At 37.1% G+C, this 72,089-nt stretch overlaps 1 protein-coding gene, 1 long non-coding RNA gene and 1 pseudogene across 2 annotated transcripts; 1 reads left to right on the top strand and 2 right to left on the bottom strand.

Moving 5' to 3' along the window:
* Positions 1-26,695: 26,695 nt before the first annotated feature.
* Positions 26,696-29,843, bottom strand: LOC148691653 (uncharacterized). The gene is made up of 3 exons (XR_015954817.1): positions 29,474-29,843; positions 29,292-29,375; positions 26,696-28,165 (listed from the first exon to the last, which is right to left on the bottom strand). It is a non-coding gene; the product is annotated as an uncharacterized LOC148691653 (long non-coding RNA).
* A 17,861-nt stretch (positions 29,844-47,704) lies between these two features.
* On the bottom strand, positions 47,705-48,523 carry LOC137709020 (uncharacterized). The gene is made up of 2 exons (XM_068448166.2): positions 47,818-48,523; positions 47,705-47,721 (listed from the first exon to the last, which is right to left on the bottom strand). Exons 1-2 carry the CDS (start codon positions 48,416-48,418, stop codon positions 47,705-47,707), a joined length of 618 nt encoding a protein of 205 aa, XP_068304267.2. The 5' UTR covers positions 48,419-48,523.
* A 15,571-nt stretch (positions 48,524-64,094) lies between these two features.
* Positions 64,095-69,164, top strand: LOC148691654 (secreted RxLR effector protein 161 pseudogene; annotated as a pseudogene).
* Positions 69,165-72,089: the final 2,925 nt, after the last annotated feature.

Genomic DNA, 72,089 nt, shown 5'->3' on the forward strand with positions numbered 1-72,089 from the left:
AAAGCCTAGTATATGGTGAACCATAAGACTCTTTAACAAAATTAAAGAGAATAAGAATTTAGAGATTCTTTACCCTTGAAGCTCATCCTTGATTGCACAAGGGATTCAACCAAGTGGAGGGCCTTCAAGCCACCTCCTTGCTCCTTGAATCTTCCTTGTGATTTCCTCCCTTTTAGTGCTCCTTTTCTTCTTTGAGGATTTGAGGATTTGTTCTCCAAAACACCAAAAGTTTGGTGTCTCTAAGTCTCCACACCAAAGATGTTGTGTGAAGATGAAATGGATGACTTAGGGAAGAAAGATTGCTAGATGTTCCTCCCCTAAGGTGAAATGAGAGAATAGGTTTCACCCAAATTCAATTAGAAAAACCCTTAGGGTGAAATGGCTATAAAGATGTCTTTATACCACCTCACAATGGAGTGGCAAACTTGCAATTAAGCCAAGTTCACTACCCTTGAAGCTTATGGCCGGCCATATGTTGTTATTGGGCTTAATTGCCCATTTTGTTTTAGTTGTCATACAACTTAAACATAATGGGCCTTGTGGACCAAAACGTTTTTGTGCCCCGAAGCCCAAAACTAACTTAAACGCCCAATACGAACGTTTCGTATAATTAATTAACTATTTAATTAATCTTGACCATTCTTCAATTAAACCATTTAATTGCTTATCCATTTCATATAATTTCTTCACTTATATCTTTACTCGGTGTACGATCCATTAGGTTCCAATTAGCGAGGTAGTGGGCGATGTTACTCTTAACGATCGATTGTGAATTGAAACCACATTTCAATTCTCCCTTAAATTAGTGTTTGCTAATCTTTAGGGCTTCCACAAACCATTGGTGACGCCTAGCAGCATGTCATGGTTACCCAAGCTAAGTAGAAGTGGTTGGAGAACCTATCCAGTTACAACTACAATGCAATACGGTCCTTCTCTAATACAATACTCTTAATCACATTGTTTAAGTGATAGTTTGTTTCATGTCTACTATCCAATGTGATACTTCTCTATATGATTCAATCGAATAAGATTTGGAACATCTTCCTTAGTCATATTCATATGCTTTGGCCAAAGACTCTCGAATCATATCTTAGAGTATTCTCCTTCCATCATGGAAGGTTAGAGATCCCTTGTTGTGCATTCATATGCCTACATGACTAGATAGCTTGACCCCAACAATGTCGTGGACACTCCAATGGAATGCCGTTGACATAATCAAAGATCAAGGACCTAACCATTAGACATCAATGATGCCTCAGGTCAAAAGACTACTTTGCATATTGCAACTATTGAGTTCTCACATGACATGTATGTTCGAACTCTTGTTTGATCGTTGTTCAGTGTACTCGATTACTCTTTCGAGCACCTATGTCTTTGCCTTAGTGTCCAACACCAAATGACTTGAGACTAGTTCATACTCACGCTTGAGTCGACATAACACATACTAACCTTAGCGGATTGTCAATGCCCAATTGGCAATCCTATGGCTAGGAACGGTTTAGGAATGAACATAAGAGAAAGGTCTCGTTAATTTAACTAACTTAAATCACTTGTCTCTTAGATCAAATACATTCCTTGGATTCCCTTATTGCTTAAACACAAGATACTATAAATAGTGATTAACAATAAGCTTTGCCCTCTATTAAACATATAAAAGTTTAACACAATAAGTATTCCAAAAGCTATTACATCAAATGAGTGGCTTTGTGGGCATACTTCCAACAGACCTAACAAGTGATTTTGACGAAAATAAGACTTAACTTGACTTAAAAGACTAAACAACACTAAACTAGACTTAGAAACACTAACTGACTCTAAACAACACAATACTAGCAAATAGACTCAAAACAGACTCTAGGGAGTTATTTGGACGAATTTTAGACTAGTAAGACTCAAAACACTAAATTGGACAGACTCAAACACTTTTCTAACTAATCTAACACACTTAATAAAGGGGGGAATTGCTTTGGATGAAATTAATTAAACTAAACAGATTGCAAACTAAATAGATTAGACACTAAATTAGGTGAATTGAATGGGTTAAAGTCTAGTTAGAGGGTCCTTCTTCACACATGACATATGCATACAAAGCAATTTCCAGTTATTATTCCTTTAGACTATGAATGACAATGCCCCAAATTAACCATGAAAAGCATAAATTAACTTTTAGATTTTTCTTAACTCATTGAATTGGATGGAATACGCATCGCAACCAAATTATCTTTCTCAAGTTCTCTATATGAAATGCATAATAAAGATACATATCAAAAGTCATTAAGTTCTACGAAAATTATAAACATTAACAAGGCATTCATCACTATGAAACGCATGAGACTCATGCCAAGGATTCACTTAACACGATTGTGACTAGCAACCTCCACTACTCGTGAATATAAGCAAATAACGATTAGGTGAAATTCCCTTATACTCTAGCATCAAATTCATGTATGCAAATTAAGTGTCACACTCAACCAACATACATAAACAAGTTTTGATAACTCACATAAGCAAATCACATTCAAGACTTAAGAGACAATAACTAGATGTAATCAATTCATATAAAATATATAATCATAGCTTCGAATTCACCTCCAACTATAAAGAAATTAGTTCCACATGATAGCAGAAATTAACAACGAAATCAACATAATTGTAAAACTAAAACAAGGATAGAAGACACCCTAGCGACGCTCCAACACTCCCAAAAGCTTGGGCATAGTGATAAGAGCATATTTAGGCGACTTAGCTAGCTTATTCTTGTGCATTTGTGTTATTATTTCTTAGTTAATGTAGTTATTCAACTCATTTTCGTGTGTTTGTAGGTCCAAAGGGTTAAAGTACAAAGAAAGTGCATTTTGGAGCAGTTTTGGGCACTAAGTGGATAGCTTGTATATGGGCCAACATGGATGGATGAATTTGAAGTTCAAAAGGCTAGAAATCTAATAAGAAGATGAAGAAATTAAACTCAAGACAAAGTGTCACATCTCGGCCCGGGCGGGACCACTTCCCGGGCTCGCTCCACCACCGTAGCACGATATTGTCCACTTTGGGCCCCGACCACGCCCTCACGGTTTTGTTTCTTGGAACTCACACGAGAACTTCCTGATGGGTCACCCATCCTGGGATTGCTCTAGCCCTCTTCTCGCTTAACTTCGGAGTTCCTACGGAACCCGAAGCCAGTGAGCTCCCAAAAGGCCTCGTGCTAGGTAGGGATGAGAATATACATTTAAGGATCACTCCCCTGGGCGATGTGGGATGTTACAATCCACCCCCCTTAGGGGCCCGACGTCCTCGTCGGCACACACCCGGCCAAGGTTAGGCTCTGATACCAAATTGTCACATCCCGGCCTGGGCGGGACCACTTCCCGGGCCCGCTCCACCACCGTAGCACGATATTGTCCGCTTTGGGCCCCGACCACGCCCTCACGGTTTTGTTTCTGGGAACTCACACGAGAACTTCCCGATAGGTCACCCATCCTGGGATTGCTCTAGCCCTCTTCTTGCTTAACTTCGGAGTTCCTACGGAACCCAAAGCCAGTGAGCTCCCAAAAGGCCTCGTGCTAGGTAGGGATGGGAATATACATTTAAGGATCACTCCCCTGGGCGATGTGGGATGTTACACAAAGTGGATAAGGAATTAGCTCAAAAGAGGAAACATTATCCAAAACCTTATCTTATCTTATCCTAACCTAATCTTGTTCCACCTTAATCCTAGCTGCAAGTGGACCTAAAAACATGATTTCTAGAAGCCTTATCTAACCCTAAAAGGGTGCTGCACCCTTCCCCCTTTTATCTCTTCTAGAAAACCCAAAATCAGCCACAAAACACCTAGTTTCTAGAAGGCCCAATTTTGGACGAATTTCCTAAACCTTTTTCCTTTTGGATTCTGATTTATTAGGCCTTATTCATTGTGGATTTGGGTTATATAAATGCTTTTATGAAACTAATTGGGCCAAACCCTCTCCTAAGTGGATTTAACTCACTTGTGCCGAACCCTAGGGCCCTAATCCAATAAATCTGCTAAGTGTAACCCTAATCTAATTAACCCTAGGACTATATAAACATATTTTCAGCCACAAATTCGGAGGAACCCCTTATGCCATTCAGAAAACCCTTGCCGCAAGCCCTAGCCCTAATTCTCCATCATTCATTCGCTCCATACACCTCCATCTACAACCTGCCTCACCCTTTCACCCTAATCAGCCATCATTCATCATCCCAAGCAAGAATACATCATTCATAACCCCCAAAACCATCACCCACACCTTGTGCCGCAACAAGGAAGAAGGAGGAGAGCCCTAGACGTGCATGCCATTCGACTTGGAATTGCTGGAACGTTTTAGGTGTAATCTTTCTTGTGTTTTTCAATGTTTAATTTCAAGAATCTTTGCTTTGTGAGTATGAGGAACTAATCCCCTTTTGGCTAGGGGGAATTTCGAAACCATGGCTATATTTGCATTATGATTTGATTACTTCCAGTTGTGATTTCATGAATTGTGAATTCAATTTACTTATCTATTTGAATTAAAACTTGTTTATGTATATGGATTGAGAGTGCACACTTAATTTGCATGTATAAATCTGATTCTAGGATATAAGGAAACTTCACCTAATCGTTGGGAACTTATATTCATAAGTAGTAAAGGTTGTTAGTCACAATCATGTTAAGCAAATTCTTGGCATAAGTATCATGCGCTTTCATAGTTACGAATGCCTCGTCAACACTTATGATTTTCATAGAGTTTAATGATCTTTGATTGTTTTTCTATTATGCGCTTTCATGTAGAGAACTTTTGAGGAATAATTTGATTGCAATGCGCTAATTCCATTCAATTCAATGACCTAAGGAAAATCTGAGAGTTAATTTAAACGTACCTAATTAACTTGGGGTGTTGAGGTTAATGATTCATTGAAAAAGCAACTGGAGATTGTTTTGTATGCAAGTATGTCAAGTGTGGAGAAAAACCTCCTAGCTAGCCCATCATCCATTTAATTTCACCAATTTTGTGCAAATCTGCCTAGTTTAAAGTCTTCTTTTGTTTATTTTATTTTCGTCCAAAACCAAATCCCCATTTAGTTTAGAGTGTCTAACTAGTTAAAATCTGTTTTAGATTGTGTTTTCAAGTGTTTTGAGTCAAGTTAGAACCAAAATTCGTCCAATTTTGTGTATAAAGTCAAATCTGCTCAGTTTGTGTTTTTTAGGCAGTTTTGAGTGTTTTTAGCTTATTTTGAGTCTTGTGAACTTGTTTTGAGTCTTTTAAGTTGAGTTAAGCGTTTTAAAGTTTAGTTTTATTTATTTGAGTCAGTTTAAAGTGTTTAGCAATCCCTCCTAATCCCCGGTTTAAGAACGATCCCTACTTACTTATATACTACAATTGTCAAAAGATGGTTAATTTGTGTGTTAAGTTAATTTTCACATCACATAGGCACGGCACAAAGGCTTCTCCCTTCCTTCTTTCTCCTTGCTACGGCACAAACTCAATTTTCTGATTTTCTCTCTAAGTTCTCCCTTTGGTGCGGCATAAATGTGTGTATATATATATATATATATATATATATATATATATATGCTAGGGTTTCAAGCAATTTCTGAAGGAAAAGGATTTCACAATCCTAGGGAAAAAGGTTAGGGTTTAGGGTCTTCTAGAAATCAGAAACCAAAGAGAATAGGGATAGGGAATACACAGTTTCTAGAAGAAAAACTAAAGGGACCATGTGGCAAAGATTTAGGATCATATAAGGCCTTCTAGAATGAATATTAAAGCAGATTTCTAGAAGAACAAAGATTAAGGGGTGTGGCACCTTTGTAGGAGAGGGATATGACCTTCTAGAACCATATATCTAGGTGTATTAATCTGAAATTAAGTCATCTTTACAGCTGAAATTAAGATGGAACAAGATTAGGTTAGGATAAGGTTTATATAAGGTAAGGTTCTTTGGATAATGTTCCATGTTTCTTGCTCTTTCCTTATCTTCTTTGTCTTGAACTTGTTTCTCAAGATTTGTAGCATGTTCCTAGCCTCTTTTGACTTCAAATTCGTCCATCCACCTTGCTCCATATGCAAGCTATCCATTCCATGCCCAAAATTGCTCCAAATGACTCCAAAATGCATTTTCTTGCCAACTTTGCCATTAGGACCTACAAACATACGAAAATAGCTTAAATCACTATAATAAGTAGAAATTAACTATGTAAATGCAAGAAAACAAGCTAACTAAGTCGCATAAATATGCTCCTATCACTCACCGTAAAATCCGTATAATTTCCGAGAAAATAGTAATACATATGTATCTATAGAAATCAAGCTCGAGAGTAATGAAAACCAAGTATATGCCATGTCACTATCTCAGCAGTAAATATGTAAGCCAGGTGATATAAATCAATGTAAAAGTGATATGCCAGCCGGAGTCACCTAATGTGACCTGTACGGCTGAACCTATTTTGCTCATCAATCTAGTCGAAGTCACCTAATGTGACCTGTACGACACTAAACCTGCACACGAGTCGGAACCACCTAATGTGGTCTGTATGACAGGTTAGGTGTAAATAAGTACGCTCAAGTACTACAATCACGTAAAGGCTGTGCGACGAATCATAGGTTACCTACGAGTCGGAACCACCTAATGTGGTATGTAGACAGGATGGCACCTGACTTGGATCCAAGCTGAGAGTGTAGTGCGGGAGGTGAACAATCACGTAAAGGCTAGGCCCTGGCCACAGGCGGAGCACAAATACCGGGATGCAGGACAATGAGCTCTATGTGCATCAACTCATAATCAACTACCATGCAACCATACCGTCAATATACACTCACCTGAACTTACCTGAGCCTCCGCAGCATCATGCAAAATTATGCAAAGCTATACTAATGCATTTGCTAAAATGTAAAGCAAGCATGACATGGCATTTAAACGAAATTCCATTTAAAAACAATTTCTGGGAAACGCATATATATATATATATATATATATATATATAAACCAAAAACCCACTCACTGGTATTTAGCAAGGTCGTAACCCCCGAGTCTCGCCTGGCTACGCTCGTCCTCTGGGAACGTCTCACCTACATGTGAAACAACTAATTCAACGTTAATTTTAAGCACATAACCAAAACCGTGCAATAATTTCTCATACGTTGCTCAATTGGGGTGTTTGAATATACCGTCGTGGCCTACTCAACACCACGAGTAACCCCATATTTTTAGAATAATTTTCCGACGTCCCACGCGCCCTCACGCACCAGTCACGCGCAGGCACGTGCCTGGCACACTAACAGACCCCTAACGGCTTTAGCGAATATTCCGTTAAATATTAGAATATTCCATTTAAAAACTATTTGTGTTACCTGACGTCGTTAGTATATTCCATCAAAATTAACGGATTATTCCCCTTCTTCTCCGGCGGCTTCGAGCTACCGTCTGTATCGCCAGTTTCTGAGAAAACTTCAAACTTCAATATCTCACTCATTTTTCAACCAAAATTCACGAATTTTATATGGATTTGAAGCTCTCAAAGAGTAAAACCTAACCTAACCTATTTGAAGCCCTAAAACCGATGAGAAGTTGTCAGAAAATTCCTCGAAATTCTCGCGAAACCTGGAAACCCACAGTCGAGCTTATTTCGACGTCCTAACTTAACCAAAACTAGTCTAAAACACCAAAGGAGTTGTGTTGATACCTTTTTGAGTCTCAAAAGCAAGTGGAATCTCGACGATCATGTCGGGGAAATAGGGTACCCCGCCGAAACTCCTAAGTTCTCAGGTTCTCGTGAACTATTCTTTGTTCCAAAGGTGTCACTAGACTTGTAGAGTCACAAGGAAGATGATGATGACCTCCAATCACTCGATTCGTGAGTGTTAGATGGTGTTTGAAGGCTGGAGGGGTCGGATCGTACGGACGGGAGAGTGTTCGAGAAAAAAGGAGGGGATGGTGAGGATGTACACGTGTACGTGTGTGTGTGTGTGTGTGTGTGTGTGTGTGTGTGTGTGTGTGTGTGTTTGTTTGTTCGGATTGGCCAGTTTAAATGGCCTCAAGCCCTAATTGGGCTGCATGTTTAGGGTTCATGCAATTGGATCCAATCAAAAGAAACTGACTCAACCCTAACTCGTGTCGATGCTCTCGTGATGTCGAGTACAATTTAATTACGTCCACGGGAAAAATAATTTAAACCTATGTACATACATCCCGTCACCAAGTCTCAAGGGCATAATCGTCATTTCCACGCATTCGAGAATAATATATATATATATATATATATATATTAATTCGGGACGGCTCGTCACATCTATATATAAGTACATTGAGCAAATAAGCTTATTTAATAACGGTGTTTTAATTTATCATAGGTTTTTTTTTGTTACCAAAATTTACCAATTCGAATCAAATTCACCAAAAAAGCATACATGTTTTTTTGTTAACTTGTACATACATTTGTGAATAATTAAAGAAAAACTGCAGTTTAAAATTCTCTCTTCTTCAATAGAATTCTGTAGGTGGATATAAGTATTTTGATTTTGTAGAAGCAAGTTGGATAATGTGTAGATAGATTATGATGCTAAGAAAATAAGTCGATCTTTTATATTAATAAACTATAATTTTAAGAAATTTAATTACCATTTCATTCAAGAGTATAAAGTTTGAACACCCTAAAATTTGTGGAAGCTCAACACCTGCAATATGAATAGTAACAAAAAGGGCTCAATTGTTGAGAAGCATTTGTTAAAAAAATAAAAATAAATAAATAAATAAAAATAAAATAATAAAAAAAAAAAAGCGAAAAATTTAGAGTCAAATAAAAGATCTGTAGTACCATGTATGGTTTTTGCTAAGATAGATATATTTTGTGTGATAACCCATTCCAAAGTTTATGTTTTTATTTTATTTTAAAAGTGTGAATTTACGAAAATGCCCTAGAGGCAAAGATTTTGACTTACGTTGACCATCGTCTAGAGAGACATATGACTTATTCTTTTAACATATTCTCGTAGAACTTGGTGTGAACACATAGGCGAAAGCTGTTTGCGAGTCCGGATTATAACGGTATAGTTATGGACATTTGAAAATGGTTATTTAAAGTTTAGTTATAAATTATTTGAATTCCCACTTTGTGGGAAAGTGGCCAATCAGATTTTAAGCACAAATAGGAAGGGCCAATCAAGTATAGGGTCAAGGAACCAATTAGAATTAGAGGGAGAGGGTGAGACCCAATCAGAAAAGAAAGAAAGAAAAAAAAAAAAAAAAAAAGAAGAGGGAAAGCTTCTCATGCACCTGTGCCCAATCCTGTGTGACCACCCATTTTCCAAGGTCGATTCCAGGCAACTCCGATGGAGTTTTTCGACACCACCACCACCATATTGAAGCTCTCATTCCCCTCTACAAAACTCACTCAAGAACCACCTTGATTAACCATGGTATATGGCGATTGGAGGCCATGAAAGTCGACGAAAATCAACAGTGCTCCGACCACTATTTTCAATTTTCTGGCAAATCGGCAAAGCGATGGCCGATGCCACCACTTGGGCTTTGTAGCCCATCATCCTAGGAGCAAAACCTAACCAACCTTGATCCCGTTGGACCACTGTAGAAGACGAATCGACATCGGTAAGTTTTAGGCACCCGCCGGCTTTGTGGGCAAAATTGACCATCTTCCGTCCATTTTTGAACTTCATGGCAGGTATGAAAGTTGCTCCACTCACTGAGATCTTCATTTATGTGAAGTTTGAGAATTCTTGGAAATAGTTGGATTTTCCAACGAGTCAGGGTGGCTGATTGCCACCCACAGTGGCGCGTGGCCAGTGGGCTGCCAATGCTATTTTTAGGCTATGTCGAATGTCTTAAATTCAGTTTTGATATTTGAATGACGTAAGGTGATCGTTGGAACCTAAATTCGTTACGATACGTTACTTGATAAAAATGTGAATCGATGATCCAACCGTTGGATCGTCACCAAAATTGGATACATTATCATACGTAATATTTAACGGTCATAGGAATTTATGGATCAGGAATCCAACGTACGGATCTTTCCGAATTGGATTTGTAAGTTAGTAAAAATAAATGTTCACGACCACTTGTTTTGGGCAATCGACGAAGATTCGACCGTTGGATCGTAATGAAATTTTAATATGTTATTCTAGAAGCATATTGTGGATCTTTGGGAGTTGTGGATTGAAAATCTGATATGCGGATCTTCCAGGTCGAGTTTACAGGGTGTAAACCCTACCGTTGAACTTTGATCGACGTTTGACTTGTGGTCAATGAGTCTTGAACTATTTTAGAATGTCCTTGAGAATGTGTTTTACGTAAATTACGTATTCTATTGATAAGAGTTCTGAGATGTGATTCAATAATTGGCCATAGACACCAATCATTCGGGATGCCTCGATGCGTGCGTTAGGAATCATAGCGTGGACTCCAGGTGAGTAGATCTCTTCCTTTTATCGTACATATTATTGATAGTTCCATCGACACTTTTAAATTGATTAGGTATATTACCTTCATATAATTATTGTGAATGCTTGAAGTACTAATATAAACTACGAATGGCTTGATCCCTGTTTAGGGTACGTAGGCAGTCTAACGAGATATTAGATGCAACCATAATATATTTGAGACAAAAGCTTTATTTGGGAAATTGAGTAATGCGAAGGAAATTGGTAAAGGCAAGTTTTAGTTTTGTGAATTAGTTAGTTAAATTAGTGTTAGTTGGGTTTGTCACGAATAATTATCCCTAAAAATAAGTAGTTCGGGAGTAGGGCGTTATTGCTTGTACATTTTACATCGTATTGAATATAATTGAAAATGATACGACATGGTTAAGTATTACATTGCATCATGGTATATCCATATGTATATTACTTGCAAATAATTATTAGGAATGCTTTCAAGTGCAAAGGTGAACGCAAGACACCCAGGTAAGTTCAGGTGAGTTTATGGTATTAGTTGAATCGATAGAGTTATAGCGTGACTACATTTATGTGTTCGGCAACTCCGATAATATCGTACTTGTTGCCATGAGTTGTACATGTTATATTGAGATGCATTAAGAGCTCATAAACTTGCACCCCGGTGTTAGTGCTCCCACTCGTGGCCAGGGCACAATCCTTCATGTGATGTTCACCTCTCGCACCTTACGCTCACCTTTGACTCAAGGTAGGTGCATAGGCTTGTCGTACAGACCACTATAGGTGGTTCCGATTCGTAGATGACCCGCAATTATTCGTCCAGTCTTCACGTGATCGTAGCACTTAAGCGTACTTATTTACACCCAATCATGTCGTACAGACCACTAGAGGTGGTTCCGACTCGTGTGCAGGGATGTTTGATGAGCTATAGATTAAGTCGTACAAGTCACTATAGGTGACTCCCGACTTGTATACTAGTATTAATTGATGTGATATGGATACCTGCAACCTGGTGTTAGTGCTCCCGCCCGTGGCCAGGGCACAGTCCTTCACATGATGTTCACCTCCCGCACCTTACGCTTACCTTGGACTTAAGGTAGGTGCGCATGCCTGTCGTACAGACCACTATAGGTGGTTCTAACTCGTAGGTGACCCGTGATTATTCGCACAGTCTTCACATGATCGTAGCACTTGAGCGTACTTATTTACACCCAGTCCTGTCTTACAGACCACTAGAGGTGATTCCGACTCGTGTGCAAGGATGATTGATGAGATATGGATAAGTCGTACAAGTCATTAGAGGTGACTCCCAACTTGTATGCTAGAATTGATTGATGAGATATGAGTACAGTCGTACGAGTCACATTAGGTGATTCCGGCTGATATATCATTTTATATTGATTAAGTTCATTTGGCATACTTGTTAATGCATTGTAGAGTCTATGGACATGGAAGGTGATGCGAGTTTTATACGCGCACAAATTAAACCCTCTTTTTGACAATTGTAGTATAAGTATAAGTAGGGATCGTTCTGGACCGGGGATTAGGAGGGATTGTTAATCACTTGGATTTTTGACTCAAAAACGTAAAAACAATATAAAACACTAAACTAGACTCAAAGAATGTGAAACTAAACGTTAAATCATTAAGACAAACCAAAAGACTCAAAATTCTATAAAAACACAAACTAAATTGATTTCTAACTAATTTGACAATAAAGTAAAGGGGGGATTGTGTTTGGACGATATTAAATTAAATGGACAAATTGTAATTAAAGGCAAAACGTAAATATGAATGAGATGAAAATATGGATGATGGAATAGCCAAGGGGTTCATCTCCACACATGTTATACTTGCATACAAAATTGATTCTCAGTTGGTCTTTCGATAAATTATGAAACTCGACACTCCAAGTTAATTAGGTCCGCTTAAATTAACCTTCAAATTTCCCTAGAATCATTGAATTGGATGAATATGCATCGCAAACAAATTATTCCTAACAAGTTCTCTATATGAACAGCATGATAAAGATACAAGTTAGAATCATTACGTTCTTTGGAAATTATAAGCATCGACAAGGCATTTGTAACTATGAAAAGCATGATACTCGTGCCAAGAATTCATTTAACGCGATTGTTTATAAGCAACCTCCACTACTTGTGAATATAAGTTCATAACGATTAGGTGAAATTCACTTATATTCTAGCGTCATATTTATGCATGAAAATTAAGCGCGCATTCTTAATAAACATTCATAAATAAGTTATCAATCAAACGGTTAAACAAATTGAATCCAACATTCATGAAATCCCAACCAAAAGTAATCAATTCATATTGCAAGTATAACCATGGTTTCGAATCACCCCCTAGCTAACTAGGGGGATTTAGTTCCTCATAACTTTGAAATCAAAGAAACACCTAAACATTCCAACAACTCAAAACTTGAATTGTATGAACGTTTAAGCACCCTTCTCTTCCATTCCTTATACGTACAAAACAAAGAGAATTAAAATGAAACTTTGAAATCAAAGAAACACCTAAACATTCCAACAACTCAAAACTTGAATTGTATGAACGTTTAGGCACTCTTCTCTTCCTCGTTGTTGTAGCACAAGGTTTAAGGATAGGTTGGTTGATGGGATGGAAGTGTGGAATGGAGTGGAAATGGAGAAGATGGAGAAGGGGAAGTGTTTGTGTATTACAATGGAAAATGAGATGATTTGGTGAATGGAATGAATGGGTATTTATAGGAAGAGAATGGGTGTTAATGGATGTTTGTTTAAGGTATTTGGTGGATGGGAAAAGGTGTGGATGGTGGGAATTATGGTGGATGGATGGTTTAGTGGATGTAATTTAGGGTTTATTTAGGTGAATGTGGATGCATGATTTAGTGGATGTAAAGGATAATGGGATGGTGTGGAATTTAAAAGCTAAAAAAAATGGGATAATGGGCATTTAAGTGTGAATGGAATGGTGGGATGCACTAATGGAAATTATGGAATGGAATGGTGGAATGCACTAATTAGGAGGAAGAATTAGGGTGAAGGGCTTAATGCATGGATTTGGGCCAATTAGGGTGAAGGGCTTAATGCATGGATTTGGGCCAATTAGGGTGAAGGGCTTAATGCATGGATTTGGGCCTAAAATGCCCCCCCTTGCATGGCAAGGGAAAGGACTTGGGCTAAAGCCCACGGCAATGGCTCTAAAATGGGCTAAGGTTAGGGTTTAGGTCATCTAAAAGCCCAAAGCTAAGAATAGAAACTCACGACAATGGAAACCTCCAAGAATAGAAACTTCCAACTTTAGAAACTTTGGTTACCAATTCCGACTTCCTTGCTCTTCACTTTCATTTCTTCATTTCTTAAGCTCCTTTGACCTTCAACCTCGTTCATTCCTCGTGCTCCATTTGCATACACCACATTCCAGCTCAGTTTTGCTCCAAAAGCTCCCAATTGCATTATTTCATGTATTATGTCCTTTAAACCTGAAAACACATGAAAGTAGCTTAAAAGACTACTTTAACGAATAAAACATAACAAAAAATGCATAAGAACTAGCTAACTAAGGCGCATAAATATGCTCCTATCAGAAGGGTATGTCCTCCACGGTATGCTCCTTGAAATTTTCGTAGTAGGGCTTCAAACGGTGTCCATTCACTTTAAATTCATGTCCCGTCTTCAAAATTTGAATTTGGACTGCACCATGAGGAAAGACATTAGTAATAACAAAAGGACCTATCCATTTAGAACGCAACTTACCTGGAAACAAGCGAATGCGAGAATTGAAGAGTAACACGTTCTGCCCTATTGAGAATGTCTTGCTCTAAATCATCCTGTCATGGTAAGCCTTTGTTTTCTCTTTGTAAATGCGCGCGTTCTCATAAGCCTCATTCCTTATCTCTTCAAGCTCATTCAATTGAAGCTTCCTATGAACTCCAAGAGCATCTATGTCCATATTGAATGTCTTTACGGCCCAATGTGCTTTATGCTCCAATTCAACGGGAAGATGGCATGGTTTCCCATAAATGAGCCGAAATGGAGACATCCCAATTGGTGTTTTTTAGGCGGTACGATATGCCCACAATGCGTCATTCAAACGCAAGCTCCAATCCTTCCAAGTTGGCCTAACGGTCTTCTCTAAAATCTGCTTGATTTCTCGAATAGAAACCTCGGCTTGCCCACTTGTTTGAGGATGATAAGGTGTTGCCACCTTATGTGTGACATTGTACTTCTTGAGCAACGCCTCTATGGTCCGATTACAAAAGTGAGAACCTCCATCACTTATAAGAACCCTTGGCATTCCAAATCTTACAAATATGTTAGTTTTCACAAATTCTGCAACCACTTTGGAATCATTAGTCCGGGTAGCTTTTGCTTCCACCCATTTCGAAACATAATCTACCGCAAGTAAAATATAAACACAACCATAAGATGAAGGAAAAGGACCCACAAAATCAATGCCCCAAACATCAAAGATTTCGACAGAAAAGATGGGATGTTGCGGCATTTGGTCTTTGGCACCTATATTGCCCGTTCTTTGGCAACGATCACAAGTCACACAAAAAATTCTAGCATTCTTAAATATAGTAGGTCAATAAAATCCACATTCTAAGACTTTATGTGTTGTTCTTTGAGTGCCAAAATGACCCCCACATGCATAAGTGTGACAGAAAGTTAAAATTGAATTAAAACTCCGTTTCATGCACCTACGTAAAATCTGATCAGGGCAATATTTCCACAAATATGGGTCATCCCACACATAAAATCGTGCATCCTTTTTAAGTTTGTCACTTTGGTGCTTGAAATTTGTTTAGACACTAAATAGTTCACTAAATCGGCATACCATGGTGCACTTACCTCGATGGACAGCAACTGCTCGTCTGGGAAAGGCACGGCATCCTCCTCATGCACCATACGACTTAAATGGTCAGCCACCACGTTTTCACTTCCTTTCTTGTCCCGGATTTCGATATCGAACTCTTAAAGTAAGAGCATCCAACGAATAAGCCGTGGTTTGACCTCCTTCTTCGTAAGTAAGTACTTCAACGCTGCATGATCAGAATAGATTATAACTTTAGTACCAAGTAAATAAGAATGAAATTTATCTAAAGCAAAAACAACAGCTAGAAGTTCTTTTTCCGTTGTGGAGTAGTTCAATTGAGCATCATTTAGGGTCCGAGATGCATAGTATATGACATACGGCTGCTTGTTCTTCCGTTGGCCTAAAACAGCTCCGAATGCATAATCTGAGGCATCACACATAAGCTCAAAAGGAAGGCTCCAATCTGGTGGAACTATGATAGGGGCCGAAGTAAGCATCTCCTTTAGGTGTTTGAAGGTCTTTTCACATTCCTCGTCGAACTTGAATGGTACCTCCTTTTAGAGAAGTCGGCATAGTGGTTGGGCAATCTTAGAAAAGTCTTTGATGAATCGCCTATAAAATCCTGTATGTCCAAGAAAAGAACGAACCTCTCTAACCAAAGCAGGAGAGGGTAAGTACCGTACAAGATCTATTTTTGATTTATCCACTTAAATACCCTTGGCCGAAATAATATGTCCTAGAACTATTCCTTGTTTTACCATAAAATAACATTTTTACCAATTTAAAACAAGGTTAGTTTCAATGCATCATTTCAGGATTAATGTGAGATTATCTAAACAATCATCAAACGAATCACCAAACACGCTAAAATCATCCATGAAAATTTCAATAATCTTTTCTACAAAATCTGAAAAGATACTTACCATGCATCTTTGAAAGGTGGCTGGTGTATTACATAAACCACATGACATTCGACTATAAGCAAAAGTGCCAAATGGACAAGTAAAAGTAGTCTTTTCTTGATCATCTGGAGCTATAACAATTTGATTATATCCCGAATAACCATCAAGAAAACAATAAAAAGAATGACCGGCTAACCTTTCAAGTATTTGATCAATGAATGACAAAGGGAAATGATCTTTCCTTGTGGTGGCGTTGAGCTTCCTATAGTCAATGCACACTCTCCAACCTATTTGGATACGGATTGGCACAAGCTCATTCTCGGCATTCTTCACCACAGTCACTCGGGATTTCTTTGGCACAACTTGAACCGGTGAAACCCAACGGCTATCTGAAATAGGATAGATCACCCCACAATCAAGAAGCTTGATAATCTCCTTTTTTACAACTTCCATCATTGGAGGGTTAAGCCGACGTTGAGCCTCTCTAGTTGGTTTAGCCCTCTCCTCTAGAAGTATGCGATGCATGCAAGTTGTAGGACTAATACCCTTGATGTCGGCCAAGGTCCATCCTATGGCCGTTTTATGCTCTTTCAACACCTGAATCAATTTCTCCTCCTCCATTGCCGTGAGGGATGAGGAAACTATGACGGGCAACGTCTCATTCTCTCCCAAATAGACATACTTCAAATGATTCGGCAATGGTTTAAGCTCAAGAATGGGTGCCTGAATCACTGAAGGTAACAACTTGTTAGTAGAAACAAGAATTGGAATTGAGTTTGGAGGCTTACCAAAGTGTTGTGGCAACGATTCAAGGGTAGCAACCATCTCGGCCTCATCTTCACATGTAGGCACGACATGGAATTCCACATGCATGCCGTGGGTTTTATCCTTTCCTACCCCTTCGTTTTTAAGTCTCATTCCTTTAGTAATGGTCATTTCAAGGGGGTCCCTCTCCAAGGAGTCAAGATAATCCTGCGCCAATGAATCAAATATATCAATAGAAAAACAAGAATGATCATCTTTAGGATATTTTATAGTTTCAGAAAGATTGAAATCAATAACTTCCTCATCAAATTCCATTGTTAATGTCCCCTTGAACACGTCTATCTTGGTGCGGGCCGTTTTCATGAAAGGTCTCCCAATGAGGATCGGCAATGGTGTAGAATGGGCCGAATCTTCCATGTCAAGCACATAAAAGTCCGCTGGGAAAATCAAATTGTTAACCTGCACCAGAACATCTTCCAAAACTCCTTTTGGATATGCATTAGAACGATCGGCTAATTGAATAATCACACCATCATTTTTAAGCTCTCCTAAGTTCATAGATGCATAAATTGAATAAGGCATGACATTAATTGACGCTCCTAAGTCTAACATAGCATGTTCAAACTTAGTATCTCCAATAACACAAGGAATTGTAAAACTACCCGGATCTTTGCATTTAGGTGGTAATTTTCTTTGTAGCACTGCAGGCACATTCTCACTTACTTGGACCACCTTCTTGTTTGAAATCCTCTTCCTCGTTATGCAAAGCTCTTTTAAGAACTTGGCATACTTAGAAACTTGCTTGATTGCATCAAGGAGCGGAATGTTGACTTGAACTTTCCTAAAGATTTCCAAAATGTCCTTTCACTCTCATCCTTCTTTGATTGCCTAAACCTGCTAGGAAATGGCACATTTAGTGGAATAGAACTTGACAAAGTCGAATTTGGACTTACCTTAGGGGTGTTGGACGGTTTTGGAACAATAAGGGGTTGCGGCAAGGTTTGTTTCACCCTTGCCGTGGCCTTTTTTCCTTGTTCCTCCTCTTCTTGCCGCAGCCCCCTATTGTTCCAAAACCGTCCAACACCTCTAAGGTAAGTCCAAATTCGACTTTGTCAAGTTCTATTCCACTAAATGTACCCTTTCCTAGCAGGTTTAGGCAATCAAAGAAGGAGGAGAGTGAAAAGGACATTTTAGAAACCTTTAGGAAAGTTCAAGTTAACATTCCGCTCCTTGATGCAATCAAGCAAGTTCCTAAATATGCCAAGTTCTTAAAAGAACTTTGCACAACGAGAAAGAGGATTTCAAACAAGGAGGTGGTCCAAGTAAGTGAGAATGTGTCTACAGTGCTACAAAGAAAATTACCACCTAAATGCAAAGATCCGGGTAGTTTTACAATTCATTGTGTTATTGGAGATACTAAGTTTGAACATGCTATGTTAGACTTAGGAGCGTCAATTAATGTCATGCCTTATTCAATTTATGCATCTATGAACTTAGGAGAGCTTAAAAATGATGGTGTGATTATTCAATTAGCCGATCGTTCTAATGCATATCCAAAAGGAGTTTTGGAAGATGTTTTGGTGCAGGTTAACAATTTGATTTTCCCAGCGGACTTTTATGTGCTTGACATGGAAGATTCGGCCCATTCTACACCATTGCCGATCCTCATTGGGAGACCTTTCATGAAAACGGCCCGCACCAAGATAGACGTGTTCAAGGGGACATTAACAATGGAATTTGATGGGGAAGTTATTGATTTCAATCTTTCTGAAACTATAAAATATCCTAAAGATGATCATTCTTGTTTTTTTATTGATATATTTGATTCATTGGTGCAGGATTATCTTGACTCCTTGGAGAAGGACCCCCTTGAAATGACCATTACTAAAGGAATGAGACTTAAAAACGAAGGGATAGGAGAGGATAAAACCCACGACATGCATGTGGAATTCCATGCCGTGCCTACATGTGAAGATGAGGCCGAGATGGTTGCTGTCCTTGAGTCGTTGCCACAACACTTTGGTAAGCCTCCAAACCTAATTCCAATTCCTGTTTCTACTAACAAGTTGTTACCTTCAGTGATTTAGGCACCCATTCTTGAGCTTAAACCATTGCCGGATCATTTGAAGTATGTCCATTTGGGAGAGAATGAGACGTTGCCCGTCATAGTTTCCTCATCCCTCACGGTAATGAAGGAGGAGAAATTGATTTGGGTGTTGAAAGAGCACAAAACGGCCATAGGATGGACCTTGGCCGACATCAAGGGTATTAGTCCGACAACTTGCATGCATCGCATACTTCTAGAGGAGGGGGCTAAACCAACTACAGAGGCTCAACGCCGGCTTAACCCTCTAATGATGGAAGTTGTGAAAAAGGAGATTATCAAGCTTCTTGATTGTGGGGTGATCTATCCTATCTCGGATAGCCGTTGGGTTTTACCGGTTCAAGTTGTGCCAAAGAAATCCGGAGTGACTGTGGTGAAGAATGCCGAGAATGAGCTTGTGCCAACCCGTATCCAAACAGGTTGGAGAGTGTGCATTGACTATAGGAAGCTCAACGCCACCACAAGGAAAGATCACTTCCCTTTGTCATTCATTGATCAAATGCTTGAAAGGTTAGCCGGTCATTCTTTTTATTGTTTTCTTGATGGTTATTCGGGATATAATCAAATTGTTATAGCTCCAGATGATCAAGAAAAGACTACTTTTACTTGTTTATTTGGCACTTTTGCTTATCGTCGAATGCCATGTGGTTTATGTAATGCACCAGCCACCTTTCAAAGATGCATGGTAAGTATCTTTTCAGATTTTGTAGAAAAGATTATTGAAATTTTCATGGATGATTTTAGCGTATTTGGTGATTCGTTTGATGATTGTTTAGATAATCTCACATTAATCCTGAAACGATGCATTGAAACTAACCTTGTTTTAAATTGGAAAAAATGTCATTTTATGGTAAAACAAGGAATAGTTCTAGGACATATTATTTCGGCCAAGTGTATTGAAATGGATAAATCAAAAATAGATCTTGTACGGTACTTACCCTCTCCTACTTTGTTTAGAGAGGCTCGTTCTTTTCTTGGACATGCAGGATTTTATAGGCGATTCATCAAAGACTTTTCTAAGATTGCCCAACCCCTATGCCGACTTCTCCAGAATGAGGTACCATTCAAGTTCGACGAGGAATGTGAAAAGGCCTTCAAACACTTAAAGGAGATGCTTACTTCGGCCCCTATCATAGTTCCACCAGATTAGAGCCTTCATTTTGAGCTTATGTGTGATGTCTCAGATTATGCATTAGGAGCTGTTTTAGGCCAACGGAAGAACAAGCAGCCGTATGTCATATACTATGCATCTCGGACCCTAAATGATGCTCAATTGAACTACTCCACAACGGAAAAAGAACTTCTAGCTGTTGTTTTTGCTTTAGATAAATTTCATTCTTATTTACTTGGTACTAAAGTTATAATCTATTCTGATCATGCAGCGTTGAAGTACTTACTTACGAAGAAGGAGGCCAAACCACAGCTTATTCGTTGGATGCTCTTACTTTAAGAGTTCGATATCGAAATCCGGGACAAGAAAGGAAGTGAAAACGTGGTGGCTGACCATTTAAGCCGTATGGTGCTTGAGGAGGATGTCGTGCCTATCCCAGAGACATTCCCAGACGAGCAGTTGTTGTCCATCGAGGTAAGTGCACCATGGTATGCCGATTTAGTGAACTATTTAGTGTCTAAACAAGTTCCAAGCACCCTAAACAAGTACCAAAGTGATAAACTTAAAAAGGATGCACGTTTTTATGTGTGGGATGACCCATATTTATGGAAATATTGCCCTGATCAGATTTTACGTAGGTGTGCATGAAACGGAGTTTTAATTCAATTTTAACTTTCTGTCACACTTATGCATGTGGGGGTCATTTTGGCACTCAAAGAACATCACATAAAGTCTTAGAATGTGGATTTTATTGGCCTACTATATTTAAGGATGCTAGAATTTTTTGTGTGACTTGTGATCGTTGCCAAAGAACGGGCAATATAGGTGCCAAAGACCAAATGCCGCAACATCCCATCTTTTCTGTCGAAATCTTTGATGTTTGGGGCATTAATTTTATGGGTCATTTTCCTTCATCTTATGGTTGTGTTTATATTTTACTTGCGGTTGATTATGTTTCGAAATGGGTGGAAGCAAAAGCCACCCGGACTAATGATTCCAAAGTGGTTGCAGAATTTGTGAAAATTAACATATTCGCAAGATTTGGAATGCCAAGGGTTCTTATAAGTGATGGAGGTTCTCACTTTTGTAATCGGACCATAGAGGCGTTGCTCAAGAAGTACAATGTCATACATAAGGTGGCAACACCTTATCATCCTCAAACAAGTGGGCAAGCCAAGGTTTCTAATCGAGAAATCAAGCAGATTTTAGAGAAAACCGTTGGGTCAACTCGGAAGGATTGGAGCTTGCGTTTGAATGACGCATTATGGGCATATCGTACCGCCTACAAAACACCAATTGGGATGTCTTCATTTCGGCTCATTTACGGGAAATCATGCCATCTTCCCGTTGAATTGGAGTACAAAGCACATTGGGCCGTAAAGACATTCAATATGGACATAGATGCCGCTAGAGTTCATTGGAAGCTTCAATTGAATGAGCTTGAGGAGATAAGGAATGAGGCTTATGAGAACGCGCGCATTTACAAAGAGAAAACAAAGGCTTACCATGACAGGATGATTCGGAGCAAGACATTCTCAATAGGGCATAAAGTGTTACTCTTCAATTCTCGCCTTCGCTTGTTTCCAGGTAAGTTACGTTCTAAATGGATAGGTCCTTTTGTTATTACTAATGTCTTTCCTCATGGTGCAGTCCAAATTCAAATTTTGAAGACGGAACATGAATTTAAAGTGAATGGACACCGTTTGAAGCCCTACTACGAAAATTTCAAGGAGCATACCGTAGAGGACATACCCCTCCATGCCGTGAGCCCTAGTGAAGATTAAAAAGAGGTATCGTCCGGCTGGAAGACGTTAAAGCAAGCGCTTCTTGGGAGGCAACCCATGTGTTCAAACGAGGAGATGATGGAACTCTAGCTCCACAACCAGATTTGCGTTCTTAAACCCTACTCTCTATTGCGTTTACTTTGCCATGCTTGTCATGTTGTTAGTTGTGTTATTTGTTTGTTTGCTTGGGAGTTTATGCTTAAAACATTGGGGACAATGTTTAGTTTAAGTGTGAGGGGGGTAAACAAGTTGTTTTTGCATGAAAATTCGTTGGATTTTATCACCTATAATTCTAAAGTTGTTTTTCACTGTTTTTAAGTGTTTTTATGTGTCTTAATCAGAAAATCCGAAAATTTGAAAAAAAAAAAAATCGAAAAAGTGTTTGAAAAACCCAAAAAGAGTTGTTGTTAGAGTCGTTTTTGTTTTTATGTTTGTTTGTGTCTTAGGGTACCTTCCAACACAATGATGAGGATTTAATTTTTAATTGCATGACTATTAAAGAAAGTTACAAACACGGATGGAAGTTTGATATGCTCTTTGGTTTATACTTAGTTGTAGTTGACATTTACGAATTTACATGTAATCACAAAAGAAAAAAATCAGTTTTTGTAACATGCTTGAAGGAAGAAACTCAAACTAACGCTACAACTCTGAGAGACTTGAGCCTAAACGTTCTTTGGAGAGTTATTAATCTTGATTTCTTGTTTTCTAAAGTCGTTGCATGATCTCATTATTCTTTGTTTGGTTGCTACTTAGAATGCGTTTTATCACTATAGTTCCAAATACTAGAACTCATACCCGTTTCATTCAAAGCATGAAATTGATTAGCATAGCAAATAACAAGATGAAGTTGTTTAGTAGTCACCACCATAGCCAAATAGCCGAATCCACCCTTGTCATTTGTATTGTAGGATTAAACCCCTTTGAGCCTTATTCAGCCTATTTTCTTTGTTAACCAAATCACCCTTACCTAGCATAGAATAGGACTTTCCCATACCGTTGTTCTTGAAGTATAGTGGAGCATGACTTAGAACGAATTCTTTTTTAGTGACATTATTGCAGAAAACAAGTGTGGGGGAAGGGATTTTTGTGTGTGTGTGCTTAAGTCTTAAAGGAGGCACGGGAAAAAAAAATGTGTGAAAAAGAAGAAAAAGAAGAAGAAAAGAAAGAAAATGAGTGAAAATAAGTGAGAATGAACTCACAAGCGTTGATTGTTGAAGAAATGGTCCAAAAAATTGAATATGGCCCTAAGTTTTTGTGACTTCCCCTTGGGTGTTCAAAGTTGATTTATGCATTCAAAAGGGAATTTTAAGTGCCTAATTCATTACTTTGCTCACTATTGCTTTAAGAACGTTTGTTTCCTCTACATTTCCTTGTTAGCCAATACCTTAGCCCCATTACAACCCTTAGACTTCTATCTTGATTGCTATGTGTTTCAATATGTGGAGTTTAAAATGGATTTGAGCATATGGTATCCCTGGTTCTCGCGTCTAAGTAGTGGCATTCCATTCATGAGATCATATATATACATGCATTAATAATTCCAGAAAGTGCTTTCTTTCATTATACATATATGAGTGGCTCGTCTACATGTTTACATCAATCTTCTCACATATACCTAGTGTAGAAAGTAGTTAGAAAATATGTGTGAAAATAGAGATTATATCTTGTGAGGAATTGAGGGATTCTCTAAGGCATGTTACTACATTCAAAATCATGTTTTAATTGATGAAATGCGAGCTAGTGAGTGGTAACTATGATTAAGTATGTGCTCGAGAGTAGGGATAATTAAAATCTATGGGAGTGATGATCATTAATATGTCATGTTGTATTGGAAATCCCTGAGGTAATGTTGAAAGGTTTAGGTTGTGTTTTGTTTGTTTTGTTTATTTCGTTTTGCTCGAGGACTAGCAAAAGCTAAGTGTGGGGGAGTTTGATAGGAGCATATTTATGCTACTTAGTTATGTTATTTCCTTACATTTAGTGAGCTAATTACTACTTATTATAGTGTTTTGAGTTATTTTCGTTTGTTTGTAGGTCCTAATGACAAACATGGCAAGAAAAGGCAATTTTGAGCCTTTTAGAGCAGTTTTGGGCTTATTTTGGATAGCTTGTATATGAAACAACATGGATGGACGAATTTGGAGTCAAAAGAGGTTAGAAACATGCTACAAATCAGAAAAGGAAAGTTCATGACAAAGAAGATAAGGAAAGTGCAAGAAAAGAGAAAACATTATCCAAAACCTTATCCAACCTTATCTTATCCAAACCTTATCTTATCTTATCCTAACCTAATCTTGTTCCACCTTAATCCTAGCTGCAAGTGGACCTAAAAACCTAATTTCTAGAAGCCCTATCTGACCCTAAAAGGGTGCCACACCTTCCCCCCCTTTTATGCCTTCTAGAACACCCAAAATCAGCCATAAAACACTTAGTTTCTAGAAGGCTCAATTTTGGACGAAAATTCTTAAACCTATTTCTGATTGGATTCTGATTTTATTTGGCCCTTTTTCTCTTGGATTTGGATTGTATAAGTCCATATCTGAGATTGATTGTGCTAGGACTTAATTCCCAAACCCTTGCCGCAACCTAGGGGCCCTAAACACTTACATTGGCTAGGTTTAACCCTAAATCTGATTGCTAGGGTTTTGCCATGCTATATATATATAAAACTTAAAGTTGCCGCACCCTTTAGACACCTTAGGCAGCCATTCAACATTCAATTCATTCATCCATTAACATCAGCCACCATTCATTCAGAAAACACATCTTGTGCCGCAAGTCCTAAGGAGAAGAAGAAGCATCGTGGCTTCCATATGAGAAAGACCATCTTGTGCCGCAAGAAATCTGCATCCATTGGAGACTTTCAGAGTTCTTTCTTCCCTTGTTTCGTTTCCATGTTTATTTTAATTTGCTTTTCAATTGTTATGAACATGTGTAACTAAGTTTTTCTTAGTTAGGGGTGAATTCGAAACCATGGGCATATGTTTTATATGAATTGATTTCCTCCAGATTTTGTTTCTTGAATTGTGGATGTGATTTACTTAATTGATTTATTGAGAACTTGTTCTTGTGTGTTGATTAAGGATGCATACTTAGTTTTCATACATGAATTTGATGCTAGGATATAAGGAAATTTCACCTAATCGTTATGACCTTATATTCATAAGTAGTGGAAATCACTAGTCATGATTGTATTAAGTAAATTCTAGGCAAGAGTATCATGCAATTCATAGTTACAAATGCCAAGTCAATACTTAGGGTTTTCAAAAAGCTTAATGATCTTTGATTTTATCTCTATTATGCAGTTCATGTAGGGAATTTGATAAGAATAATTTGATTGTCGATGCGTATTCCATCCAATTCAATGAAACTAGGAAAATCTGAAAGTTAATTTGTGCTTTTCACAATTAATTTGAAGCATTGTCATTCATGGTTTAAAAATGATAAAATCTGGAAATCAATTTATGTTACATATGTGCATGTGTGGAGAAGAACCCCCTAACTAGCCTTTTTCCCATTCAATTCACCTAATTTAGTGCCTAATCTGTTTAGTTTACAATTTGTCCATTTTAATTAATTTCGTCCAAATCACCCTTTAGAGTCTAGTTTGAGTCTATTTGAGTGTTTTGGGCTGTTTTGAGTCTTTTTACGTTGTTTTGAGTCATAAAGGTCTAGGTAAGTGTTTTAAAGCTTAATTCTGTGTTTTTAAGTCAGTTTAGCATAGATTAGCATCCCTAGTTAATCCCCGGTTAGAACGATCCCTACTTGCATATATACTACAATTGTCACAAATAGGGTTTAATTTGTGTGTCAACATAATTTTCACACCAAGGGGTTATCACTGTTAGAGAGGTAATAGTTTTGGGAAGCTTGGTTTTATTGCTGACTCACACTTTCTGTTTTGTACCCCTTCAGATTTTAACTGCCGAGTTTGTATCGACGAGGATATATGGCTAATCTTAGTATTGGTGGCTACTTTTAAGGGTATGATTCTTACCCACACTACTTTACTTTACTTATGCTCTGACATCGCGTGTGAAATGGGTTCGCTCCCACTCGTAGCGCACTCTGGTATTTAGACACTTTTAGGTTCAAATTTATTCATATTTTATACATTACCACACTTTATGGCTTCGTCACATTCCAGGTGTTGGCCAACACAGCTCGATTTGGAATCCTAGTGAACATCCCGGGTTCGGTTGTGTCATTTTGTCTCATCTTGAAGAGAACAAGAAGTAACCATGCTAAATTGCCTGATGTCACAGACTTAAATATTTATTGTTGTGTTCATACCTTCAAAGTATCCAAACAGAGTACATGAAGTTATTAAATTTAATTTTTTTTTTTAAATGAGAAGAACAACACCGATAAATTCTTAATACAGAGAGCTAAATAAATATATGTCTAAGCATGTAGGGGTTTTGTAAATTTGATCTAATAGATGTAGAATTTAGGTTTGAAAGTAAATAGATGTATATCTTTCAAACTGCAGTATCATATTGATTAATGTGAACAAAAGTATAAAAAAAAAATTAAAATATATGAAATTGAGGACTTACTTGGATTGAGAATTTATGTAATGTCAGTTCACTGCTGTACTTTCATGAACAAAATATAGGGTTAATTTTATACAATTTAAGACAGTGGAGAGATAAATTGGTACATCATTTCCCAAAATGTCATGAAATGATGTTTAAAGATTATAAAACTATGCAAAAATATCACAAACTGCACACCATGTGTATTAAGAGGATGGGCAAATTTTATAAAACTTATCACCAAATGAAAATAATAGTGTGAAGTTTGATTAAAAATCAGAAACTGCAAACCATGCATATTAAGAGGATGGATCAAATTTAGCTAGATAGGTTGCTCTCTGCAATATAGAGATGTTTTTTATGCTCCATTATTCGGAAGAAAAATACAGATTTCCATCTTTTCTCCTGATAGGAATTAACTATCAGCAATTTATATACAAACTTTATTATTTGACCTATCCTAAATGTATAGCCAATGTAACATCCCTCATCAACCAACAGAGAAGGGATGGTGTGCCTTATATGTACATGTCCACCTCCATATAGCACGAGGCTTTTTAAGAACTCACTGACTTCGGATTCCATCAGAACTCTAAAGTTGAGCGAATTCAGGTGAAAGCATTCCTAGGATGGGTGACCCGCTAGGACGTTCTCATGTGAGTTCCCAGAAACAAAACCGTGAGGGAATGGTAAGCTCAAAGCGGACAATATCGTGCTACAGCGGAGCCGAGACTGGGATGTGACATCCAATTTTTTATCTATGCATTGAAAGGTTTAAGATAAACATGGAATAGTATGAGTACAAATGCTCCCACCAAAGATCCACCCTCTCCACATGCTTTAACTTAGTGAAAGAATACATTAGGTGTAGAAGAATTATTAAATCTAATCAATGACTAACAGGAACGGTGCATGGATAGATTTAACAATTCTTCTATTGGTAAGATGTTCCTTAGCTTAATTAAAGCATGTGGAGTTGGCATATCTCTAGTGGGGACGTTTATACTTAAGACTTTTTTATGTTTAACTTAACCTCTCAATGTGTAGGCAAGGAATTGGCCATGTATTTAGATTAGATAAATAGAAGATAGTCTGTATAAATTAGTAGTAACTAATTCCCTTGAGGAGAAAGGTCAGTAAATATTGGATTTAAATGTAGAATAGTAATGAAAAAAAATTAACAAAACGTTAATTTATTTTACATACTGTTGGATCCTTGTATTTACATGTTTTTGAAACCTATTTGTTGAAGTTATGACATACCTGTTGCATTAGTGATTTCTGTTCTTTTTCTTCAAATTATTAAACAAACCTTTTAACTGATTAACCATACCTGGAAACCAATTTTACAAACTTCATTTATTTTATTTTATTTTATTTTATTTTATTTTATTTTTGAACAATCGATATTATCTACACTAAGGGGGAGGGGTGAGCTTAGCCTCACAATAGGCTAGCAATAGTGTGGTTCAAATTCACCTTTGGCGAAAATCGAACCTAAGATCTCTCACTTACGAACTTCATTTATTAAATATGATTAAATACAATTATTTCAGTAAAGTAAGCAATTCGAAACAACACAGAGTTAAAGACAATGGGTGATGTAATGGTTAAAAACTATGTAAACCATGTAGATATATAAAAATTGAGCACTTACTTAAGTTGAAGGTTGAGAATGCTTTTAGTAGCAGGAAAAGTATCGTTAGATTGAGTTTGCTGCGATGATTATCTTCTCTGTAGAAAGCAGTATCAGATGAAAGTTGAAAAAATGTAAGGTCATGTTATATTTGCTGAGAATAAAAGTAGTATTAGTGAAACGGATGTCAAAATTTAACAACCTACAAAACATTTTACTGAATTAACAAAACTCGAAATACCCTCATCGTTAACCAAACACATATAAGCTTTGCCATGCAAAACAAATTTTATGCATCTGTTTGTTTAAATAAGAGTTAACAGCTCCTTGTCCACATTATCTTTCCAGTAATACCTAATTATCAAAAAATTAGAACCAAACAGATTGTTTATTATTGACCTGCTATATAAATATGTATTACTTTGCAACCACCATAGAACACTATTTGACAACGAAAGAAAATGAAATGCCTCATCATTGAGAAAAATTGATAGCATGAATGTTCTTGATCCTTAATAAAAAAAGTACTAATTTTCAGAAAGGTAATTGAATCACATACCTTAATTCAGCAGTTACATGATTGATTAACTTAAGTAAATATATGGTTGAATTCATAATTAAGCTTTAATTAGTCACTCAAGATTTTAAACCTCTGTTAAAGCTTCAAGCAATCTTAAATACTTTCCTTTTCAAACCCTTTTTTGTCTCTGTCCATTGATCTAAACAAAACTTTAATTAAGCATTCAAGCTTTTAAACCTCTGTAAAACCCTTAAGTAATGTTAAATACTTTGCTTTTAAAGCTTTTTGGTTTCTGGACATTGATTTAAACCAATAACGAAAACAACTCTAAAAAATAAATGGAAAACAAATTGAGGCTCTTTTGTTAAAGAACGATTAGAATCTGAAACCACAACACATACCAATCAGAAGCATAGTGAAAAACGGCATCAACTCAACGCACAACGCATTAACTCAAGACACAACCAAATTATCAGGCTTTCTTTCAAACAAATACAATTTTGCAGCAAAAAATTATACACACGGTAAACCAATTTGTTACAGCCAGCATAAACACAACAGAGAACCAAATTGCCACAGTTTTTTTCAAACAAATATAATTGGGAAGTAAAAAATTGCAGAGAGAGAAAACCAATTTTCAGGGTTTCTTTCAAACAAATACAAACTGAGAATCGAAAATTACACGTAGTTGTTTTAAAACATACTCAAGTTCAATATAATTTCTTTGTCAATAATCTGAAGAGGCAGCATGCGATTAGTCACCAATTTCACAAAAAAATTGTCCCAATCTGCAGATCCGCAGCAAAAACAAAAACAAAAACAAAGACCTTAAATTTCTTGGCCTAGAGATAGCAAAATGAGGATAAAACATTGAGAACAAACTAACCTTAAAGTTCTTGCCCCGACGATCGCAAGATGAGAACAAAACGCCGAACAACAAAGGATTCAATACGGGAGAAACTGGAAACTAAATCCCAAAAAAAAAAAAAAAAAAATCAAACGTAGGATCTCTTGCGAGACTATTTTCCGAAAGAAAAAGAAAGGATTTGAGAGCAAAAGACGGGCTGACGAAGAGGGAGAAAATCGCAGACTAGTGAAGGTGAAAAACGAAGGGGAAGGGTAAAGCAAAAAGATGCGGTCGAAGCAGCGAAACAAACGATGAAATACCCGTGCCTGGGAAGGGCATAACCAACTTTCCACTGTAGAAAAGTGGAAACAGTACGCAGAGCAATGAAGAAACCGAGGGCATTGTCGCCCTTTCACTATTAATGAACAGTGCCAGAAAACTGGATTTTAATATATGTATATAATTTTCCTCGAATGATTTTCTTTGAAACATGAAAACTTTAAGGAGTTTAGGTTGGAATTTAATTTGTGATGTTACCATCAATTTAAGGTCTCATTCTAAACCCTAATTACTTTGAGAACCAGTTCAAGTGAAACTTGAGGAAGAAATGGTTTCTTCTCACTTATCAATACTTTGTTCGTGAACTTTGAAAAAATTGGTAGATAGTTTGCAATGGCTTTATCATTCGTTCTTGTTATAGAGAAATAATCGATTGTCTTCTTATCCATTACCCATTTGACTTCGCTAGCTTGTCTGTTGTTTGCTTCATATGTTCATAGCAGTTATCATTGTCTGTTTTTTTTTTTTTTTTCCTGAGTTGGCTTGTTTTAAAGCTCAACTTCAAAAGGCAAGGTAATACCCTCAAAAGCTTGCAATTTGGAAAGAGTGAGTTGATGAAACTGGGGAAGGAGAAGCTTTAGAGTTAGCTCTTCATGGGAAAAGTGAAAACTTATGTTCTTATGTTATTTGATTCTTATAAACCCATATAATTCATCCAAATATGTAGCCATTCAAAACCATAGGTCTATAGCCCACCAATTATCCAGCAATCAGCCCGCACACCCAACCATTTAGATGCCCACAGGTTTAGTACTGCTACTCGGTTTCTTATGTTACTGTTGTCCCTAAAAATTACAAAACCTACGTGGCGCGCAGGCCGAGTAACTAATAGGCTAACTAAGTCATTCGGTTGAATGCGGGGCGTGCCAACTCGTTGGCCGAGCTCGGCCAAGGAGTAAAATTCGTTGTTGTCGCGTTGAGCGCGTTGCTGACTTCTTAATCTTGCGACTGCGACCGAGGAAGGAACACTCTCGGTCTTTGGGTTCTAGAGCCTGAAGACGAGGCTGCTAGTTCTGCGAAGTTCACAAATCGTCAGTGCCTAATTCGATCACCGTGATTATGTTCGTAAGAGTATAAGCACGTCGAATCGATACTAGACTATACAGACACAAATATTCAAAGGTGATGTATGTCTTGATGGTGAATGTGGCCATCAGAATGCCGAACTCTGAAACTTACCTGTGAATACCCAATCATAAAACCACTCGGCTTCTGATACGCCGAATGTCGTAACTCGTGACACCTTACTTCGCCGAGAAGGCTGATAAGATGACCCTTGCCAATAAGGATTCGAAAACCCTCCTCAGCCGAGACTTGGATAGGTAACCAATCGGCCTTGACGCAGTGCTGTTTATCCAAACTGAAGATGCTCCTCGGTCGGCTGATTCTACGGCGATAGTGTTGTTTATCCAAACTGAAGATGTTCGCCAGTCGCCTTCACAGTGCTGTTTATCCAAACTGAAGGTGTGTTGGTAGAAAAAGAAAAGGGAAAATCTCAAGATGTTTGAGAGGTTTTGCGCAGGGCAATTGTATGTTGAATTCAAGGTCCTTCTTTGTTGCATGATTTCTTGTATTTATAGCACCCACTCCTTGAAACCGAATCAAACCCCTATCTAGATTGGGAGTCCTTGCCCCGTTCCACCTTTACTTTGAACAACCCTACTCCCATTAGGACTTTGAACTTACCCCTTTTTGAGGCTTTATTTCTTGCTGGTCGAGAATCCTAGTTACACCAGGACTTCCTCGACCCTCTTTATTTATCTGGACTACTCCTTCTTATGATAGGACTCGACCGACCCTGCTAAATGGCCCGGAATCCATCAGGCAGCCCATAGTATTTGACAAAGCTTTGGACCGAGCACAACCCTATGCTCGGCCCAACAATATTATTTCGAGCCCAAACATTGCCCCCTCGTTTCTGAGGTCACCGACTGTCAACCTTTGGTCGGATTTCGACCTTGAAGAAGCATAACCATCTTTTGCTCTTTAGACTTCGTTGTTCTTGATAACCATTACTATGCACATTTATGGGATATGGTTGCACTATCCTGAAGGAAAAATTTTGTCCTAGCTAAGAACATGTAAGAACATTTGAATACATATGCAAACTAATAACACTTTAAAGTAGGCATGCATTCAAAAACAATTCATAAAACCCATGACTTTCAAAGCCTAGTATATGGTGAACCATAAGACTCTTTAACAAAATTAAAGAGAATAAGAATTTAGAGATTCTTTACCCTTGAAGCTCATCCTTGATTGCACAAGGGATTCACCCAAGTGGAGGGCCTTCAAGTCACCTCCTTGCTCCTTGGATCTTCCTTGTGTTTTTCTCCCTTTTAGTGCTCCTTTTCTTCTTTGAGGATTTGAAGATTTGTTCTCCAAAACACCAAAAGTTTGGTGTCTCTAAGTCTCCACACCAAAGATGTTGTGTGAAGATGAAATGGATGACTTAGGGAAGAAAGATTGCTAGATGTTCCTCACCTAAGGTAATTTGTTCTCAAAGAAAATGAGAGAGTTTGTTTCACCCAAATTCAATTAGAAAAACCCTTAGGGTGAAATGGCTATAAAGATGTCTTTATACCACCTCACAATGGAGTGGCAAACTTGCAATTAAGCCAAGTTCACTACCCTTGAAGCTTATGGCCGGCCATATGTTGTTATTGGGCTTAATTGGCCATTTTGTTTTAGTTGTCATACAACTTAAACATAATGGGCCTTGTGGACCAAAACGTTTTTGTGCCCCGAAGCCCAAAACTAACTTAAACGCCCAATACGAACGTTTCGTATAATTAATTAACTATTTAATTAATCTTGACCATTCTTCAATTAAACCATTTAATTGCTTATCCATTTCATATAATTTCTTCACTTATATCTTTACTCGGTGTACGATCCATTAGGTTCCAATTAGCGAGGTAGTGGGCGATGTTACTCTTAACGATCGATTGTGAATTGAAACCACATTTCAATTCTCCCTTAAATTAGTGTTTGCTAATCTTTAGGGCTTCCACAAACCATGGGTGACGCCTAGCAGCATGTCATGGTTACCCAAGCTAAGTAGAAGTGGTTGGAGAACCTATCCAGTTACAACTACAATGCAATACGGTCCTTCTCTAATACAATACTCTTAATTACATTGTTTAAGTGATAGTTTGTTTCATGTCTACTATCCAATGTGATACTTCTCTATATGATTCAATTGAATAAGATTTGGAACATCTTCCTTAGTCATATTCATATGCTTTGGCCAAAGACTCTCGAATCATATCTTAGAGTATTCTCCTTCCATCATGGAAGGTTAGAGATCCCTTGTTGTGCATTCATATGCCTACATGACTAGATAGCTTGACCCCAACAATGCCGTGGACACTCCAATGGAATGCCGTTGACATAATCAAAGATCAAGGACCTAACCATTAGACATCAATGATGCCTCAGGTCAAAGGACTACTTTGCATATTGCAACTATTGAGTTCTCACATGACATGTATGTTCGAACTCTTGTTTGATCGTTGTTCAGTGTACTCGATTACTCTTTCGAGCTCCTATGTGTTTGCCTTAGTGTCCAACACCAAATGACTTGAGACTAGTTCATACTCACGCTTGAGTCGACATAACACATACTAACCTTAGCGGATTGTCAATGCCCAATTGGCAATCCTATGGCTAGGAACGTTTTAGGAATGAACATAAGAGAAAGGTCTCGTTAATTTAACTAACTTAAATCACTTGTCTCTTAGATCAAATACATTCCTTGGATTCCCTTATTGCTTAAACACAAGATACTATAAATAGTGATTAACAATAAGCTTTGCCCTCTATTAAACATATAAAAGTTTAACACAATAAGTATTCCAAAAAGCTATTACATCAAATGAGTGGCTTTGTGGGCATACTTCCAACATATCCTTGTTACTCCCGACGTACAGCCACGTGTCGACTCTCTGCCAATCCTACCAACTTTCAATCATGGCCCTCGAAAACGTGCACCCACCGAAGCGTCTCTTCCTCATTAATGCATTAAAACCGCCGCCGCACGCAATCGTGCGTCCTGGATCCTTGAAAACCCCGATCCTATCCTTGTAGGTTCCCAAAATATCCGAAATGATTGGGGCCATTTCCTGGTTAAATTTCCCCCCAATTCAAACTCTAGTGCTTTCGAATACCAAACGTTTGATCTTCTTTCTGAAACGCCTATAAATACCCAAATTTCTACCATTCATATCTCACGCTTTCAGAAATTTTTAAATCTTCCCTTCGCCATTCTTGCTCAAACTACACCCTCAAGCTCATCTATTTGAAACACCCTTTTTAAACCTACGCACTACTTTATTCCTTACCAATGGCCTCTTTCATCTCCAAGCTTTCCGTCCAGTGCAATAAATGCAAGGACTTCATCGATCGGAGCGCCATCAAAACGCTACGCTTCAAAAATGACCTAGCCACCACTCACCAAATTCTGGGTCCACTATTCAAAGATGCAATGTCGTTGTGCATCACCAACCTTCTCAAGGAACAATGCTTAACACCCTTGCTACAGGGGTTTGATTAGTCGAAATGGTGCCTGGCACGGCCCCAAGGAGCTTGGCCCTCGACTACTGCAGCCTGGGTCGACCGAATGAGCACATTCTTCAGCCAAGAGTGGAAAGCTCTCGGCATTTATGACACCATCATGTTCTCGACCATGGAGATCACCATGGATAGAGAATTGCTCATAGCGGCCCTGAGTTTATGGTGTTCGGCTACCAACACCATGATCATTCCTTTCGGCCCTCTAGGCCTTACCGTCCTTGATATCTCGGCTATCCTTGGGACTTCCCCGTCTGGTCTCCCAATCGATGCCGCCCTTTCCGGATGCCCCTCTGAAGGGAAAATATGAGATTTATGTGGGATTTCTATTGACTAGCATGCATATACAATTCAAGATTTATATACGAAAACAACGGAAGCATGTCATCAATTAATATCAAAGCTCTAGTCATGAAAATCCCCTTCAAGATTCATAGGTTTATTTATGATGCATCAAAAACAATTTATTGAAGAACAAAGTTTAGGAGTAGTTTTATACCTCTTGATCTAGATCTTAGACCAAGGATGGACCACCTCCAAGCTCTTTGCTCCTTGAACTCCTTGAGCCTAGCCTCCCTCCTTGCCTCCTCCACTTTGTTGAGAATGAGTGCTCCTAGGTCCTCTTCAAGTTTCCCAAATTGAAAACCTCTAAAGATCCTCACCCACTAGTGTAGTGAGAAGGATGAAGGAATAACCAAAGGGGTGTTAAAATGATTAGCTAAAATCCCCTTATGGTGGCCGGCCCTTTGAGTGTTAGAGAGAGTTATTTTCTTTTTTCTTTTGTTGTTCTTGAACACCAAAAAAAAAAAAACCCCCATTTTAAACTTTCATTATAAAGTTCCTTTTATAACATAAAGAAACAAGTCAACAATTGACCTTCTCTCTCCCTCTCTTTGGCCGGCCTTCTTAGTGTTGTTTGGGCCTTGGGCTTTTATTATTTCAAGTCATCCAATGCTTGAATAAAAGCCCAATGGGTTTAGGTCCAATGGGCCCAATTAAACCCGAACATTTCTTTAAGCCCAAAACGATATTTTATCGCTTTTATGATTTCTTTAGACTTTCTAAATTAATCACAACACTTAATTAATCCAATTAATTATTTCCATCATCCATTAGTTACTCACTACAAGAGTGTATTGGTGAACAATCTTTTAGGTTCTAATTAGCAAGGCAGTGAGGTGATTGGCACCAATCCAATTTATTATATTTAATCCATCCACTTAGTGAATTAAAACTTACTTTTAATTCACCTTCGTCTTTGATGACTACATTTAATCATCTAGAAGAACTCACAAGCCATGAGTGACATCTAAACATATATCATGGCTACCCAAGCTAATGTAGAAGTTCATTCGGAGAACCTATTCAGTTGGAATTACAATGTAATTCGATCATTCTCTAAAACAATACTCTCAATCACATCACTAGGGTATGGATATACTATGTCAAACCCCTAATGTGATTATGCTTTCTTATATGATTCAATTGAGTCGCATAGGAACGTTTTCCTTTATTACGCTCGAGACTTCGGCCGAAGATTCCCGAATCATGTCTCAGAGTATTCTTCCTCTCATAACGAGGATCAGAGATTCCTTGTTAATCATTCACATGCCTACATGTTTAGATACCTTAACCCCAACAATGTCGTGGACACTCCAATGGAATGTCGTTTGACATGATCAAAGATCAAGGACCTACCCATTAGACATCTATGATGTCTCAGGTCAAAGGATTACTTACATTATTCCAACCTTCAGAGTTACTTGCTTGACATGTGAGTAGACCTCCATGCAAGTACTCTCGTTCGATTGTGTTCAGTGAACTCATTCCCTTAATGAGCACCTACATACTTGTCTTAGTGTCACTACACGAATGGGATGAGACTTTCCATCCTTCCATTTGAAGCAGACATAGTATGTACCGGTCTATGCATTATCAGTATCCCTCCGACAATCCTATGACCAGGAACCTTTTTGGACGTAATGGTTATGAGAAGAAGGTCTCTGTAGTCTAATCATCATTAGATTACTTCTTCCATCAATCCATTGTCCATGGATTCATCATTTAGGACATATTTCGTTCATTGAGATAGTCCTAATTAGTATCTTTGCCTTCCGATGTATAAGAGTCATATATACATCATTACATTGTCCTGAAAGGTTTCTTCCAAAGATTGACTTTCAGGGCATATTTCCAACAATCTCCCACTTGCACTAAATGAAGGAAGATTTGTGAAAAACAAGTTCATTTGAGCAACATCAACAACATGCAATTAACAATTAAAAGGCGGAATCATGTTTATATGCACTCAAAAACAAAACTTAACCCATGAACTTCAAAGCCTAGTAGATAGGTGAACCAAGACTCAACTCAAAACAAAGTGAGTTGAGAAATCAATACCTTTGTAGATTCCTCTTTGTATAAGCAAAGGCTAATCACCCAAAGAGAGGGCCTTCATTCCTTGCATCTTAGATCCATGGATTTGGATGGATGAAAAGGTTTCTCCAAGTTCCCAAAATTGAGAACCTCTAAGTCTCCACACCAAGGCATATTGTAGAAGAAATGAGTGACCTTGAGGAAGTAAGATTGCTAGATGTTTTCCTCAAGGGTGGCCGGCCTCTTTGAGAGCAAAGGGAGGTTTGTATTCTCATCTTTACTCCTAAGAAAACCCTAAGGATGAAATGGCTATAAAGATGTCTTTATACCACCTCACATTGGAGTGGCAAACTTGCAATTAAGCCAAGTTCACTACCCTCCTCTAAATGGCCGGCCATATGGGATTTATTGGGCTTTTTGGGCCTTTGTGAATCATTATTCATTAAGTTGTCATACAACTTAAGTCAATGGACTTGACGTTCGAAGCCCATTGGGCCTTAAGGTCCAAAACTATCCCGAGGTCTTTTAACGAACTTATTCGTTTGATTAATAATCATATTAATTAATCCTTGCCATAAACAATTAAACCATTTAATTATTCTTACTCATCTCCGTTGAATCTTCAATCTCTACCTTACACGGTGTACGATCCATTAGGTTCCTTTTAGCGAGGCAGTGGGCGATTCAAACTCTTTCAAATCGATTGTGAATTGAAACTTACTTTCAATTCTCCCGTTAGTGATAATACACTTTTAGGGCTTCCACAAACCATGGTTGACGCCTAGCAGCATGTCATGGTTACCCAAGCTAATCAGAAGAGGTGGAGAACCTATTCAGTTTTAGGATTACAAATGCAATACGGTCTTTCTCTAATACAATACTCTTGACCACATTGTTTGGTTTGATAGTTTATTCATGTCTACTATCCAATGTGAGTCTTGTGCTTATATGATTACCTTGAATGTGATTTGGAACACATTCCTAAATCTCATTCATACTTTGGCCAAAGATTCTTAATCATATCATAGAGTATTCTCCCTCAAACAGTTTGAAGGTTAGAGATCCCTTGTTGCGCATTCACTTGCCTCCATGGCTAAGTGGCTTAACCCCAACGATGCCGTGGACACCCTCCTGATGGAGTGACTTTGACATAATCAAAGATTAAGGACCTAACCACAAGACAACTGTGATGCCTCAGGTCAAAAGACTAATTTGCATTATCCCAACCATGAGTTCTCATGTGACATGAATATGAGAACTCTTCGTTGATCGTGTTCAGTGAACTCATTCTCTATTGAACACCTACGTACTTGTCTTGATGTCACACACACCAATGACTCGAGATTAGTCACTCTCCCTGAGAGAAGACATAGCACGTACTGATCTTAACGGACTGTCAATGCCAATTGACAATCCTATGATCAGGAACGTTTAGGATGCGTCAACGAAAGAATGGTCTCATGAATCTAACTTCTTTAGATCGCATTCTTCCAATCACATATTCCTTGGACTTATCGTTTAAGCATATAACATTTATATTAGACGGCTCAAACAATAATCTTTGCCCTTTACATTTAAACTACATTAGTTTGAAATGTCCGTAAAGTATCATCATATGATTGGTTTTAGGGCACATTTCCAACAATCTCCCACTTGCACTAGAGCCAATCAGCTTAGTCATCATTGATGATACCTCTTCTGTAATTCATTTCATAAATGGCTGAGTAGTAGGCCTAAACAATGGATATCTATATGTTATCCATAGAAGCAACCTTGAGAATAACGACGTCACCATTATACATGATTCTCAATCATGTGGTTCAGTCTCTCATTTGAGTTCGGACCTTGATGAGACCTTGATTCCCTGGCTTGAGCTATCGCCCCATTAGTGTCATACACTTTCTGATTGGAACCGAATGGAGAGTTCATGAATGAACTTTCCCATCCAAACAACAATGTTGTAAGCTTCTATATGGCAATATATTTTGCATACATGATGGAACACATTAAAGTCATTTACTTTTAACGTTTCCACCCAAATATCTCTTTAGTCATAATAAAGAGATATCTCATTATCACTTCATTCATAATGAAGAGATATTCTATGATGGATTAGATTCATAATCTAATACATTTACGCTTCCATTACGTTACTCTAATTCTCCCTCATTCTTGAGGAATCCATCCTTAGTATTTCTTAAATACCTAAGGATTCACTTGACAGTTGCCATGGTTCTGATCCTGGGCTTGCACTGATATCATCTTGTACCGTTCTAGGTACAACTTATATCAATGTTTTCATACAATATGTAATACATAAATCACCTTTTTGCGTATGCATAAAGGATTCTATTTACACATTATTTCTTTGGGAGTCAAAGGGTACATTCCCTTTGAGAAGAACAACTTCCTAGTCTCCCTAGAATTGTCATTCTAATTGAAGTTTATCATCATATGAGAAACTTCCTAGCATCTCATTGTCTATTTTAGGGACTAATATAATCCAATTATATCTTGAAATCTATCATTATAGATTTCCATCCCATGTATATAGACTATGTCTCCCATATACATTCTATCATTATAGAATGTTTAAAGTCATAACTTTAACGATGAGGAATTCCTTTCATTTTCAAAATTAATATATATCATGTATATATATTCAAATTTAGGAATATGATCAACTCCCACTCATGTTTTGTAAACCTAGTAAACAAAAGATTCATTTACATCTTTATGAGAAATCAAACAATTGATCTTTTCTCATAAGACGCTTATAGCTCCCACTAACTTGCTAAGATCCATGATGGATGGATCTCTACAACTAACATGTCTTAGAAGTATATATCATTTATATATGGGTAATTGATAATGTCCAACGAACTAAATCTTATTTATGTTCATTCTTCTCCTAATGGAGAAATTCATTATCTTACGATGCTACTTTCCTTGATATTTTTCAAGGAAATTAATCTAAAGTGTTACTTTTTCCTTGGATCAAATCTAAGGAGGTAAATACTTTCGACGTCTTACTCATCTACTTACATTTCTTGAATTCTTTGAAACCTTTTGCAAAGTATTCGGACTTGTGTTTATTCAAAATAAACTATAGTCCAACCGAGAGTGATCTTCGGTGAATGTCATACAACATGAGTAGTATTATGTTGTGGACAAGTGCCACTAACATCTAAGTGAATTAACCTCAACAACTTTGTGATTCTTTCTTCTTTCCAAAAGAATAAAGATTCGAACATTTCGCCTCTATACAATTTTAACAAGAAGGTATTGGATCCAGATCTAACGATCCAAAGCATCCATCTATGACCAACTCGTAACTTATGTTTTAGAGGTGTCACAACTCAGTGGGATTAGTCACTACCTTGCAACCTTTTGGGTTTTAAGCATCGTTATATTCTTAAACAGTTAACACTACCACATCATCTCTACTATAGAGACAATTAATTAGATTACCATAATCTAATCATTCATTAATAAAGAACAATGTTTTGTCAAACAAAACATTCATCCATCTCTACAATAGTGACGGAATTAAGTTCCTTAAAATTGGGACGTAAAGACAATCTTTGGTTTTTCCAATTTCTTTGGTAGTTCATATGAGGAAGTAAGTACAATCCGCTTTCGCAGAGATCTATATTTGATTCACGTTTCGAATGTGAAGTACTTTCTCTTCTCTCATTTATCCTCTACTTCTTATTAGCCACACTTTTACAACGATTGTAAAACATAGTTGCTAATACAGAATCATGTATTCAAGTAGAAGAACCAACTGTTTTGAATTATTCAAGAACATTTTACAACACCTTCGAAAGGTGTGTTCTTGACACTTGCAAGACATTTCTTGCAAATACCCCTTCCAATGTCCATCCTTTCATAAAGAAAGTTTGTTCCCTTGGAGTTATTTTTGCTTTCTTCATTTGACTTCCCTTTTGACTACAATAGTCATGGTCGCTAAACTCCCACTATCTTTCTTGAAACTTATTTCAAATGTGTTATACACATCAAACGATTTGGAGAGCGTGTGGTTATTGTTCACTATATAGTTTACAATAAACTTAGTGAACCATTAGGATAGGGACACAAAGGTGAAGTCCTTGCCTAGTTTCCGTCTCGTTAAGTGGTTTAACACTTCAACACTCAATGATTCAAAATCATCATAAGTCCATATAAATGGACTATTTTTGTCAACCAACCATTATGTTCTAAACATAATAATAAACTTTCAAGAGTTGTTCAAGGCAACTCTCATTTCTTCATACAACAATTTGTAAGTGAAGAATCATGGCACATAAAGTGTCCATACCCTTGTGCTTACTTCTCAAGTTCCTTGTTCGTGTAACAAAGAGACAAGCGCTAAAGTTTGTGTTGATTAAGGGTTGTTCAAAGCAACTCTTATTTCTTCATACAACAATTTGTATTTGAAGAATTATGACATTAAAAGTGTTGTCCTTCTCATGTTAGACTTATCTAACATATTCTTCCAATGATACATTATCAATAGGAAGATTGTGAGGATGAGACTACTTAGTTACATCTACAAGCCATTAAAGACAATCTATGGGATTGTAGAACTAAGTCCGGAAATTAAAGCATTCGGCTTTTCTTTGTCAAGTTTTGGATAGCGTTTGCAAATATATTGGTAAACAAATACATAACGAATATAAATTGATTGATTTTAAGCTATTTGATCCGGGTCTTTAAATCAAAATAGCACCACCCACTATTTTTAGCAAATTCCATATCCCTCATCGGAATTCGAGAGTTTTGTTGAACTCTTAGCGGGGTATGGGAGACTCATTATTACCAAGCCCACCTCACGATGATACGATATCGGCTAGCATTAATAATAATGAGAGAGTACGCTTACTCATTTGCATCTCTTGCAAGTACCCATCTTATTTGGCCTCTAGAGAATGTTGCCTCACAATGATATGATATCGGCGCCATTGCACTTAGTTAAGTTATTCCCACCATGCTTAGTTCATGAAGGGGTTCAAGAATAGCCTCACAATGATATGATATTGGCCATCCTCGTTGCCTACACTCACCTCATCATATGCGTATAGACTCCTCCTGAGTGTAAGCATGCACTTTGTACTCCCCCATGATAGGGTGAAGCCGGTGTACAAGTCACAAACGATTGGAGCCTATCACGGTGGAAGGCCACGAAGAGATATTCAAAGCATCTCTCGCTTATCAACTTAATAATGGTTTGGTTGAGGGTTTTAGGTCTCATCACATAAATATTCATTTTAATCTAATTAAAACAATTTTGGTCCTATTACAACTATTGGTCCATTTGATTGATTTAGTTGTATATAATACTCCCACTAAGCTTTTAAAACGGTTTTTAAAGCAAGAGTATATGATACTACTAACATAAGGTTTGCATTCATTGATGGACTATATAGTTGCCTTAGGGCCTTAGGATGACTATGAACCTTTGATTCGATTCAACACGAGCCTAGTGTTGAATCTCGGTCTAGGGATGGAGATTGATTTTAGTTACGCGTTTAATCACATTAAGGCGTGTTGTCTTAGGGCGTTGGACCCAACTACTCCAATTTCATGCATATCGAATAAAACAAGAAAGGAGTACTTCAAAGTAAATAAGAGCTTATGCTCTTTTACAACAATTGATCAAATCAAATTACTTTAAAGTAAAGAAGAGCTTATGCTCTTTTACAACAATTGATCATATCAAATTACAACCAAAATTTAATCTACACATTCCCATGGTTCAAACAAATTTGAAACGGCCTTTCACATAGCTCAATTATAGTAGGCTTAGGTTCATAATCACCCTTTCTTTAATTAATTAACGCTTTAACTAATTAAACTTGAATGCAACATTTTCATTTGGTTTTTGTATCCATAGAATTGATTTAGATGGAGCTAAATGAAATGAAAATCCAATTCTCATTTAAAGAGACAAAACAATTTTGTTTTCTACCTAATTTGGGCCAAAATGCTATGACCTCAACTTGTTTGGGCCATAGTGCAATTATCCTCAACTTTTGGGCTATTTTGCAAAAACTTAAACTTTTGGGGTCACTTTGTGAAAACACAAAAGTCCACTACTTCATGTAATTACAACTAGAACCCAAAAATTTCCACAAAAGCTAAAACTTCATTAAAGGAGCAAAACAATTTGTCCTTTTAGTGATTTTGGACCTTGACGTAAAAACGTAAACTTTTGGGTCAAAGTACAAATACACAAAAGTATCAAAACTTTATGTAATTGCATAAAAGCCCCACAAGGACCCTAATTGAGTAGGGTGGCCGGCCATTGAAGCAAAGTATATAAAAAAATTTCAAAGTTTTGTAAGTGGGGTGTGTGAAATGGAATAAATCATTACACACCTACCCACTAAAATTTCTTTAATTTTTCAAAACAAATATCTAAGATATTTAAACATAAGAAATATTTCAAAACAAAAACTTTATGAAATAAATCAAAACTTTGAATCAAAACACCAAACCTTTTGTTCTTGGCAAGAACATATCAAGAACAATGAAGAACATCCATGAAAACCCATAAGAGCTCCATGAACATTCTTCACCCAAAAACATACCAAAACCACTCAAACTTAAGGGAAATAACATACAACCATACTAGGGTACATAGGGGTTCCAAAAGTCACTTTAAAACACTTTTAACAAGTCAAACAAGAACCCAAAAATCCACCCTTTGGATTTGGCCGAATTTCCCCAAAAACATGGCACCAAATTTTAGCTCCAAAATTCATGCTCATATGAACTACATCTACAACATTTGAGATGGCAATTTTTCTAACAAAATTTACATTCAAAGAAGCAAGAATAAAGCTTGTAACAATTACAACATTCAAATCACAAACTATGAACTACAAAACCCAAAAGGATTCACCAACTACTAGACTTAGGCTCTTGATACCACTTGAAGGAAGATTTGTGAAAAACAAGTTCATTTGAGCAACATCAACAACATGCAATTAACAATTAAAAGGCGGAATCATGTTTATATGCACTCAAAAACAAAACTTAACCCATGAACTTCAAAGCCTAGTAGATAGGTGAACCAAGACTCAACTCAAAGCAAAGTGAGTTGAGAAATCAATACCTTTGTAGATTCCTCTTTGCATAAGCAAAGGCTAATCACCCAAAGAGAGGGCCTTCATTCCTTGCATCTTAGATCCATGGATTTGGATGGATGAAAAGGTTTCTCCAAGTTCCCAAAATTGAGAACCTCTAATGATTCATCACCAAGGCATAATGAAGAAGAAATGAGTGACCTTGGAGGAGTTTGATTGCTAGATGATCCCTCCAAGGTGGCCGAAAATTTTAGAGAGAAAGGAGAGCTTGTGTTCTCATCCTTTCCCCAAAAATTATTGGGCTATTTGGGCCTTTGTGAATCATTATTCATTACGTTGTCATACAACTTAAGTCAATGGACTTGACGTTCGAAGCCCATTGGGCCTTAAGGTCCAAAACTATCCCGAGGTCTTTTAACGAACTTATTCGTTTGATTAATAATCATATTAATTAATCCTTGCCATAAATAATTAAACCATTTAATTATTCTTACTCATCTCCGTTGAATCTTCAATCTCTACCTTACACGGTGTACGATCCATTAGGTTCCTTTTAGCGAGGCAGTGGGCGATTCAAACTCTTTCAAATCGATTGTGAATTGAAACTTACTTTCAATTCTCCCGTTAGTGATAATACACTTTTAGGGCTTCCACAAACCATGGTTGACGCCTAGCAGCATGTCATGGTTACCCAAGCTAATCAGAAGAGGTGGAGAACCTATTCAGTTTTAGGATTACAAATGCAATACGGTCTTTCTCTAATACAATACTCTTGACCACATTGTTTGGTTTGATAGTTTATTCATGTCTACTATCCAATGTGAGTCTTGTGCTTATATGATTACCTTGAATGTGATTTGGAACACATTCCTAAATCTCATTCATACTTTGGCCAAAGATTCTTAATCATATCATAGAGTATTCTCCCTCAAACAGTTTGAAGGTTAGAGATCCCTTGTTGCGCATTCACTTGCCTCCATGGCTAAGTGGCTTAACCCCAACGATGCCGTGGACACCCTTCTGATGGAGTGACTTTGACATAATCAAAGATTAAGGACCTAACCACAAGACAACTGTGATGCCTCAGGTCAAAAGACTAATTTGCATTATCCCAACCATGAGTTCTCATGTGACATGAATATGAGAACTCTTCGTTGATCGTGTTCAGTGAACTCATTCTCTATTGAGCACCTACGTACTTGTCTTGATGTCACACACACCAATGACTCGAGACTAGTCACTCTCCCTGAGAGAAAACATAGCACGTACTGATCTTAACGGACTGTCAATGCCCAATTGACAATCCTATGATCAGGAACGTTTAGGATGTGTCAACGAAAGAATGGTCTCATGAATCTAACTTCTTTAGATCGCATTCTTCCAATCACATATTCCTTGGACTTATCGTTTAAGCATATAACATTTATATGAGACGGCTCAAACAATAATCTTTGCCCTTTACATTTAAACTACATTAGTTTGAAATGTCCGTAAAGTATCATCATATGATTGGTTTTAGGGCACATTTCCAACACTAAAGTCAATCACTAGTGTAACTCATACATGCTAGTTGAGTGAGCTTATGCTCGTAGGTTAACTTGGTTATGTATTTAATCACCTTTTAATTTAAAAGGGATTTACTTATCAAATTTTTCTAAAACATTTTGATGATGTCTCTTTCTTGTGTTCGAATACTTTGATGAGACCTTGATTCCATGGCTTGAGCTATCGCCCCATTACGTCGTAGTATCCTACTAACGACCTTATGGTTTGGATTCAATCATTGGTTCTAAAAGAACCCCTTCCATTCAAAACACCTTTTGAAGCAGTTTCTAAAACAATATATCGACATATATTTCGTTTGTATACTTTATACAAACTTTGCTCCAATCCTTGAGACCATTGTAGTACAATACTATTAATATATTCATACGATTAGTACTTCATTCATTATGAAGTTCCATTTGTTTAAAATGGATTATTTTCACTTTGGTTCATAACCTAAGTGAATGCACGCTTCTAGAGTCCCACTCTGATGTTCCTTTCTTAAAGGCAATAATACTCTTTCAGTTGCTATGGTTCTGATCCTGGGATATAGTAATATTTTAAAGTGACAACCCATGTGGTTTTTCACCTTTTGATATTTACTCACAAGTCCATACATGTGTCCCTTTTGTGATTTTATGACACATTTATTATAAGGGTTATGAAAGTGATTTTCTATCATATAGTAAAATGCTTCCTTAAATCTTCAACATTTGAGATTTAATTTCCCCTTATAACTTCCTTGAGATAGCCTTTGTTATATCAATAAGTCCAATTTCAAGTCTATACTTAAAATTAACCGTGTCATGTCTTGTCATTTTTCGAGTAACATCTAGGTTTGATCAAGTCTATCAAATAGACTTTATTCATATCTTGTTGCTCAAATTATGACATCACTCCCATTGGGTTTGTTGTAACTTAGCATTCATTCAAAAACTTAACACTTAAATTTTCTTGATTTGAATGCATATTGCTCCCACTAACTTGTTTTGGATCTATTGACAATCATTGAGATCCATTAGCTTATTAATGATGTCTCAACAATTTTGAGACTATCAACAACGCTAGCTAACACAAGTTATTTAAATGAATCATTTAAATGGTGTCATACACCATTCTTCAAGTTTTAGTCATACTAAGACTTTAATCTAGTCATATAAGAATTATCCAAGTCTTTAGTGAAAGCAAGGCTTCTACTAAGGATATAGAAACTCAACCATTCCTTCTAGGTGGTTGATATAATTCTTTATATAAAAAAAACTACATAGAGCGTTATAGTTACATAAGGTGACGAATTCGGATTGTCTTGTTGTTAAACTATATGTTGTGACTCATTTTGAAACTATTCCCTTTTGTTTCATCAACTTGTCCATATGCTTTGTTATTTAGCTTGTTCTCATAAAAGAGAATGATGGACAACTCCCAACATATAACCATTTTATGCTAGGTTGACGAAACCTACATTCAAAGACTATTCTTTAGAATGTTACACAACATAGAATATTGATGTTTTGTAGAGCTTGAGTCTTTTAACAATTAAAATTATAAACTCTCAATAATAGTCAAGTACTATTATTATTTAGACAATTATAAACCAATCATATTCAAGTTTATATCCAATTTCTCACCTCCCACTATTTCTCATGACTTTAATGAGAAATCATTTCATACATTCAAAAAAAAAAAAATGTATAAACGTGGAGTATACGGGTTGAGGACATTGTGTAGTAGCTTTAAAACCTTTCAAGCTCATTTGTTTCACTCTTCACTAAGTTGATGTCTTGTTATTAAGTGACTAAAATCTTTAAACATTTTATTGATTTAGACACTTAAATTTTTGGTTTAATCACTAACACACTTGACATTTTAAAACAATTTTAAGAATGTCCAATTAATTGTTCAAAACTACTAATTGAATCAAGAGTGATCTTGATTATTGTAGTTTAAGTGATAACCATATAAGAAACGTTTTTCTTATTTCTAATATCATTATAATCATGTATCTCATCTAGGATACAACAAGACAATATTCAATTCATAACATTACTTTAAGGAAATATTTTATTTATTAGAAGGCATTCATCACATTACATTAATATGATAACACAAACATTCACAATGTTTAACTTAAAAGGAATTAGCTCTAAACATTTAGAGACTTATTTAAGTACCTTCAAACATTTAGGCATTAATAGTGGTCTTCCATCATATGAAGCCACATAATAAGTTCTTAACACAATAAGAAAGTTTAAAGACAATCTTTAAATGCCTAAACAAACTTCCCAAGTAGTAAGCAAAAACATGGTGACCGAACCCTTCTCCACTCTTTTCTTTGCTTGTTCCTCTTCTACTTAGCTCCTCCACCTATATACAATTATACAAGTGATTAGCACTTTATATCAAATATAAATATTTAGAAGATCTAACAATTAGAATTGAAGATAAGAACATAAACCATACCTTGTGGCTTGTCCTTAAGAGTTGCAAGGTATAACCTGCAATTCCTCTTCCAATGCCCCTCCTTTCCACAGTGGTGGCAAGCCCCCTTGGGCTCTATTGCCTTTTTTTTTTTCACTCCCCTTTTCGGCTTAAGAGTGGGTGACTTCTTCTCCTTCCCTTTGCCTTTGCCTTGCGGCTTAGACTTGGAAGAGGATGGCTTGTTGTAGGCTACTGCAGAAGTCCCTACAACGTTCTCTTTCATCATAGTTTTCTCAGCAGTTACTAACATGTTTAGTAACTCAGAGAGAGTACTATCCATTTTATTCATATTGTAGTTCATTACGAACTGTGAGAATGAATCAGAAAGAGAAGCCAATATAAAGTCCTGGGCCAATTCCCCGTCAAGTGGAGTACCTAGGTTCTCCAGTTGTTCAATGAATCCTATCATCTTTAGTGCATGTAGATGCACTGGAGCCCCCTTGACCATCTTGGTCTTCACAAGTTCACAGACTGTGCTAAAGCAACGGTTGCGCGTCCCTTCACCATATAACTCCGTAAGATGGAGTATTATGGAAAATGCACTGTCCATGCCCTCGTGCTGTCTCTGTAGCTCCTCATTCATGGAAGCCAACAGATAGCACTTGGCTTGTGTGTCATCCTCAATGTGCTTGTCAAACTTAGCACGTTCATCCTCAGTGGCCGAAGGGTCAAGAGGTATGTGAGGTGGAGCTTTGTCTAGTACGTACACAATCTTCTCCAATGTTAGGAGAATCTTGACATTACGATACCATAATGGGAAATTGTGCCCCTCTAGGCAATGTTTGTCGAGTATTTTCGCGAGTGTGCTTCCAACCATATCTAAATACATAAACAATAAAATAAATTAGTTTGATTGTTGATTAAGTCACACGATTTGGGTCTTTGAACCGAATGACACCACCCACCATTTTTGGCAAATTCCATATCCCTCAAGATGGAATCCGGGAGATTTCAAAGAAAGCTCCTAGCAGGTTATAGGAGGCTCACTATTACCAAGCCCACCTCACGATGATACGATGTCGGCTAGCAAAAATAATATTGAGAGGGTACACTTACCCATTCACAACAACCTCTTGCGATTACCTATCTTATTGGCCTCTAGAGAATAATGCCTCACGATGATACGATGTTGGCACCATTTCTTCTTAGTTAAGTTCTTACCCACCATGACGGTTTAGATAGGGGTCCAAGTATAACCTCACGATGATACGATGTTGGTTACACTCGTTGCCTATTTTCACCACATCAAATGTCTTTAAATAGATTCCTCCTGAGTATAAGCATGCACTTTGCACTCCCCCATGATAGGGTGAAGGCGGTGTACAAGTCATAAACGATTGGAGCCTACCATGGTGGAAGTGTTGGAAATGTGCCCTAAAACCAATCATATGATGATACTTTACGGACATTTCAAACTAATGTAGTTTAAATGTAAAGGGCAAAGATTATTGTTTGAGCCGTCTCATATAAATGTTATATGCTTAAACGATAAGTCCAAGGAATATGTGATTGGAAGAATGCGATCTAAAGAAGTTAGATTCATGAGACCATTCTTTCGTTGACACATCCTAAACGTTCCTGATCATAGGATTGTCAATTGGGCGTTGACAGTCCGTTAAGATCAGTACGTGCTATGTCTTCTCTCAGGGAGAGTGACTAGTCTCGAGTCATTGGTGTGTGTGACATCAAGACAAGTACGTAGGTGCTCAATAGAGAATGAGTTCACTGAACACGATCAACGAAGAGTTCTTATATTCATGTCACATGAGAACTCATGGTTGGGATAATGCAAATTAGTCTTTTGACCTGAGGCATCACAGTTGTCTTGTGGTTAGGTCCTTAATCTTTGATTATGTCAAAGTTACTCCATCAGGAGGGTGTCCACGGCATCGTTGGGGTTAAGCCACTTAGCCATGGAGGCAAGTGAATGCGCAACAAGGGATCTCTAACCTTCAAACTGTTTGAGGGAGAATACTCTATGATATTATTAAGAATCTTTGGCCAAAGTATGAATGAGATTTAGGAATGTGTTCCAAATCACATTCAAGGTAATCATATAAGCACAAGACTCACATTGGATAGTAGACATGAATAAACTATCAAACCAAACAATGTGGTCAAGAGTATTGTATTAGAGAAAGACCGTATTGCATTTGTAATCCTAAAACTGAATAGGTTCTCCACCTCTTCTGATTAGCTTGGGTAACCATGACATGCTGCTAGGTGTCAACCATGGTTTGTGGAAGCCCTAAAAGTGTATTATCACTAACGAGAGAATTGAAAGTAAGTTTCAATTCACAATCGATTTGAAAGAGTTTGAATCGCCCACTGCCTCGCTAAAAGGAACCTAATAGATCGTACACCGTGTAAGGTAGAGATTAAAGATTCAACGGAGATGAGTAAGAATAATTAAATGGTTTAATTATTTATGGCAAGGATTAATTAATATGATTATTAATCAAACGAATAAGTTCGTTAAAAGACCTCGGGATAGTTTTGGACCTTAAGGCCCAATGGGCTTCGAACGTCAAGTCCATTGACTTAAGTTGTGTGACAACTTAATGAATAATGATTCACAAAGGCCCAAATAGCCCAATGAATACCCTAAGGCCGGCCATTTAGAGAAAGAGTGGGATTTGGACTTATTTACAAGTTTGCCACTCAAATGAATTAAGGTATAAGTGTGACTTTATAGCCAAAATTCATTTAGGGTTTTTTTTGGGGAAATTGGAGAAACACAAACTCTCATTTCTCTCTAGAAATGGCCGGCCACCCTTGAGGAAAACATCTAGCAATCTTACTTCCTCAAGGTCACTCATTTCTTCTACAATATGCCTTGGTGTGGAGACTTAGAGGTTCTCAATTTTGGGAACTTGGAGAAACCTTTTCATCCATCCAAATCCATGGATCTAAGATGCAAGGAATGAAGGCCCTCTCTTTGGGTGATTAACCTTTGCTTATGCAAAGAGGAATCTACAAAGGTATTGATTTCTCAACTCACTTTGTTTTGAGTTGAGTCTTGGTTCACCTATCTACTAGGCTTTGAAGTTCATGGGTTAAGTTTTGTTTTTGAGTGCATATAAACATGATTCCGCCTTTTAATTGTTAATTGCATGTTGTTGATGTTGCTCAAATGAACTTGTTTTTCACAAATCTTCCTTCAAGTGGTATCAGAGCCTAAGTCTAGTAGTTGGTGAATCTTTTTGGGTTTTGTAGTTCATAGTTTGTGATTTGAATGTTGTAATTGTTACAAGCTTTATTCTTGCTTCTTTGAATGTAAATTTTGTTAGAAAATTTGCCATCTCAAATGTTGTAGATGTAGTTCATATGAGCATGAATTTTGGAGCTAAAATTTGGTGCCATGTTTTTGGGGAAATTCGGCCAAATCCAAAGGGTGGATTTTTGGGTTCTTGTTTGACTTGTTAAAAGTGTTTTAAAGTGACTTTTGGAACCCCTATGTACCCTAGTATGGTTGTATGTTATTTCCCTTAAGTTTGAGTGGTTTTGGTATGTTTTTGGGTGAAGAATGTTCATGGAGCTCTTATGGGTTTTCATGGATGTTCTTCATTGTTCTTGATATGTTCTTGCCAAGAACAAAAGGTTTGGTGTTTTGATTCAAAGTTTTGATTTATTTCATAAAGTTTTTGTTTTGAAATATTTCTTATGTTTAAATATCTTAGATATTTGTTTTGAAAAATTAAAGAAATTTTAGTGGGTAGGTGTGTAATGATTTATTCCATTACACACACCCCACTTACAAAAACTTTGAAATTTTTTTTTATTACTTTGCTTCAAAACCGGCCACCCTACTCAATTAGGGTCCTTGTGGGACTTGTGTGCAATTATATAAAGTTTTGATACTTTTGTGTATTTGCATTTTGACCCAAAAGTTTACGTTTTTACGTAAATGTCCAAAATCACTAAAAGGACAAATTGTTTTGCTCCTTTAATGAAGTTTTAGCTTTTGTGGAAATTTTTGGGTTCTAGTTGTAATTACATGAAGTAGTGGACTTTTGTGTTTTTACAAAGTGACCCCAAAAGTTTAAGTTTTTGCAAAATAGCCCAAAAGTTGAGGTTAATTGCACTATGGCCCAAACAAGTTGAGGTCATAGCATTTTGGCCCAAATTAGGTAGAGAACAAAATTGTTTTGTCTCTTTAAATGAGAATTGGATTTTCATTTCATTTAGCTCCATTTAAATCAATTCTATGGATACAAAAACCAAATGAAAATGTTGCATTCAAGTTTAATTAGTTAAAGCGTTAATTAATTAAAGAAATGGTGATTATGAACCTAAGCCTACTATAATTGAGCTATGTGAAAGGCCGTTTCAAATTTGTTTGAACCATGGGAATGTGTAGATTAAATTTTGGTTGTAATTTGATATGATCAATTGTTGTAAAAGAGCATAAGCTCTTCTTTACTTTAAAGTAATTTGATTTGATCAATTGTTGTAAAAGAGCATAAGCTCTTATTTACTTTGAAGTACTCCTTTCTTGTTTTATTCGATATGCATGAAATTGGAGTAGTTGGGTCCAACGCCCTAAGACAACACGCCTTAATGTGATTAAACGCGTAACTAAAATCAATCTCCATCCCTAGACCGAGATTCAACACTAGGCTCGTGTTGAATCGAATCAAAGGTTCATAGTCATCCTAAGGCCCTAAGGCAACTATATAGTCCATCAATGAATGCAAACCTTATGTTAGTAGTATCATATACTCTTGCTTTAAAAACCGTTTTAAAAGCTTTGTGGGAGTATTATATACAACTAAATCAATCAAATGGACCAATAGTTGTAATAGGACCAAAATTCTTTTAATTAGATTAAAATGAATATTTATGTGATGAGACCTAAAACCCTCAACCAAACCATTATTAAGTTGATAAGCGAGAGATGCTTTGAATATCTCTTCGTGGCCTTCCACCGTGGTAGGCTCCAACCGTTTGTGACTTGTACACCGGCTTCACCCTATCATGGGGGAGTACAAAGTGCATGCTTACACTCAGGAGGAGTCTATACGCATATGATGAGGTGAGTGTAGGCAACGAGGATGGCCAATATCATATCATTGTGAGGCTATTCTTGAACCCCTTCATGAACTAAGCATGGTGGGAATAACTTAACTAAGTGCAATGGCGCCGATATCATATCATTGTGAGGCAACATTCTCTAGAGGCCAAATAAGATGGGTACTTGCAAGAGATGCAAATGAGTAAGCGTACTCTCTCATTATTATTAATGCTAGCCGATATCGTATCATCGTGAGGTGGGCTTGGTAATAGTGAGCCTCCCATACCCTACTAAGAGTTTCCTCCAAAACTCTCGAATTCCGATGAGGGATATGGAATTTGCCAAAAATAGTGGGTGGTGCTATTTGATTTAAAGACCCGAATCAAATGGCTTAAAATCAATCAATTTATATTCGTTATGTATTTGTTTACCAATATATTTGCAAACGCTATCCAAAACTTGACAAAGAAAAGCCGAATGCTTTAATTTCCGGACTTAGTTCTACAATCCCATAGATTGTCTTTAATGGCTTGTAGATGTAACTAAGTAGTCTCATCCTCACAATCTTCCTATTGATAATGTATCATTGGAAGAATATGTTAGATAAGTCTAAACATGAGAAGGACAACACTTTTAATGTCATAATTCTTCAAATACAAATTGTTGTATGAAGAAATAAGAGTTGCTTTGAACAACCCTTAATCAACACAAACTTTAGTGCTTGTTTCTTTGTTACATAAACAAGGAACTTTTGAAGTAAGCACAAGGGCATGGACGCTTTATGTGCCATGATTCTTCACTTACAAATTGTTGTATGAAGAAATGAGAGTTGCCTTGAACAACTCTTGAAAGTTTGTAATTATGTTTAGAACATAATGGTTGGTTCACAAAAATAGTCCATCAACTTGGACTTATGATGATTTTGAATCATTGAGTGTTGAAGTGTTAAACCACTTAACGAGACGGAAACTAGGCAAGGACTTCACCTTTGTGTCCCTATCCTAATGGTTCACTAAGTTTATTGTAAACTATATATAGTGAACAATAACCGCACGCTCTCCAAATCGTTTGATGTGTATAACACATTTGAAATAAGTTTCAAGAGAGATAGTGGGAGTTTAGGGAGCATGACTATTGTAATCAAAAGGGAAGTCAAATGAAGAAGGCAAAATACCTCCAAGGGAACAAACTTTCTTTATGAAAGGATGGACATTGGAAAGGGTATTTGCAAGAAATGTCTTGCAAGTGTCAAAGAACACACCTTTCGAAGGTGTTGTAAAATGTTCTTGAATAATTCAAAACAGTTGGTTCTTCTACTTGAATACATGATTCTGTATTAGCAACTATGTTTTACAATTGTTGTAAAAGTGTGCTAATAAAAAGTAGAAGATTAATGAGAGAAGAGAAAGTACTTCACATTCGGAAAGTGAATAAAATATAGATCTCTGCGAAAGCGGATTGTACTTACTTCCTCATATGAACTACCAAAGAAATTGGAAAATACCAAAGATTGTCTTTACATTCCAATTTTAAAGAACTTAAATCCGTCAGTATAGTAGAGATGGATGAATGTTTTGTTTGACAAAACATTGTTCTTTATTAATGAATGATTAGATTATGGTAATCTAATTAATTGTCTCTGTAGTAGAGATGATGTGGTAGTGTTAACTGTTTAAGAATATAACGATGCTTAAAACCCAAAAGGTTGCAAGGTATTGACTAATCCCAACTGAGTTGTGATACCTCTAAAACATAAGTTACGAGTTGGTCATAGATGGATGCTTTGGATCGTTAGATCCGGATCCAATACCTTCTTGTTAAAATTGTATAGAGGCGAAATGTTCGAATCTTTATTCTTTTGGAAAGAAGAAAGAATCACAAAGTTGTTGAGGTTAATTCACTTAGATGTTAGTGGCACTTGTCCACAACATAATACTACTCATGTTGTATGACATTCACCGAAGATCACTCTCGGTTGGACTATAGTTTATTTTGAATAAACACAAGTCTGAATACTTTGCAAAAGGTTTCAAAGAATTCAAGAAATGTACGTAGATGAGTAAGACGTCTAAAGTATTTACCTCATTAGATTTGATCCAAGGAAAAAGTAACACTTTAGATTAATTTCCTTGAAAAATATCAAGGAAAGTAGCATCGTAAGATAATGAATTTCTCCATTAGGAGAAGAATGAACATAAATAAGATTTAGTTCGTTGGACATTATCAATTACCCATATATATATGATATATACTTCTAAGACATGTTAGTTGTAGAGATCCATCCATCATGGATCTTAGCAAGCTAGTGGGAGCTATAAGCGTCTTATGAGAAAAGATCAATTGTTTGATTTCTCATAAAGATGTAAATGAATCTTTTGTTTACTAGGTTTACAAAAGATTAGTGGGAGTTGATCATATTACTGAATTTGAATATATATACATGATATATATTAATTTTGAAAATGAAAGGAATTCTTCATCGTTAAAGTTATGACTTTAAACATTCTATAATGATAGAATGTATATGGGAGACATAGTCTATATACATGGGATGGAAATCTATAATGATAGATTTCAAGATATAATTGGATTATATCAATCCCTAAAATAGACAATGAGATGCTAGGAAGTTTCTCATATGATGATAAACTTCAATTAGAATGACAATTCTAGTGAGACTAGGAAGTTGTTCTTCTCAAAGGGAATGTACCCTTTGACTCCCAAAGAAATAATGCGTAAATAGAATCCTTTATGCATACGCAGAAAGGTGATTTATGTATTTCATATTGTATGAAAACATTGATATAAGTTGTACCTAGAACAGTACAAGATGATATCAGTGCAAGCCCAGGATTAGAACCATGGCAACTGTCAAGTGAATCCTTAGGTATTTGAGAAATACTAAGGATGGATTCCTCAAGAATGAGGAAGAATTAGGGTAACGTAATGGAAGCGTAAATGTATTAGATTATGAATCTAATCCATCATAGAATATCTCTTCATTATGAATGAAGTGATAATGAGATATCTCTTTATGATGACTAAAGAGATATTTGGGTGGAAACGTTAAAAGTAAATGACTTTAATGTGTTCCATCATGTATGCAAAATATATTGCCATATAGAAGCTTACAACATTGTTGTTTGGATGGGAAAGTTCATTCATGAACTCTCTATTCGGTTCCAACCAGAAAGTGTATGACACTAATGGGGCGATAGCTCAAGCCAGGGAATCAAGGTCTCATCAAGGTCCGAACTCAAATGAGAGACTGAATCACATGATTGAGAATCATGTATAATGGTGATGTCGTTATTCTCAAGGTTGCTTCTATGGATAACATATAGATATCCATTGTCTAGGCCTACTACTCAGCCATTTATGAAATGAATTACAGAAGAGGTATCATCAATGATGACTAAGCTGATTGGCTCTAGTGCAAGTGGGAGATTGTTGGAAATGTGCCCTAAAACCAATCATATGATGATACTTTACGGACATTTCAAACTAATGTAGTTTAAATGTAAAGGGCAAACATTATTGTTTGAGCCGTCTCATATAAATGTTATATGCTTAAACGATAAGTCCAAGGAATATGTGATTGGAAGAATGCGATCTAAAGAAGTTAGATTCATGAGACCATTCTTTCGTTGACACATCCTAAACGTTCCTGATCATAGGATTGTCAATTGGGCGTTGACAGTCCGTTAAGATCAGTACGTGCTATGTCTTCTCTCAGGGAGAGTGACTAGTCTCGAGTCATTGGTGTGTGTGACATCAAGACAAGTACGTAGGTGCTCAATAGAGAATGAGTTCACTGAACACGATCAACGAAGAGTTCTCATATTCATGTCACATGAGAACTCATGGTTGGGATAATGCAAATTAGTCTTTTGACCTGAGGCATCACAGTTGTCTTGTGGTTAGGTCCTTATCTTTGATTATGTCAAAGTCACTCCATCAGGAGGGTGTCCACGGCATCGTTGGGGTTAAGCCACTTAGCCATGGAGGCAAGTGAATGCGCAACAAGGGATCTCTAACCTTCAAACTGTTTGAGGGAGAATACTCTATGATATGATTAAGAATCTTTGGCCAAAGTATGAATGAGATTTAGGAATGTGTTCCAAATCACATTCAAGGTAATCATATAAGCACAAGACTCACATTGGATAGTAGACATGAATAAACTATCAAACCAAACAATGTGGTCAAGAGTATTGTATTAGAGAAAGACCGTATTGCATTTGTAATCTTAAAACTGAATAGGTTCTCCACCTCTTCTGATTAGCTTGGGTAACCATGACATGCTGCTAGGCGTCAACCATGGTTTGTGGAAGCCCTAAAAGTGTATTATCACTAACGGGAGAATTGAAAGTAAGTTTCAATTCACAATCGATTTGAAAGAGTTTGAATCGCCCACTGCCTCGCTAAAAGGAACCTAATGGATCGTACACCGTGTAAGGTAGAGATTGAAGATTCAACGGAGATGAGTAAGAATAATTAAATGGTTTAATTATTTATGGCAAGGATTAATTAATATGATTATTAATCAAACGAATAAGTTCGTTAAAAGACCTCGGGATAGTTTTGGACCTTAAGGCCCAATGGGCTTCGAACGTCAAGTCCATTGACTTAAGTTGTGTGACAACTTAATGAATAATGATTCACAAAGGCCCAAATAGCCCAATGAATACCCTAAGGCCGGCCATTTAGAGAAAGAGTGGGTTTTGGACTTATTTACAAGTTTGCCACTCAAATGAATTAAGGTATAAGTGTGACTTTATAGCCAAAATTCATTTAGGGTTTTTTTTGGGGAAATTGGAGAAACACAAACTCTCATTTCTCTCTAGAAATGGCCGGCCACCCTTGAGGAAAACATCTAGCAATCTTACTTCCTCAAGGTCACTCATTTCTTCTACAATATGCCTTGGTGTGGAGACTTAGAGGTTCTCAATTTTGGGAACTTGGAGAAACCTTTTCATCCATCCAAATCCATGGATCTAAGATGCAAGGAATGAAGGCCCTCTCTTTGGGTGATTAACCTTTGCTTATGCAAAGAGGAATCTACAAAGGTATTGATTTCTCAACTCACTTTGTTTTGAGTTGAGTCTTGGTTCACCTATCTACTAGGCTTTGAAGTTCATGGGTTAAGTTTTGTTTTTGAGTGCATATAAACATGATTCCGCCTTTTAATTGTTAATTGCATGTTGTTGATGTTGCTCAAATGAACTTGTTTTTCACAAATCTTCCTTCAGGAAGGCCACGAAAAAAAATGTTTAAAGCACTCTTACGCTTTCAACTTAATATTGTATTTGATTGAGGGATTTTAAGGTCTCATCAATTTTATTTATTTAAACACATTCAAATAAATTGTGTCCTATTATAACTACTAGTCCAAAGTTTAATGAAATTAGTAGCATACAATATCCCCACTATTTGTTTTCATAAAACAAATCAATATCAAAATATTTTTCAAAATATTGGAGATACATATAACTACTGATTGTATTCATTATAGTTTAGTAGCATATGATACTCCCACTATTTGTTTTGAGAAAAAAAATCAATATCAAAAACGAATTTTTTTTTTTATTTTTTTTTTATTTTTAAATATTGGAAGTAACTACTACTACTACGGTTTTTGCATTCCCTTGAAATTGGACTTTATAGTCATCTTAGGCTCTTGGATGACCATGGACTTATTGGTTAATTCAACAACGAGCCAACATTGTTGAATAAGATCTCGGGGAGGTTGTGTCAATTTAATTACGTGCTTTCAATTCAATTAAAACATTTTTGATTGAGCCATTAGAAATGAAAGACAATGATTCATTGCTAATTAGGGCGTTGGACCCATTTAACCTTTTTATCTCATGTCAAAACCCTCTTTTACATATGTCTCCTTACCAATAGTTAAAGAAACTCTAGTCTAGTACTAGAGGGAATCAACTAACTAAAAGAGATTAAGAAGTAATAAGAATTACAAACCAATTTGTACAAATTCCTACAAATTACACATACTAAGAGGGAGAGATAGATTAATGTCAAACATGATAAGGTCCAATTGAAATAGAAATTAAAACATGATGCGAGAATTATACGCACACAAATTAAACCCTCTTTTTGACAATTGTAGTATAGATATAAGTAGGGATCGTTCTTAACCGGGGATTAGGAGGGATTGCTAAACACTTGGAAACTGACTTAAAAACTTAAAAACACAATATAAAACACTAAACTTGACTCAAAGAATGCAAAACTAAAAGTTAAAACACTTAAACAAACCTAAAACCCAAAACAACAACTAGAAGACTCAAAACTGCCTAAAAACCACTTTCTGGGCAGTTTTGAGCACCTACACTAGTTTGGACGAAATTGGATGAAAACTTGAATCAAAATACTTAGAAACACAAATCAAAACACTTTCTAACTATATTGGACAATACAAAGACTCAAAGGACTCAAAACAAGTTCAAAAGACTCAAAACTGCCTAAAAACACTAACTAGGCAGTTTCTGACCTTAAACACAAATTTGGACAAATTTAAGATTATAGGTGGATTCAAAACACTTTAAAACACAAATTAAACAGATTCTAAACACTATAGAACAAGAAAGTAAATGGGGGTTTTGTTTTGACGAAAATTGAAATAACAAAACAAAGTAACAAACTAGACATAATGTAAATATGAATTTGATGAAATGGAATGAATGGATGCTAGCCAAGGGGTTCATCTCCACACATGTTACACTTGCATAATAAAAAGATTTCCAATTGTATTTCAATAAATTATGAAACTCATCACCCCGGGTTAATTAGGTCCGCTTAAATTAACCTTCAAATCTTCCTAACGTTATTGAATTGGATGATTGCATACGACAACCCAAAACATTTCCCACAAGTCCCCTACATGATTGCATAATAGAGATACAAGCAAGAATCATTACGCTCTATGAAAATTATAAGTGTTGACGAGGCATTCGTTACTATGATTGCATGAAACTTATGCCAAGAATTCATTTAACGCGATTGTTTATAAGCAACCTCCACTACTTGTGAATATAAGTTCGTAACTATTAGGTGAAACTCACTTATATTCTAGCGTCATATTCATGCATGAAAATTAAGCGTGCACTCTCAATAAACATACATAAATAAGTTATCAATCAAACAGTTAAACAAATTGAATCCATGACTTATGAAATGCAATTAGAAGTAATCAAATCAAAACGCAAGCATAAACATATATTTCGAATCCCCCCCTAGCTAAGGGGGGGGGGGTTTAGTTCCTCATGATACAAAACAAAGAGAATCAAAGAAACACCTAAACATTCCAACAACTCAAACTTGAATTGTATGAACGTTTAGGTCCTCTTCTCTTCCATTCCTCATTCGTACAAAACAAAGAGTATTGAAATTAAACATTGAAATCAAAGAAACACCTAAACATTCCAACAACTCAAACTTGAATTGTATGAACGTTTAGGCCCTCTTATCTTCCTCTTCGTTGTAGCACAAGGTCTAAGGATAGTTTGATGGTGTGAATGGTTTGGGGAGTGGTGAAAATGGAAGGAGGAATGGTGTTTGGATTATAAGGGAATGGGGACTCACGGCTAGGAAGAAGTGGATGTGTTTGTGGTGTGGTGTTGTGTATGAAAATCTGAAAATGGAAGAGTGAATGAATGAGAATGAATGCAATGGATGCTTACTTATAGGTGAATGAAGGAAGAAAAGAGGGAATATGACAGCTAGGTTGTGATGATGAATGCATGTGGGAGTGTGGCTGAAATGATTATGAAGCATGTGGCTGATTTATGAAGGGAATGCATGTGGATTAAAGTGGAATGACAGCTAGGTTAAATGATGAATGCATGTGCAAAGTTGGTTGAATGATTATGAAGCATGTGGGTGGAAATGCATGTGGAATGGCTGTTTGTTTATGATGATGAATGCATGTGGAATAGGTTGGAATTGCATGTGGAATGGCTTAAAGGATGGAAGTGCATGTGGCTCTAAGGTAGCCTTCTAGAAATCAGGTTTTTAAGCCCCCTTGCAACTCCCTAACTGAATTCAAGCCTTTCAAATTCGTCCATCCTCATGCCTCCATGCTTGCACTATCCAATCTTGGCCCAAAAATGCTCTAGAATGCTCCAAATTGCTTCGTTTTGCATACTTTGACACTAAAACCTGAAATTGCACGAAAATAACTTTAAACACTATAATTAACATAGTTTAGCTAATTAAATGCAAGAAAACAAGCTAACTAAGTTGTATAAATATGCTCCTATCAAATTCCCCCACACTTAGCTTTTGCTAGTCCTCGAGCAAAACAAAACAAAAGAAACCAAAAACAAAACAAAACGAACAAAACACAACCTACACCTTCCAACATTTGCCTCAAGGATTTCCAATGCACATGACATGTTAAAAATCATCATTCCCACAGATTTTAGTCATCTTCACACTTAAAGTCATTCTTAATCATAGTCACCACATACTAGTTCACAATTAAGCATTTAAAACCATGTTTTGAATGTAGTAACATGCCTTAGAGAATTTGCTCAATTCCTTACAAGATATGCACTCAATTTTCACTCAGATTTTCTAGCTACACACCCTAATCTAGTTACATGTGAGAAGATTGATGTAAACATGAAAATGAACACTTACATATATTTATCACAAAGAAAGCAATTTCTGGAGTTAATAAGCATGTTTAGGTATGATCTCATGAATGGAATGCTACTACTTAGATGCGAGAACCAGTGACACCATATGCTCATACCAAGTTCAAACTCCGCAAATTGAAACACATAACACTCAAGATTGAAGTCACGAGTTGTAACGGGGCTTGGGGTGTGTGGATAACAAAGAAGGGATATGGAAAACAAAGGTTCTTAAAGAAATAGTAAGCAAAGCAATGAAATTGAGACTTAGAATTCACTTAGATTGCAGAAATTAACTTTAAAACACAAGGGAAAGATTTAGACAACTCCTTAGGGCCGAATTCATTGTTTTGGACCCTTACTTCAACAAACAATACTTTGGAACTCTTTTTCTCAACTTTTCAACTTTTTCTTCATTTTTTTTTCTTTTTCCACGAATTTTTTTTTTTCGTGCCTATAGCACACAATTCCTCATGAAAAACACTTCCCCCACACTTGTTTTCCGCCAACATAAATCAAAGGACTTCAATTTGAATCATGCTTTGCTATGCTTCAAGAACAAGGGTATGGATAGTCCTAATCTAGGCTAGGTGAGGAAAACATGAGTTAACAAATAATGACGGCTAACAAGGCTCAATGGGGTTAAAAACCTACAAAACATAATGACATAGGGCACACAGCTTTTTGGCTAAGGTGGTGGTCACTACACAACTTCATCTTGAATGTGTGTTATCCAAATCAATAACATGCTTTGAATGAAATGGATATAAGTTCTAGCATTTAGTTCTATCATGATACAATTGCATTCTAAGTAGCAACCAAGCAAGGAATAATGAGATCATGCAACAACTTTAGAAAACAAAGAATCACAGAAAATAACTCTCCAAAGAACATTTAGGCTCAAGTCTCACAAGGTTGTAGCGTTTGTTTGAGTTCCTTCCTTCAAGCATGTTACAAAAACAATTTTTTTTCTTTTATGATTGCATGTGAAGTCATACATTATAACCATAACCAAGCATATACCAAGAGTAAATCAAACTTTTCTCTATGTTCATAACTCTTTTTAACAGTCATGCAATTACAAACCAAATCCTTATCATTGTGTTGGAAGGTACCCTAAGACACAAACACACAAAAACGACTCAAAACACTTTTTAGGCTTTTCAAAACATGTTTTTCAAATTTTTATGTGATTTTCGGAGTTATAAAAACAAAACATATTAAAACACTCTAAAACATCTTAAAAACACCTTAAAACAGCAAGGAACAACATTTGAAGTTATGGGTGATAAAATCCCACGAATTTGCATCAAATATACTTAGTTACCCCCCCCCCCACACTTAAATCAAACATTGTCCTCAATGTTTTAAGCATAGATTCACACAAAAAGCAACTAAACATACTAAACATGGCAGAATGTAGTTAACAAAGAGAAGAGTTTAGAGACGCAAATCTGGTTATAGAGTGTAAATTCCATCTTCTCCTTGGTAATTGTATTGAGGCTTGGATCTTTGTGATTCCACAGGCTTACTCTTGAACTGCGCTGCTCCCATCGTTGATTTTCCTTTGTGCTACTCTTGAACTGGGCAGCAGGCTTCCTTTGGTCTCCCCCGAAGGTCTGAGCTTCCTCCTTTTATTTGTTTCTTTGTTCAATTTCTCCAATTCGTATTGAAGAGGGTTAGAGGATAGCTCAGCATATGCAGTTGTTGCTTGTCTCCATATGCTTCAATGTGTCATTTTCACTTGCCTTACTTGCTCCCCTTTGCAGAAGTGGTCCCTTCTCTGGAAGTGTATCAACCGTTGAAGATGACTACTCGAGAGCAACGCTAGGTAAGCAATCAGGAAAGGGATTCCCGGCCGTCGGAAGACTGACTCCAAGTGCCGGCTGATTGCTTCTTTTACTTTGCTATGCGAGGAGACTTATAAGGCTAGACTAGTAGCCAAGGGTTACAGGCAACGAGAAGGGATTGACTATGAAGAAACTTTCTCTCCTGTAGCCATGATTAAGTCCATTCGGATTTTACTTGCTATAGCTGCGTACCATGATTATGAAATCTGGCAAATGGACGTGAAGACAGCCTTCCTGAACGGCTACCTAGAGGAAGAGCTTTATATGGCTCAACCCGAAGGTTTCGTGTCCAAGTCTGAAAAGACTAAGGTATGCAAGCTTCAGAGGTCCATTTATGGACTTAAGCAAGCCTCCAGGAGCTGGAACATTCGTTTTGATACTGAAATCAAATCGTTTGGTTTTACTCAAAACGAAGACGACAATTGTGTTTATCAAAAAGTCGTTGGGGAAGCAGTTGTATTCCTAGTGTTATATGTAGATGACATATTACTATTCGGAAATGACACTGCAGTACTTTCTTCTGTAAAAGTGTGGTTGTCCAAAACCTTCCACATGAAAGATTTAGGAGATGCATCTTATGTACTTGGGATAAAGCTCTATCGTGATAGATCCAGAAAATTAATTGGATTATCCCAATCTATGTACATTGATAAGGTGCTAAGTAGGTTCCAGATGGAACAATCTAAGAAAGGTCTTCTTCCTGTGAGACATGGAATTCACCTTTCTAAGTCCATGAGACCTAAAACTCCTGAAGAGATACGGCAAATGAATATTATTCCTTATGCTTCCGCCATAGGAAGTCTCATGTATGCCATGATATGCACAAGGCCTGATATCGCATATGCTGTGAGCATTACTAGTCGATATCAATCTAACCCAGGATCAGAACACTGGGCAGCTGTGAAGACGGTCCTTAAGTACTTAAGAAGAACTAAGAACATGTTCCTCGTTTATGGAGGAGCATCAGAGTTGCGAGTGGAAGGTTATACAGACGCAGATTTCCAATCTGACGTCGATGATAGAAGTTCCAACTCCGGATATGTATTCACTCTGAATGGTGGGGCTGTCAGCTGGAAAAGCAAGAAACAAAGTGTAATTGCTGATTCCACGACAGAGGCTGAATATGTCGCTGCAGCTGAAGCCGGCAAAGAAGCGTTCTGGATGCAAAAGTTCATCACTGAACTTGGAGTGGTTCCAACCATTACGTCACCAGTAACTTTGTACTGTGATAATAATGGGGCGATGGCTCAAGCCAAGGAACCCAGGGCACATCAAAAGAACAAGCATTTTGATAGGCGCTTCAATATCATTAGAAGATATGCTGCCGAGGGGAAAGTCAACATCCTCAAAGTTGCTTCGGCCGATAACGTAGCAGATCCACTAACGAAGCCAATGTCTCAAATCCAACTTGACCGCCATATGGAAAAGAGGATGGCTTTGAGTGCAAGTGGGAGATTGTTGGAAGTATGCCCACAAAGCCACTCATTTGATGTAATAGCTTTTTGGAATACTTATTGTGTTAAACTTTTATATGTTTAATAGAAGGGCAAAGCTTATTGTTAATCACTATTTATAGTATCTTGTGTTTAAGCAATAAGGGAATCCAAGGAATGTATTTGATCTAAGAGACAAGTGATTTAAGTTAGTTAAATTAACGAGACCTTTCTCTTATGTTCATTCCTAAAACGTTCCTAGCCATAGGATTGCCAATTGGGCATTGACAATCCGCTAAGGTTAGTATGTGTTATGTCGACTCAAGCGTGAGTATGAACTAGTCTCAAGTCATTTGGTGTTGGACACTAAGGCAAACACATAGGTGCTCGAAAGAGTAATCGAGTACACTGAACTACGATCAAACAAGAGTTCGAACATACATGTCATGTAAGAACTCAATAGTTGCAATATGCAAAGTAGTCCTTTGACCTGAGGCATCATTGATGTCTAATGGTTAGGTCCTTGATCTTTGATTATGTCAACGGCATTCCATTGGAGTGTCCACGGCATTGTTGGGGTCAAGCTATCTAGTCATGTAGGCATATGAATGTACAACAAGGGATCTCTAACCTTCCATGATGGAAGGAGAATACTCTAAGATATGATTCGAGAGTCTTTGGCCAAAGCATATGAATATGACTAAGGAAGATGTTCCAAATCTTATTCGATTGAATCATATAAAGAAGTATCACATTGGATAGTAGACATGAAACAAACTATCACTCAAACAATGTGATTAAGAGTATTGTATTAGAGAAGGACCGTATTGCATTGTAGTTGTAACTGGATAGGTTCTCCAACCACTTCTACTTAGCTTGGGTAACCATGACATGCTGCTAGGCGTCACCCATGGTTTGTGGAAGCCCTAAAGATTAGCAAACACTAATTTAAGGGAGACTTGAAATGTGGTTTCAATTCACAATCGATCGTTAAGAGTAACATCGCCCACTACCTCGCTAATTGGAACCTAATGGATCGTACACCGAGTAAAGATATAAGTGAAGAAATTATATGAAATGGATAAGCAATTAAATGGTTTAATTGAAGAATGGTCAAGATTAATTAAATAGTTAATTAATTATACGAAACGTTCGTATTGGGCGTTTAAGTTAGTTTTGGGCTTCGGGGCACAAAAACGTTTTGGCCCACAAGGCCCATTATGTTTAAGATTGTATGACAACTAAAACAAAATGGGCAATTAAGCCCAAAAACATTAAATGGCCGGCCATAACCTTAAGGGTAGTGAACTTGGCTTAATTGCAAGTTTGCCACTCCATTGTGAGGTGGTATAAATACATCTTTATAGCCATTTCACCTTAAGGGGTTTCTAATTGAATTTGGGTGAAACCTATTCTCTCATTACCTTAGGTGAGGAACATCTAGCAATCTTTCTTACCTAAGTCATCCATTTCATCTTCACACAACATCTTTGGTGTGGAGACTTAGAGACACTAAACTTTTGGTGTTTTGGAGAACAAATCCTCAAATCCTCAAATCCTCAAAGAAGAAAAGGAGCACTAAAAGGGAGGAAATCACAAGGAAGATTCAAGGAGCAAGGAGGTGACTTGAAGGCCCTCCACTTGGGTGAATCCCTTGTGTAATCAAGGATGAGCTTCAAGGGTAAAGAATCTCTAAATTCTTATTCTCTTTAATTTTGTTAAAGAGTCTTATGGTTCACCATATACTAGGCTTTGAAAGTCATGGGTTTTATGAATTGTTTTTGAATGCATGCCTACTTTAAAGAGTTATTAGTTTGCATATGTATTCAAATGTTCTTACATGTTCTTAGCTAGGACAAAATTTTTCCTTCAAGTGGTATCAGAGCCTAGGCCTAGTTTATGGTGGATCCTTTTGGGTTTTGTGATTTTTCATATTTTGTGATTTAAGTGTTGTAAATGTTACAAGCTTTGTTCTTGCTTTGAATATAAATTTTACTTGAAAATTTAGCATCTCAAATGTTGTAGATGTATTTCATTAAAGTATGAATAATGGAACTAAAAGTTGGTGCCAAGTGTTTTGGGAATTTCGGCCAAATCCAAAGGGTGATTTTTTGGGTTCATGTTAGGCTTGTTAAAATGGTTTTAAAGTGCTTTTTGGAACCCCTAAGTACCCTAGGATAATAACCCTCTTTTGAGTTGTGAAAATTTGAGTTTTGATGGAAGAAAACATCCATGGTGCTATTATGAGTTTTCATGTATGTTCTTCATATTTCTTGAAGTTCTTATCAAGAACAAAAAGTTTTGAAGTTTTGATTCAAAAGTTTTATGTTTTACATAAAGTTTTGATTATTAGTTGATGGGTGATGATTATGTCAAAGATATATTTTTGAATATTAGTTAATGGATGATGTTTGTTGGTAAGAAATGATTAAATGGTTTTAATTATATCAAAGGTATATTTTCTTTTCAAACCATCCCCACTATCTTTAATCTCACCCACCAAAATCCACTTACAAAATTTTATTGTATCAAAAACTCAATATATCTATGAATGGCCGGCCACCCCTCTAGTGGGGTGCTTTTGTGCAATTAAATAAAGTTTTGATACTTTTGTGTATTTGTATTATGGCCCAAAAGTTTGTGTTTTTGCAAAATGGCCCAAATAGAATGAGAACAAAAATTGTTTTGTCTCTTTAATGAGAATTGGATTTTCATTATATTTAGTTCCATTTAAATCAATTCTATGGATCCAAAAACCAATTGTTTAAAGTTGCTTTCTTAGTTAATTTGGTTAATTGAGAAAAGGGTGATTATGAACCAAAGGCCTCGATAATTGAGCTATGTGATTGGCCGATTTACATTATGAATGCTTGGGTTTTAAGTAATGTAGATATGAATGTAATTTGATTAGTTCAAGTTGTTGTAAAGGGCATAAGCCCATTATTTGTGTTGTAAAAGGGCATAAGCCCTTCTTATTATTTCATGTATTCCTCTTTGATTATATGTATGCAAATTGGAATAGTTGGGTCCAACGCCCAATAGGAAATAACGGTTTAATTGGATTAAACGCGTAACTAAAATCAACAACTATCTACCTTAAACCCAAGGTCCAACACAAGGCTCGTGTTGGATCAAATCAAACGGTTCATAATCATCCTAAAACCTAATATGACTATATAGTCCATATGAGGATGCAATGCGTTCGTTAGTAGTTCCATATAGTCTCGCTTGTTTCAACGAAACAGTGGGAGTATTATATGCTACTAAATCATATTAACTTGGACCAATAGTTATGATAGGGCCATGTTCTTTTAATATGATTAAAATGTTTTGATGTAGCCCAAAACTACTCCCTCAAACGAATATTAAGTTGATAAACGAGAGATGTTTTGAACATTTCTTCGTAGGCCTTCCACCGTGGTGGGCTCCAATCGTTTGTGACTTGTACACCGGCTTCACCCTATCATGGGGGAGTACAAAGTGCATGCTTACACTCAGGAGGAGTCCATAAACATATGATGAGGTAAGTGTAGGCAACGAGGATAGCCAACATCGTATCATCGTGAGGTTATTCTTGAACCCCTACATGAACTAAGCATGGTGGGAATAACTTAACTAAGTGCAATAATGCCAACATCGTATCATCGTGAGGCAACATTCTCTAGAGGCCAAACAAGATGGGTAATTACAAACGTTGTAAATGAGTAATGCGTTATTCTCTCATCATTATTTTTGCTAACCAACATCGTATCATCGTGAGGTGGGCTTGGTAATGGTGAGTCTCCCATACCCCGCTAAGAGTTCAATATAACTCTCGAATTCCATTGAGGGATGTGGAGTTTGCCAAAAATAGTGGGTGATACTATTTGATTCAAGACCCAATCAAGTAGATTAATCAACAATCTAATACGATTTCTGTTATGTTATGTAGTTAACGACATGCCTAAAATACTACCCACCATTATACTTGACAAAATGGCCCAAGACTTTTTCCTTGCATATCTCTCAGATGATTTCACTAAGTTTATTGTAAACTATAAAGTGAATAGATTCGATCATACTTTTAACAAGATGATTGACATGTGCTGTAAATTTGAAAAAGGTTTCAAAAAGGACAGTGGGAGTAAGAATGCAAAAACAAGGAAAAGGTTTCTTAAGAAGAAGGCAAAGAAATCCAAAGGAACATGCTTTCATTGTGGAAGGGATGAACGTTGGAAGAAGAAATACAGGGTGCGCATTGCGAGCCTTATGACACGAACTTTTGAAGAGACTATTTCGGTCATAGAAAGTGCTTTTACAGTGAGCTCCAATTCCTGGATATTTGATTCAGGCGCTAGTCAACATATCTGTAATACGATGCAGGGACTAGTAGGGAGCAAGACACTGCGCAATGGGGAGATAGTTGTGCGAGTTGGGAACGGCGCCAAAATCTCTGCAAAAGCAATAGGCACCTACATGCTTAACCTACCCTCTGGGGAAGTCCTGGAACTTAAAAATTGTTTATATTTTCCTTCATGTATAAAGAATTTGATTTCTATCTCTAAGCTTTTACGAGATGGGCACTCAGTATTGTTTGACAAAATGAGTTGCACTTTATACTTGAACGGTCGTATTATCTCTCATGGTAATATGATAGAGGGACTTTTTCACCTAGAGACGAATAGTGGGATGCACTGTATTGAAAGCGGGAATACCTCAAAACCCAAAAGGGCTAGAGAAGAAGTTAACCAAGAAAGGATGTGGCATCTTAAACTTGGACATGTGAACCTTGAAAAGATTCGCAAGATGTCGAAAGACGGATATGTCCGCCCATTAGGTAATGACCAGATGGGTACTTGTGAATGTTGTTTGAAAGGGAAGATGACCAAATCTCCATTCACTGGGAAAGGAGAGCGTGCCACTGAAATTCTAGGGTTAATCCACACTGACGTATGTGGACCTATGTCTACTACGTCGAGAGGAGGCTTCTCCTACTATATCACATTCACCGACGATCACTCTCGGTTTGGCTATGTGTATCTTATGAAGTACAAGTCAGAATCCTTTGAAAGGTTCAAAGAATTCAAGAATGAAGTTGAGAAGCAAACTGGGAAACAGATAAAGATCCTAAGATCAGATCGAGGGGGTGAATATCTGAGTAATGAGTTCCTAGATTATCTCAAAGAGTGTGGAATAAAATCACAGTGGACTCCACCGGGAACTCCACAACTTAATGGAGTTTCTGAAAGGAGAAATCGAACCTTGATGAACATGGTTCGTTCTATGATGAGTTCCGCTGATCTACCAGTAACATTCTGGGGATACGCTCTATATACAGCAGCTTACTTGCTTAATAGAGTACCTTCCAAATCAGTTTCACAAACGCCCTATGAGATATGGCATGGAAGAAAGCCAAGTCTTAATCACATTAAGATTTGGGGTTGTGAAGCATATGTCAAGAAGCTTGAAGCTACTAAGCTTGAAGCGAGATCAGAAAGGTGCTATTTTGTGGGATATCCTAGAGAAACTATGGGATATGAGTTCTACCATCCTGACGACCAGAAAGTCTTTGTCGCCAGAACTGCTAAGTTTCTAGAGGACGAATTTGTTCTCAAAGAAACTATAAGTAAAACGATGGAAATTAATGAGATTAATGATGAACCACAAACAAGCACTCGACATGTTGACAACCCTGTTCCTGAACCCCTAGCTCCACGTAGATCTGAACGGGTCAATAAGCCACCTAGGAGGTATGGCTTAGACAATGACTTTGCAGAATTGCACCTTCTAGGTGACAATGACACAAAGGAGGACCCTAGAGACTACAATGAAGCAATGTCCGACATTGATTCAAAGAGATGGCATGAGGCCATGAAATCCGAGATGGATTCCATGTATCAAAATCAGGTCTGGACTCTTGTAGACCCTCCAGAAGGTATAGTACCTGTTGGAAATAAATGGGTATTCAAGAGGAAGATAGGCGTTGATGGGAACGTGGAGACTTATAAGGCTAGACTAGTAGCCAAGGGTTACAGGCAACGAGAAGGGATTGACTATGAAGAAACTTTCTCTCCTGTAGCCATGATTAAGTCCATTCGGATTTTACTTGCTATAGCTGCGTACCATGATTATGAAATCTGGCAAATGGACGTGAAGACAGCCTTCCTGAACGGCTACCTAGAGGAAGAGCTTTATATGGCTCAACCCGAAGGTTTCGTGTCCAAGTCTGAAAAGACTAAGGTATGCAAGCTTCAGAGGTCCATTTATGGACTTAAGCAAGCCTCCAGGAGCTGGAACATTCGTTTTGATACTGAAATCAAATCGTTTGGTTTTACTCAAAACGAAGACGACAATTGTGTTTATCAAAAAGTCGTTGGGGAAGCAGTTGTATTCCTAGTGTTATATGTAGATGACATATTACTATTCGGAAATGACACTGCAGTACTTTCTTCTGTAAAAGTGTGGTTGTCCAAAACCTTCCACATGAAAGATTTAGGAGATGCATCTTATGTACTTGGGATAAAGCTCTATCGTGATAGATCCAGAAAATTAATTGGATTATCCCAATCTATGTACATTGATAAGGTGCTAAGTAGGTTCCAGATGGAACAATCTAAGAAAGGTCTTCTTCCTGTGAGACATGGAATTCACCTTTCTAAGTCCATGGGACCTAAAACTCCTGAAGAGATACGGCAAATGAATATTATTCCTTATGCTTCCGCCATAGGAAGTCTCATGTATGCCATGATATGCACAAGGCCTGATATCGCATATGCTGTGAGCATTACTAGTCGATATCAATCTAACCCAGGATCAGAACACTGGGCAGCTGTGAAGACGGTCCTTAAGTACTTAAGAAGAACTAAGAACATGTTCCTCGTTTATGGAGGAGCATCAGAGTTGCGAGTGGAAGGTTATACAGACGCAGATTTCCAATCTGACGTCGATGATAGAAGTTCCAACTCCGGATATGTATTCACTCTGAATGGTGGGGCTGTCAGCTGGAAAAGCAAGAAACAAAGTGTAATTGCTGATTCCACGACAGAGGCTGAATATGTCGCTGCAGCTGAAGCCGGCAAAGAAGCGTTCTGGATGCAAAAGTTCATCACTGAACTTGGAGTGGTTCCAACCATTACGTCACCAGTAACTTTGTACTGTGATAATAATGGGGTGATAGCTCAAGCCAAGGAACCCAGGGCACATCAAAAGAACAAGCATTTTGATAGGCGCTTCAATATCATTAGAAGATATGCTGCCGAGGGGAAAGTCAACATCCTCAAAGTTGCTTCGGCCGATAACGTAGCAGATCCACTAA

This window comes from Pyrus communis, chromosome 13, assembly GCF_041283825.1.
Source record: "Pyrus communis isolate YQ-2024b chromosome 13, ASM4128382v1, whole genome shotgun sequence".
NCBI classification, from domain to species: Eukaryota; Viridiplantae; Streptophyta; class Magnoliopsida; order Rosales; family Rosaceae; genus Pyrus; species Pyrus communis.

Bases quoted from the DNA above. Each gene is read 5' to 3' on its own strand.
- LOC137709020 (XM_068448166.2), bottom strand. From the start codon at position 48,418: ATGAATGAGGAGCTACAGAGACAGCACGAGGGCATGGACAGTGCATTT.